At 51.0% G+C, this 71,366-nt stretch overlaps 5 protein-coding genes; 3 read left to right on the forward strand and 2 right to left on the reverse strand.

Annotated features, from left to right (window-relative positions):
* The first annotated feature begins 23,873 nt into the window (after nt 1-23,873).
* CHC_T00003561001 (hypothetical protein) lies at nt 23,874-24,440 on the forward strand. The gene has a single exon (XM_005714836.1). It carries the CDS (start codon nt 23,874-23,876, stop codon nt 24,438-24,440), a length of 567 nt encoding a protein of 188 aa, XP_005714893.1.
* A 210-nt stretch (nt 24,441-24,650) lies between these two features.
* Nucleotides 24,651-24,746, reverse strand: CHC_T00003562001 (hypothetical protein). Its single transcript, XM_005714837.1, has one exon. It carries the CDS (start codon nt 24,744-24,746, stop codon nt 24,651-24,653), a length of 96 nt encoding a protein of 31 aa, XP_005714894.1.
* Nucleotides 24,747-26,247: 1,501 nt separating this feature from the next.
* CHC_T00003563001 (hypothetical protein) lies at nt 26,248-26,492 on the forward strand. XM_005714838.1 is given in 2 exon segments: nt 26,248-26,379; nt 26,380-26,492. The coding sequence occupies 1 exon segment, from the start codon at nt 26,248-26,250 to the stop codon at nt 26,377-26,379; it is 132 nt and encodes a 43-aa protein (XP_005714895.1). The 3' UTR covers nt 26,380-26,492.
* Nucleotides 26,493-28,027: 1,535 nt separating this feature from the next.
* Nucleotides 28,028-29,476, reverse strand: CHC_T00003564001 (hypothetical protein). Its single transcript, XM_005714839.1, has one exon. The coding sequence runs from the start codon at nt 29,474-29,476 to the stop codon at nt 28,028-28,030; it is 1,449 nt and encodes a 482-aa protein (XP_005714896.1).
* A 1,220-nt stretch (nt 29,477-30,696) lies between these two features.
* Nucleotides 30,697-32,169, forward strand: CHC_T00003565001 (hypothetical protein). Its single transcript, XM_005714840.1, has one exon. It carries the CDS (start codon nt 30,697-30,699, stop codon nt 32,167-32,169), a length of 1,473 nt encoding a protein of 490 aa, XP_005714897.1.
* Nucleotides 32,170-71,366: the final 39,197 nt, after the last annotated feature.

Raw genomic sequence — 71,366 nt, forward strand, 5'->3', positions numbered from 1 at the left:
CCTTATGCCCACCCGAAACCGCACGCGCGAGATAGATCCACCGACTGTCACATAAACACGCGCACCCGGAAGAGGGGTGTTAGTGGAGTTTGATGGAAGACCCCGGATCGGCGGTACCAAGGGTCTTGACCAACTAAAGCAACCAAGTAGCATAACTACGCGTGTCCTATCTACACAAAAATACTGCCCGCGTGGAAACGCCAACCACGTGGCAAACGTTATGACAACGACTGTCATTTTTCGGATCCGTCTAATCTTGCGTGTAAGAAGAACAAGCCTTGCAGTACTTCGAGTACGATACTGTAGCGCAACAGCGCAAATAGGCGTTACAAAATCTCCTTTGTATTGGCGCCGTTACGCTTGACGGTGTAAGAAGTACAGTATTACGAAGTTAATAAAGGAGGCCGCTAGGGGAATGAAGAGAAGACCATCGACAGCACGCGGAGGGCTAGTCTGGTCAAGCCCGACCCCTATTCGTCTACGTTTTCCTTTCTTTTCGTAGGTCTTTTGGCCTTTTTCCCTTTCGTTTTCTGTCTTACGTTCAAGCACCCACTCGAGGGTGAGGCGCTACGACAGCGTGGCCTCGTGCCAGGATTCGGACTCCACGTCGTCGCCCTGACCGGAAGGGGGCCGAGTCACGCGTCGACCCGTCCATCTGCCATCCGTTGGTCGTTCCGGTTTCGAACCCACTCAAGACTCTACCACTCTACCAGGGATACGTTCCCAATCGCTTCTTAGCACGCACGCCCGGTGACACCGCACTTCTTGCTACAGTATGCTCCCTGAGCCCGCTCCCGCCTTCGTGAACGGTTGAGCGCCGGGGTGTTATACTACAAACCAGACACGGGCCGGGAGCGGGTGATAGAGCGGGATCGGAGGTGGACGCGCGCACGGGCGAGCGGACCGACGCCTCGACGCCCCGGAGCAGTACCGGTTCACGGTCCGGTATTGACGGACGGAGGCGGATCCGTGCTCGCAGGCGTGTCGCGCGCGTCCACTACCCGCGTGGTTGCTTCTAACGCTCGAGATCCGGCGGAGTGGCCGTTAAAATATGTTGGAGGGGTAGACTGTCGGTACAGGGCTGCCAACCTTTGTCTCCTCGGCAGGCAGGCTCTCCATATATTTATTGTACAAGTTAATCTAGTGGACTACAGTATAGTACGGGCGGTACTGTAGTTAAATACTGTAGACAGTGCGGGCCGGCCCGCACTGTAACTCTGTCAGCCGTCGGGGCCCACAACACACGTGTAGCGTGTGGTAGACGTGTGGGTGCGCGCGCGCACGCCGTAAGTTCCGTACCATGCAGCGGTAAATCTAATTCTAAATCTAAAATATAACCGTCGGCGGTTATACTACACCGACACGGGCGAACAAGGAGTTTTTTCCAATGATCTTTTTCACTCGGTTTGAAGCAACTATGGGCAGCGCACGCCGAATCGATTTTATCGATAGTGTCCATGACTCGGCAACTCACGGAATACGGATGGAGATTGTACAGTCTCCCAAGTCGAGCATAGGCAAAATGGCGACTATCAGCACATGCCTCTGACGAATCATAGCGGAAGTCAGTGGTATAGTGGGTTTTGGACACTTGGCACTCTAGGAGTAACTCCTGGGCGAGCTGTGATTGGCAGTTTTTAGAACGATTCCTGTTGGCTAATTTTGCTGACAGGGCAACTGGTCTCTGTAATAGTAATTAATATTAGATGATTTAGTGTAATTAATGTAAGGGGGCTTGTACAGTAGTACAAGTGTGGGTTGGCTAGGTGTTTTATACCTATAAGAGCTATCTCCTACGCCGAGCCTCCACCTCGCAAAAGCAAGCACCTTCGGCCCCAAGTTTAGGCTTCCAACTCACCGACTCCGCGGCAGCCCCTATCATCCCTGCCCGGATAACCGTCCAGCTAGTGCGCCTACACATTACTAGTGTTTCCGTTTTCGGTTCGATTCAACACCCCTTTTTGGGTTCTTATCCCGCTCTATCACTGCTACCAGGACCCCGCTCTACGGTTACGTTCAGACGTGAACTTGCTGTACGACAAAGTCTAATAACGTTTTCTTAAAGCGGTAGACAGCTTTGGCTTCGTTTCTTTTCCCCGTTTGCGCTTCCTCTGTCGCAACCGTCTCAGGGGTGCCTGGGCTTTTGAGGCTCACCACGGGGAGTTACGTCGTCGCTTCTACGCATCCTCCCTTTCTTCCTGTGGGAGAGCCAGGTTTTCGTGCGTCTCATCCGCTACTGGGTCGACTTCTTCTTCTGTGCGATCCTTTTGTCTGTCTCCCACGGCTTTGAAGCCCGAGGGGCCGCCAAAGGAAGGTTTCGAAAGGCAGACGGCAGATGGAGGCTACACGAGGATTCCGGTTGGAGGCCTTGGCAGATGGAAAGCGTCTGTTACTTGGCATCGTGTGGCCCTAAAAGTTGAACCGGCATGCCCATATCTGGAACAACGGAGATTTCCTTTCGTCCCTGCCTGGCATCAAGACAAAACCGGGATGGCGGGGGTCCGGGAAACTCGGCGTTGGAGAATCAGACCTGAGAGTGTTGCCCTATCTTACCATACAGTTATGGGTTTGTGTCGCCTTGGTTGGCAGGCTTCATGGGAGCGTCCATACGAGAAGTATCTGGTGAGGAAGTGGGTAGCCGCTCCCGCCGAAGCGTGTGGTGGAGAGGTTGCGCAGAATGGGGGTGATGCATTGATTTCCGCGGTCGTGCCCGATAACCAAATAACCATTCATGAACGAGACAAGCACCGGCTGGGCTGGGAATTGTTCGGTGAGCAAGCGGCGGTGCAGGGCTTCGTGCTCGCCCCTGATGACCTCCGCGGGGATAAAGATCATTGTACCCAATGGGGCCGAGAAGTCACCGGCCCTTAAGCGCGTCGGATGTGAGAGGGACGCGTAAAGAAGCATGGCCAGTGCGATGGGGCGCCATAGGTTCAGGGCAAGCTTTTCGACTAATATGACAACGTTGGGTGCTGTTTCGTGGCTGTGGTCCGCTCGTTTGCTGCGGTCACTGACCTGAGAGTAAATCCGTCGTCCCCGTATGGCCAGTTCGTGACACTCCTGATGCTGGGAGCCGCCGCATTTATCTCCTCCACTGAGGACTGTTTGTCGCCCAAACGCAGCGACGCAACACAGCGATCTTTTCTGTTTTGTCCGTACGCACGGATCGTGCTGCTCCGTAAGCCCCACGTGTTCGCCAACGTCATTGGTACCCTTCGATGTCCCTTGTTCGGGCCTTGTCACCCCGCATCAAATTTGCAATCATAGTAACAGCCCTGAAGTGCTGTACGTACTCTCTTACCCGTCGAATCGTTTCGAAAATGCGTGTTGCGATCGATGTACATGCTTTTGACAACTTTCTGACGTCTTGCGACTCATTCATTGGGAAGGTTCTCGGGAAAAGAGTATATCCAGACGCAAACTACTTCTGCCGAAGATCAATGGAGCGGTGAAGGGCCTCCCGTTAAGAGTTAAATGCTTAGTCCACTTCAGTTGACTCTCCATCCAGGGCGTGTTCGTAGCTGGTGCGCGCACGGAGAGACCAGCTCTTCGGGGATTTGTGTCCTCATGTTCTATGTGTGCTCTCTGTAGTCTGTCAATCACAGGTGTAACGACTTAGTTTCGTCCTCCATATCGCAAGGTCTCTGACATATGGCAAGGTCTCTTTGAAAGGTTTGACATGCCTGTGGTCCAGTCTAGTGTGTTGGTACGTACACGCAGCTGTCCTCTGACACCCGTTCATTGACGACTTCACGAACGATCGGGATAGTGCGTTAGTTGGTAAGAAATCTGTATGGTTCGACTGCCGAAGACGCCAGCTGGTTAGAGGTATTCACATCATTGGTGGGACCTAGGTATTATTTTTGACCTGTCTCGATGCGGGATGGAATCTGTACGATGTGTTTGTCGAAATATTGTTTGTAGGCAGCCTACATGCGGCGCATGCAAACGTAGGCCATCTGTATTCTAGCATATAACTTATGCAAGATCGCAGCCAGCTCAGTTCGTCTGTCTGGCAAGGGCAGGTGTCCTTGAGCCCTTCGCAGGTATAACTCTAGAGACAGTCTAGCGAACACGAACTCATACAGAATTATTCATCTGTAGATGTACGTGATAGCTTTAGGTGTACCAAAACGGTTCCAAAGATGTATCCCAGTTGTTCCGGTGCTCATTGACTTAGTTTAGTAGCATCGACGCGGGAGTGCCGTTGTAACGTTTAACCTCACCATTTGGCTGCGGATGGTACGCAGATGTGTACAGGTAATATTGATATTGTAGGACCACATGCCAAACTAGTATATCACATGTAATCCGTTAATACGAGAAATTCTCAGAACTTTATATTGATAAAATATGTTTTTCAACATATACATGTGTAAAAGATATACACTATTGCACTCTACTGTAGGTCTTAAAGGCCAATTGAAAGTCTTCGATCACGTATGCTAGGCACGTACTAAAGGTTTACATCCATTCTAGCGTATGGTAATAGTGCTACAAGACAGTTGGACAAAATTCTTTGTACATATATTGTTGCATATGCCATGATATATGTCTTTCTAGATATTTAGATTCGCAAAGCCACATGTGCCCAGTTGGATTGGCAGCATACAGAAACTCGCGTGAGATTTCAATACGTAAGGCATGGTTTGCACAGTTGGAATTCCTGGCAAGTTACTGCCACGCTGTAGTTGTCGTTGTAACGGTGATTGTGTTTGGCTGTGCTTGGTTGTGCTTTCTATACTGCCTTCGTTTTTGTAATACATGACAGTGCTAATTCGTAAGGGGGTTTTCTGTGGTGCTTGCTGCGCCAGACTAGCTAACTAGGCGGGCACATGAGTTAGATCCAATACATTTGCATTAAGTCGGTTTTAGTTTTTGGGAGGAGATTGATATTGTTCGCGGAAGTGCATAAGTTGTGCCTGAAGAGGGTGATTCAAAGGAAATCTGCAGCCAATCCTTCAACTTGACCAAATCAACTGGTCTTCCAATCTTCTTTGCCCAGATAAATTACCATGGGGTTCGGGCATAAGTTGTGCCTGAAGAGGGTGATTCAAAGGAAATCTGCAGCCAATCCTTCAACTTGACCAAATCGTGGTGACGCAGAGCTGTAGAAAGCGGCTGCGTAAAGTTTGCGGTCCACGATTTGCACCATTTCAGGGTCGAGGAAGTGTGTTTGTTTCAGTACTTCATTCCTGTCATCTAAGAAGGCATAGTACCGCGATTCTGACTGACGCGATAGTACGGTCTGAAAACACTCATTACCGCGTGGCTCTGCAGCAAAAGCTTCGGGCGTTAGAAAGGCACGCGGATCGCCTGGATTTGGAGCAACGAGCGCGTCTGGCGTACCACTTCGCATCTGTTCTACAAGTTTCATATCCATCGTGCTGTAGACTAACTTCACCGTGGAGAGCAAGGAAAGGATTCGACCTTGGAGAAAATTGGAGAGTGTTATTGAAATTATTCAATTACAATGAAAGAGGGGGACATTGAATGTTGGGTTCGGCTGTGCCCTCGCGTCATCCGGTGGGAGGCACGAGACTAAGTTACATAAAGACATGCAAGATCAAAAACTGTTTCTGATCTTGCATGTCTTTATGGCTGTTACAGCCAGGAAAGGGTTATTGTTTAGAAAAAGCGTCTTGTACTGTACAATATCATGTTATGGGTCTGGCGTCGCTTTTTTAAAGACATTTATTAATGCCGGAGGATTTACGAGGCGCAGTGAAAAGGAAGAAGACGGTGTCGTGCACTACGGCCACGTGTTGAGACCGTAGGCAGAGCGACGGGCATTCGTACGCGTAAGGGAATTCGGGAGACCACCCGGGGGATGACCGGACCCGGGATCCGGGCGCAGCTGGCGCGGTAAGAGGGGTAGCGATAGAGTTAACAATAAAGGGATATAATTAAAGGGGAAACAGAACTAGCGGAGCGGACAGCATGGTAGCTAACGTAGATCTCGCTTGGGGGATCGGCGCGCGCGGGGGAAGGCAGTTGGGATTCTAGGAGGGTAGATGGCTCGGTCGGTATGGGCTAGCCAGTACCGAGTCGAGGCTACTCCCTAGAATCCAGAAACCAAGTTAAATGACCCAAGGATTCGTGCCTCTTTACTTCGATTCTCGGGTTGACTGTATAGTCCCCGTCGCCGTAAATGGCGAAGCTAAATTATACTGTAAATTAGTATAACTAGCATATAACGGGTGTAGTCCGGAGGGGACCAAGGAGGGCCCCTATAGGCCCGGAGTGGGGCGAAAGTAGTACATGTGTCCACCGGTGGGGTCTGGGAGATGGACAGGGAAGTCCACGTGTACCTATGGTACACGTGGTGGTGGTCCAGCGCGATTTCGGCGAGGTAGGGACAGCTGTCCCGCGCTAGTGTACAGTGCACTACAGACGGTTCAAGGGGGAAGGCGTTGGACGCCGGTCCGGCAGAAACGAAAGGAGCTGACATCATCATTCAACCTATCTTGCACCCAGTTCTGAGAAGCGCTGACCCAGTCAAAGTCACACAGTTCTTAAGGTATCGGGAGAGATATGAGCTGGAAATTGAAGAGAACGGAAGGAAGTGCCTTCTCTGACAAAAGTATCCTTCAAACAGTCAGCGCTGACATGACAGGACCCGCGCGGGTCCTGGCGTGCAGAACAGAACGCATTTTATGGGCCGATTTTAGATATTGTGCCGTTAAAATCCAGTTTTTCAGCTGTTATCTGGCACTAATGAAAAGTATATTAGATGCCTCGTTGAGAGAAAGGAGAGTACCCCGCTGTCAATGAGAAATCTATAGCACGTTTCCAGCGCCAATGTCAATCGCACACCTCAAGCTCTGATACTGGAGTTTGGAAACAATTTTTCTCGATATGCTAATGTATTGTGTACAACAATTTAAAGGCGAAAGTCCCAAACAGGAAGTTAAGTATTTACAAGAAAAACGTTTCCCAAGCGCTTCATGGTTGCAATGCAAAACGCACTGGAATACTTTTAACTTATTTTGAAAGACGCCTTTGTTTATATTGAGCCACTTGGTGAAGAATCTAACGCCTTTAAAGTTTGACTACAAACATAAAAGGCGTAACAGAGGTAATTGACCAAGTAGATGTGACCAGCAACCTTTAAGCTTTGCACTACGAACAAGGATCATTCGAGGAGAAACACGCGGACATTACAAGGGACATAACGAACAGTTTCTCTTGAATCCTGTTTGCGCGAGTAGGCAGGAGCGGCATTTTGTTCTTAACAAGTGCAATAGAACCGTAAGAACGGAGCTCATTAATTGGTTAACAAGTACAAAGAGAAAAACGAATGGAAAGGAAGATACATGCGTACACGGTTATGATAGAGGGGTAGGGGACTATAGTGCGGCGGAAACACTCACTATCGAGGGCCTTTGTAACTTCGTAAGAGAATGTAGTAAGTCCAGTCACCTCCGGGATGCTCGAGGCGTTTTGTTCGTAATAATGGTAGATGGAATCAGAGTCGCTGGTAGAGACAGGGTCCTAGCGGAAGGGTTAACTCCGAATTGCGTGAGCTAAAAGAATAAGCCTTGGCGGTCCGGCCGGGAACTGCAATAGAGCGTGTTAGAAACAAACAAAACATAGCGAAAAGAAAAAAGAGTAGGGTGGATGTGTATGATACAGTGCAGATAGTGAAAAGACTAGATAATGGTCGACGGTGAAGGAGGCAGGTACCGAACTTAACCAATTAGTTAGAAACCTTAATGAACACTGCAAAAAATCGGTCCAGTTACCCCCTCCCTTCTGCGGCCCGCTCTATATAGGCGGAGTGACAGATCGCACATATGTCACCGCATTACAGCGCATGTAGCGCAGTATAAACATGACCAAAATAGTACGGCGACATAAAAGTGAGAGACATGAGTCTCCCGTTTCGACAGGTTATGGCTACCACCCGCACCACGCACACGATCTAACAACCGCTACCCTCCGCCCACCCACCCTTTTCCAAAACGGATCGGCCGCTCCAACCCAGAAGGCTCACCCGCGAACCGTATCATCGAGCCCTCACGTACATACCAGCAGCCTCCCCTACCGCTTCCTACTCGTCCCCCGCCGCCGATCACCAAGCCGCTTCCCACTCGGACCGCGCTGCCGATCCCCAAGACGCTTCCCACTCGGCCCCGCCGCCGATCCCCAAGCGGCTCCCCAGTTGACCCCTGTCACACATCTTCAATCTTCTTCGACCAACTGCCCCACCCCAACAACCCCGTCACTATCTGGTATGGACAAGCAGGACATGCCGGAGCTGCATCTTGCCAACTACGGCCCCTGGATTCTAGCTCTACGCTCTGCCGCCTACATAACCGAATCATCCCAGGACATCACAGGAAACCGCCCTACTCCCTCTGACGCCAACGCCCTCATATCATATCAAAATAAGAAGCACTCTATCTTGGGAATGATACTTTCATCTGTTCCATCGGACATACTCAACCGTATTCTGACCCCCTCGGATGACCCCACCCCATATGAGCTCCTTACGAAGATCATAACCCATCTTGACACCGCCGACGCCTCTGACCATGAATACGTTAAACAAGAGGCAGAACAGTGCAACTACGCCCCAGGCATGTCACTTCAACAATATGATAAGGCACACAACAACAATAGCACAAAGATGATCGCTGCATGCTACCCCAACATATCCTATCCCACTAAGGGGGGTGCGCCAATTTTCGAACGATTTCGATATGATGCACCCTTCTGTACGTTATATACCTCTGATTCGAATGATTTTTACATCAATGAGGAGCTCGTTGTGTCTTCTATGTTGATTCAGACAACGGGTGCCAAACACGTACCCGTTTTTGCACCGCGCCTAAAAGCGATGCCAGCGCGACTGAAAAACGGCAAAGGCCAAATGTTGCTAAAGATCGAACAGAATGAGAAATTTGGCCCAAAAAACCTCATTTTCTGATTTTTAGGACTGCGCCACGTCACAACCCAGCCATCAAAAATTTCATCATCTCATGTCCCAGACACTTCATCTCTGACGAAGAAGGGGATGTCAACATCTCGATTTCTGGCGAGCAGCTTTAGCGGCTGCCCTTCGCTCCGCCATACTGCGCACGCCAGCTACAAACTGGGCCTCTGGTAGCCTTGCTACCCTCGCACAACGTCTCAATCTGTCCGATCGGACTTGTTTCGAGAACAAAGCTGCTAACGCCTGACTACGTGCTTCTGTCTCTTGCCGCGCCTCTGCGCGGCGCGCCGCAGATCCCAGCTTACGTAGTGTGGCCACCTGTTTCCTGCGCACCAAGTCCATGACATGCGGAGCCGTCATGACCCAGCCATTGGTCGTATCGACAAAGCCGCTTTGAGCTACTGTAGCCGTATCTCCAAGTATCCTGTTCCGCAAAGCCGAACGGCGTTCCTCAAGAAGTTGTACCAGTTCACGTACAGAGCACAGTTCTTCAGTCTGCGTATCATCGCTCGGATGCGGAACGCTCAGCAATTTCATAGCTTCCAACGGCCATATCCCACAACACTTAAACGGAGCAGTAATATTTTTAAAGGTGAGTGACTGCAAATACGCTTTGCGCAACAGAGCACACACATCAAAAACATCCCATGCTTTGTAAGTCGCAGTTTGGGCAGTATCACTGACCACGCGGCTGAGGGCAGCTTTCAAGGCCGCAAACTGAACAACATCCAAAGTCTGAGTCTTTCCCGATGTATGAGCGGGTAGCGCATAAACCACAACATTTCCCTTAAGTAATACTTCCAATACATCCAACGACAGGTGCGCACGATACCCATCATAAATTAGTAACACTTTTCCTGTTGTTGTTCTTTCCTTTATATAGTCCACAAAGCGGACAGACCAGTTCTTGAAGTTCAAGGAATCCACCCCTCTGGTTTCCTTTCAAACAGCAACGACAGAGCCATGTGGAAATAGAGATGCAGGCGTTTCTATAGCTTCCACTCCGTCCCGTATCAGCCTCCGGAACTGCAGCCGCGACCCTTAAAAACAAATAGAGGAGGCCCCGCCTCGCCATTTGCGCAAATAACGGGCATCATCATAATACGGTCTAGTCTTTTCTGGATAGGAAGCTTGCAGTTGCGGCTACCAAATCGTGGCATAAGCGTTTTGATGTAATGCCAGTAATATCTTTCTATGGACTGACACCCGTCTCATCCAAATTAAAAATGCGCGATGCATCTAGAGAATGATCTGCTATGAGCCGCTCAACAGTAGCAAAGTATGTGGTAAGTACAGTACTGTTCACGGCAGAGAATTGCTTGGCGTCTTGGCGGATAGCTTTAGAAAAACATAGACCTAGCGTGCCGACGACGAAATGAGCGAAGAAATGCGGGGCCCGGAGAGAAACGGGAGAAAGGGAGAAGCAGACGGCGGGCTAGTGGCATTCTGCCTATCATTATTTCGACCGCTTCACGCAAGTGCTGCTGACTGAGCGGTACACCTTTTTACGCAAAAATTGTACAAGGAAGGCGACCAGCAGCTCTTCTTCTCCTTCTGTGAGAGCCCGTTTCCGTCCAGGCTTCTGTAGTATTCGGCTTAGATTGCTAACACATGCATGGAGAGATGCAATTGGAATATGAAATGTAGATGCCGCACGGCGATACGACATGCCACACTTTATTGCCTGAACAGCAACTGCGATCCTTCCCACTGGATCCCCAGTTAGCTGCCGCTGTAAACTGATCGCCATGAGGTAGTTTGCTTCGATGATTGTGAGTTTGGGGAAGGGAGGTGCCGGCATGGACTTCAGATCCATGCTCGGGGGTATTATTGCATGAATTTGCACGTTTTCGAGTTTAAAAGCGCTTTCGATCAAGAGGGTCAAAAATGCAATCCATCCAGCCACTTCGGTGGAAATGGCCTCTGAAGACACGCGCCTCACTGGGTCTGACCAAAACTGGGTCAAAAGTATCTAAAATACATGTTCGGCAATTACCGAGCGTTCGACAATTGGCGCACCCCCCCTTTACTACTCGATTTCCTTATAAACCGCCTCCGTCTGAATTGGAGCACTTCTCCTATTGGTCTTCAACTCATTGTCCTCGCTCCCAAGGACGTGAAAGACTTCTCTCACAAATTCAGTAAGATCGCGACATACACTACATCACTCCGTTACCAACCGTCTCCCATTCAAGCTCTCACCCTCAACGGACCACCCCCACTGTACACTGGCTCTCTACCCCACTACACCAGCAAAAGCCGTATCCGACACGCCGAACCTTCAGGCCCTGCCAGCATCATTTACGAAAAGGACTTGAAAACCCCAACACACTGACGACCAATGCCGCGCCCCTGACCATCCAAAGAACAAAATGTATCTTGCACCAGCAATCCCCAGTCAGAGAAGACCCCCTCGCCACCCTCACGTAAGGTTCGCACATCTCGCCCAAGGAGACCCTGTCCCTGACCTGGACGCAGATTTTAGTCTTCAAGACAGCGGCTGTCCCTGCTGCAGGTCTGCCCTGCAACGACACCGCATCTAACAATGAACAATGCAGTCGACGTCGCCGATGATCCAGATATCCTGCCTGGTGCGTTCATCCTTGATTCAGGAGCACATCCCTCTCACATCCCTCGACCTATCCAGACCACCTCCCCCCTCCCCGCACCCCTCTACACTAGAACTGCCATTAACCAACGCACTCCCTGCTCCCACCACGGCACCGCACAGATTCCACCTGATCGTGGTCACCGTACCGGCCTCAAGGTTATCGTAAACCCCTATATCCAACAGCCCCTCATTTCAGTACACGATCTCGCCAAAACCACAGGTCCGGTAACCTTCTACCACTACCACACCACCATTTGCAACCGCCGTGGCATCTGTGTTCAACCCAAACTGGGTTTTGCCCACCGGGACAATCACCTCCGGGCCTACTCATGGAATTCACCCACTAAAATTGCCACCACCACCCTCGCACTCTCCGCCCGCACCACACCACACCCCACACTAAGACATCGTCTGCCACCCAAGTCCGCCACATCGTCCTCAACACCTCCCTCTCACCGACCAACTCGCCCCATTATCTCGACCACCGCACCCCGAACCAAACCGCATATCTCTCACTTCATTGCCACCCCCCAATCCAGAAGGATTATCCTCACACAACTCACCCAAATCTTCTACGATTGGCACTTGAGGCTAAACCACGCCCCCCGCGTGCCATTCAAAACATGGCTCGAGCAGGCCCGCTCCCGGCCCTCCCCGCCGAACTCCAGCGAACACCTCTCAAAACTACATGCAGCGCTTGCTCCTACGCAAAGCAGACACCAGCTCCACACCACTTCACAGGGCACCACTAGGACGTCGGGCAGTATTTCAGTTCGGGCACCTGCGAACAGATTCACCCCTCCTCGACACACGAAAATAATCACTTCTTAACGTTCGTAGACGCCGCATCCAGACACTTTTCCATCTTCTTCCTCCAACACCGGCAGCAAGTAACCACAGTCCTTCCTTCGTTCATATCTGCCCTCCACGCTCGAGGTCTATCCCCGCGCACTCCAAACTGACAATACAATGGAATTTTGTTCGACAATTGCCAAAACCATGTACAACCAAGCAGGCATACATCACAAGACAACCACCTCTCACCAACCTCAGGAAAATTTCATCGCAGAACGGCTAACCCAGACCCTCACCAATGCTGCTTGCGCCGCTCTGAACCACTCCTCTCTCCCCACCACCTACTGGGAAGACGCTGTCAGATACTCCGCCTTTAAGTAAAACTTCATGCTACACAAGGCCGTCGAAAAGAGTCTCCACGCCTTATTTTACAAACGGAAGCCCAAGGTTTCCCAAATCATTCCATTTGGCCAACTCGACACAACTCCCATCCACGCACCCAAACAAAAACTCCAAGCCCGTGCTCTACAAGTGGGACACTAAAACGGAATATCTGAGCATCTCATACATGTACAAGACATATACACCGGATCTTATCACACCGCTCGTGCAGCGGAGTTCGTGCCTTACCACCGCAACATGGATCCCACAGCCATCACGCCCCATGCCTTCCGCGTCACAAGCCACAGTATCCCTACGACCATTACCCCCTCCACCCCACCGCCTGCCAGCCTTGGCGCAGCCCGGCTATACCCCGACGCTACTCTCTGGGCAAAACCTCTCGATACCGAACTCTAAACTCTACAAAATCAAAAGGTCTTCGCATGGATCCCTTCCCATAAAATCCCAACTTCCACACCCCTTGTCCCTCGCAAAATCACTTACCGATACAAAAGAGTCCCAAACTCCAACACACAATACAAAGCTAGATGCACGATCAGAGGGGATCGTATGAAATCGAGCGTACATTATGACCCGAACGAGACAAATACGTTTATGGCTGACAGAACAACAGTCCGTTCACTCCTCGCAATCGCCGCCGCCAGAAACTGGCCCATTCGCCACTTCAACATCACTGTAGCATACCTTCACAAAAAATACCCTACAAAGCATCAAGTCTTCATCCGCCAAATGCCCTGCTTCGACGGCTTTATCTCCCACCCCAACCACACAGCACTACGACAAGGCAACCTTTACGGTTTCCCCCGCCGCCCACATCTACTTCACCGCCCTTCCGAACACCTTACAGCTCACTGTTACCAGCAGTCCTCGATAGACCCCTGCCTCTTCACGAAACTCACAGGTGAGGCAAAGCTCAGTGTTTCTATCTCCATGGACGATTTTTTCGTCACTGCCACAACCACAGAAGCTATTCAAGAGCTCTTTCGTGTCCTCGCCCACAAATACGTTATCAAAGACCTTGGTTTCCCCGCCACATACCTCCAGTGGTACGTGACCCGGACCGAAGACGGTGCTATCTATATATCCCAAGGGCATGCGGCTCGACAAATATTGCACAAAACCAATATGCAAAATTGCAATCCCAAACCCTCTCCGTCACAGCACGCCAGGGCACCGTGGCCCTTTCTACATGCAAAACTGAGTACCTGGCCGCAACATGCGGGACACAACAGACCAATTAGCTACGTCGCCTCCTCCACTACCTACACGCCCCCACAACAACCAACTGCACTCCACATCGACAACCAGGCCGCCATCTGCGTCGCTCTGAAATCAGCACAAACGAAACGCTGTAAGCTTATCGACATATGAAACCACTCCCTCCACGACCATATAGCCAAAAGATCATCACCCTTCACCACATATCCTCCTCTGTCAACCCTTCAGACCTGTTTACCAAACACCTCGGTCGGCCACGCTTCCAGGAACTGATATCCCTCCTTAACCTCACAGAAACACTGGTTCTCATCCCCGCCTGGCAGTGTCCTCCGGGCCTGACAGATCGCACATCCCTATACACTACTGGACGGGTCATCGTTCACAGATCACACATACGTCACTGCATTACAGCGCATGTCGTGCAGCATGAATATGACCAGAATAGTACGGCTACGTAAAAGTGAGAGACATTACTCTCCCGTTCAAACACCGAGCGCAGCTTTCGATGGCAGCATCTAAATGGGTAGTTACGAATTACAATTAACAAACACTATTCGCCGATAAATTACTACATGGCGCCAGAGGCTGCTTCTCGTGTCCACCACATATGCGTACGTGACGTACACGTGTTACAGCGAGGTGTTTCAATTCAAGTGGAACTCTGCGAGTTAGACATGCTCTAAAGTACAGCGATGTTCTCCTTGATAAATCGTAATCCTCATGGGATCGTCTTTACTCGTCGTCGCCTTCTCGTGGGTCTAAGTACGGCGGATGACGGACTGCAATGCGGACAGTCTGTCCTCGTGGTCTGTGACGCGTGCACCCGTCAGCATGTGATGAAGAGAGTTGCGGTCCGTCAGTCCCGGGGGACGCTGAGGGGTGCGCGTGAAAGTGGAGCTGGGGTGCGCTCGCAGATCTGGGCTTCGGGGGTCGTCGGGTTGGATGATTTGGCATATCCCTTTGAATCGGATCGGTCCGAGTGCCTTGGTAAAGAGGTCTACCGGGTTGTGCGCTGACGGGATGTGCTCTGCGACGATGTTTTCTCGTTGGATGTGGTGCTGTAAGTGGTGATGTCTCACAGATATGAGCTTGCGTCTGCGCGTCGGAGCTGAGTTTGCCGCGACTTGGATTGACGATTTGTTGTCAATAAAGAGGGTCGTTGGATCCTTGCGCGTGTGGTGCATATCGTCAAGCAGTCTTCGGAGCCATAGGGTCTGTTGTGCAACGAGTGAGGCTGCGATGTATTCGGCCTCGCACGTCGAGAGCCCTACGACGTCTTGGGGTGATGGCGTCCAGGCTATCTGTGCATGACCGACGGTGTGTATGATACCCGTGAGCGATTTGCGGCTTTTGTCGTTAGCATAGTCCGCATCGCTGTACGTTTTGAGGCAGGCGGCCGATCGTGCGTGGTACGATATTGTTTTACCCTTTGTGCCTTTGAGGTATCTGAGGAGCCACTTGAGCGCGTGCCAATTTGCCTGGTTGGGCGGTTTTCTGTGGCTTGTGAGGCGGTTTGTTGTGTTATACGCGTCGTATCTGGTACTGTCGACGACGTATCAGAGTTCTCCGAGGATGGAGCGGTAATGGTTCGCTAGTGTAGGGGAAAGGGGTTCGGTCTGTTCTTCTATTTTTTTGTTGGGTTTCTGCGGTGCCGGTCTGTTCTTCGGATTGCAGTCTGCCACGTTATGATTTCTGAGGAGGGTTTCGATTGCTTGTTGTTGGGAAATGTGGATGCTGCCCTGCTCGTCTCTGGTGATCTGACATCCTAGGTAGGTTGTAGGGAAGCCTGGGTTTTTAATTTTGTATTTCTTTTTGAGTATGGCAAAGAGATCGTCGATGAGAGGTTGGTCTGAGGCGGTGACCAGGAAGTCGTCCATACTTACAGTGACCAGTAGCGTACCTTTGGTTTTGCTGAGTGTAAAGAGGCAAGGGTCGCTGCTGCATTGCTGGTACCCCTGTGTGGTGAGGTGCTTCTGTAGTCCTTTGTTGTATCGATGCCCGGCGGAGCGGCCGCCATATAGGTTGCCAATCAGTTGACCTGCTTTGTGCTTGTGCTTCATGGAGCCGTCGAAGCGTGGGCGCTGGCGTACATACACGGGGAAGCGACGGTCGTATTTCTCGTGTAAGTATGCTGCTGTGATGTCCATGTATTGGACTGGCCAACTGTGCGATGCCGCTAATGCGAGAAATGTCCGTACTGAGGTTTTCTCTGCCATGAATGTGGATGTGCACTTGGGATCAAAGTGTTGTCCCGGTTGCATCCCGTCGTCCCTGATTGAGCAACGCGCCTTGCGTTTGGCGATTTTACCGTCCCCGGCATGCTTGTATCGGTATGTCATGGTAAGCGGGATGAATTTTTCGTCGGGAGGTACTTGTTTGGATGGTATCCATTTGATGGTGCCCTGTTTGTCGAGCGTTTCTAGTTCTTCGTTGTGGACGGCTGCCCATTGCTCCGCACCCGGGTACTGTCGGGCAGATTTAAGGTGGCAGGGTGCAGGCGTGGTGCAGTCTACGGTGCGTGGCGGTGGCTGCTGGAAAGGTTGTCTGTGGGGTTTGTTCGCTGTCTTCTTCCGCCGCGGCGGTGCCGTTTTGAATGCGTTTTTGGTGGTGTATGCCGGGTCTTGGTGCCGCCTGTAGGGTTTGAAGTCTATTGCCAGTATGGCACGATGTCTGGCGGTGTTGATAGTGATCGCCATGATGTGTGTTTCCGAGATGGGGTACATGTACCTGACTGGTTCACTTCGGGGTTGCAGTTTTTTTGTGTGCATGTATAGGTGCTGTTCCGATTTGCCCGAATGCAAATATGCGAGCCATCCGCGGTTGGCGTCCGTGCCACAGGCTCCATGGGCCGGCTTTTGTTGCGCTGTGTCTCATTATGTTGTATTTAAATGCGTCGCGCACTGCGTCCTCCCAAAATTGCGGTAGGAGTGACGCGTGGTGGGGCGCCGCTCTGGCACTCGTAAACAACGTTTTGTTGATCCTTTCAGCGATTGAGTTCTCTTTTGGCTGATGGGGGTGTTGGTTATGTGTTCGACGCTGTGCGCATTGTATGTGGCCTTGGCGTGTGCTGACGTGAACTCTTTTGCGTTGTCGGTTCGGTATGCTCGTGGGAGTTTTCTTGGCTGCGCGAGTGTGTTGAACAATTGCGGTATGATCGCGTTGACTTTCTGTCTTTTTCGTATATAGTACGTGGCGAGGTATCTACTTGCTGTGTCGATGCAAGTGAAGATGTGTTCATTACCGTGTGTGGAGAGTGGGGTTATAGGTACACACGTGTCAGAGCTGAGGTGCTCGGGGTGTGGACGCGGCGTTTGTCGTGCATGCGCGCATGATGCGCAGCTGATGGGGTTTGGGGCGCCTTGTAGGCTGGCGGGCAGGTTGCGTAATGTGCCCTCTTTGGCCATGCGTTGGAGGGCCTTTGGCGGGGCGTGGTTTAAGGCTATGTGCCATTCGTATGCCTTAGCTGTGTTGTGCATGGCCTGTTTGGGGGTGTGTGGGTTGGGATCGTGGAAATGGCTGATGTTTGGAGCCCTGGTGGCGGCGGGTGTGCGATCGGGTAGCAGTTGTGGCTTCATAGCGGAGGTTTGCGGTTGTTTTGTGCGGCTGGATTGCCGAGTTTGTGTGTGCTTGCTGCTCCTGGTTGCTTGTGTTGGTTTTATTCGAGCGCTTTTGGCTGTGTTCCTGGTTGTTCTTGTTTGCGGAGTCCACGCGTAGGCATGTAGCTTGGGGTGCCATTTGGCTGTACCGATTACAGTTCGGTTTATGTCCCGTATTATTGCCTGTTGGCTGTCGAATGTGACGGAGCAGTTTAGTGGCACTAATGCATGGACAGACACTAGTGTGTATGGTATTTGTGGGCTATGGACAGCTCTGATTGTGACGGGGTGGCCTCTATTCATATACGTCTGTATCGTGCCGGAATGTGTGCATAGGGTGGTTTGGTTAGTGGCGGTTGTTGATTTTGTGGGTTGGGTTAGTCGGTGCATTTGAGGGAGGGGTCGGGAGGTGTGGGTGGAGTGTGCTGCTGAGTCCAAGATGAACATACCCTCTTCTACATATGGTTCTTCGTCTTCGGATGCTGTGTCCGGTTGATCTTGGTCATTGTACTGTGGCAGGATGGGTTCCATGATGGCCTTAGCCTTGGCGTACGTTCTCTTGCGTGTTGATTTTTGGTATTGGGGGTGGGTGGGGTCGCGGCAGTCGATGTCCGCGTGTTGTGGGTGCCTGGCGCCTTTTGCCATGTGATATCAGCAGGGGTTCGGGTGGCGGGGGGCTGGTCGGCGGACAGTGCGTGGGCGTCCTCATGGGATGGGGTGGTATGCGTTTGATGCAGCTGCCGTCTGTGGCCAAGGGTTGCTTGGGGTGAGTGCTTGACGGTATGTGTCGATGCGGCTGTACTTGTGGATGAATTCTTTGACGTCTTTGGGTTGCCACGCCAATAGCTGTAGGCCGATGTCCGCGGTGGCTGGGTTTTTCTTGAGGCCTTCGATCATATAGTCCACAGTGGTGCTCGGGTTGGCTATCTCCGGGAAGCGCGCGGCGATCATCTAAGCACGAATGATGTCGTGTTGTTGAACGTAATCGGTTGGCGTCTGGCCTGGTGTGAAATGGCATTGCTCGGCGCGTTGCTTGAGGTAGAGATGGTCGCTGACGTTGGTGGTGTCCAGGTGTGCCTTGAGCGCTTGCAGAATATCATACGGGGTCGGTCGTTAGTCGGGCATGAGGAGCAGGTTGGTGGTATCTGTGGGGATTGTGGCGATCATCTTACCTATGACGAGGTGTTTGACTCTTGCGTATGCTTTGATTTCTTGTTCGCAGTCGGGGGCTGTCGGGTTGCCTTCTAGGTTTTCGATTGCGTCTTGTGTATAGGCTGCCGATCGGATGGCCAGGAGCCATGGTCCGTAGTTGGATCGGTCGAGCTTGGGGATGTATTTGAGGCCCATGTTTGTGTGGGTGACTGAAAGGACGGTGGGTTGTTTGGGTGGAGGGGAATGTAAAGGAGTTCGGAGGGGTAGAGCGGGATGTTGATTGATGAGGATTCGGAGAGGTTTCGACGTAGGCGTGTGTGTGGTCGTTCCTTTCCGGCTGTGTGCAGTGCAGATGCTCGACGTCTGCGAGTGCGTGTAGCGCGATCCATTTTGGTTCAGTCGGTTGTAGTGCGTAGTGGTGCAAAGCGGGCCATAACATGATGAGAATATTAATCCTCATAGGGTCATCTTTACTCGCTGTCGCCGTTTCGTGTGTCTAAGTACCGCAAATTACAGACTGCAATGCGGACAGTCTGTCCTTGCGGTCCGTCCCTCCTCAAGCACACTTGCACATTATCTATTTTAAGTACACACGAATCACTTCTACTTTAGAGACATACACACCAGTACGAATAGCTCATTCTGCGTTTTAAGCGTGGCAAAAGTAGGCAGAACCCTCGTTTTGAAAAGATAACCGCCAGAAAGTTTGGTCCGATTCCTATAATGAGAATGGCAATCCGAAAAAGAAGCAGATGGTTGGAAACGGCCTAGTAGTGGTTTGCAGTACATAATTGCCAACATGCATGTACTGCAGGATTACCCATGCCGATAGGCCCCTACGTCGAGAGTTTTTAGTCCATTTTCTTCTTACAGGAAGAGACGTTTATCTTTCTAATCGATATTTAGGTTGGCTCTAGATAGCCGGGCTTTTCGAATGACCAAGCGCTTCACTCCACTAGGTATGGCCATACGGTAATGATAGCTTCTTCTCCGATACGTATATATTTAGATTCTGGCAACATCATTCCGTTGCAATCAGTGTTCGGTCTCATAGGTCGGTTTAATGCATATATGTAATAGCTAAAAAGCTTGCCTCAGACAAGGCAAATGGCTTGTCAAGTCACACTAGCTACTGTAGGTACAATGGAAGGGTCGTTCCAAGGGCGTTTCACAGAGTTTTGATTTTTCGTGCCAAAAATTTCAACGCGCACGCCCATGACCGGTTACTTTTGGCCATTTCTTTCCTGCGCTTGATCTCTCTTCTTGAGATCCATTCATTGGGCCGCGTTGTACGTGCACGGCCAGGCGCACCCTCGACACTTCCAGATACTCGGAAGTGTTAGCAGTTCGGAAGCCGCTAACCCGCCGCCCGCTTCCACACGTCCCGGGGCAGGGGCGACAATTGCTCAGACCAACGACGAAGACACCGCATGTTGTTCCGGCTATCCAAGACTAAGGAATCCGCGGTGATGGCACTTTCAATGCGCCCACCATGCGAAACGTCCCACGCCTAGAAACACGTTTACCACCTCTTCGCATGACGCATTTTCCCTCGTGACATGCTTACCTTGGATGATTCCCCAATGCACTTGGGTCAAATGCGATTTGTGCTTTCGAGTGAAGGCACTTGCCAAAAAAGGGATACCATGGTACAAAATCTCTCGGTATTCGCTCATCGCCTCTTTCGTTCTCGTCAAATTTCCGCCGATACGAATGGCAAGTCTTCTTATGTAGGAACAAGAAAATTAAAGCACGAGTTGTTGTCTGTCGATATTGCGCACATAGATATGATACAGCTCAATAATTAGTGTCGAACAGATTGAAGAGTCAAGAAGCTAGGAAATCGTTAAGATCGAGGGAATGCGGAATAAAAGTTCTGCAAACATGCCCCGCAGGCGTTTATACATTTAGGAAAATGATGCTTGCAAACTTGCGCTCCTTTAACTTTCTACACTCCTGATCATCTTCTCCTCGAAACGGAGTTCTCGCGGTCACGCATTCCCAGCGGTGGTTGGTTGTGACGAGGACAGACAGAACATAGTGTCATCGCTCCCGACCCATGTCGTCGGTAGAGCGAAACAAACAAACAAGGTAGATGATCGCCTTGTCGCTGACAGACAAAGCTTCGGTGTTGCCTCTCCTTTCCACCACATTTGCGGCAGTTCCCTGATGAGTCGTAGATGTTGATCCCCTTTAGAGGCATTTTCAGAGGAGTTTGAGGGTAACTGGAGCAATGCTTTCCCGTCAAGCCTTACAATCAAATCCCAACTCCTTTCTGCCGATGTGCGATTTGAATAAAATCCGGAGAGTAAGAGGTTTCGTAAAGTTAACAATCCGAATACGGTCACCAATTGACGGAATCGTGGTCGCGGGATAATGCTGAGGCAGATAAGAATGGTTGTTTAACAAGCTGTTGTTTTCGTCAGCAACGCCTGGAAGAGGGAAAGTTGATCGAGCGAGGCGGAGAGAGGTGTCAAGTTAGCTTTCGAATCATCAAAAAGAGTTGATGAAACTTAGTCGCGTTTCTGTCAGATTGTAAAGACTAGCATTCTTGTTGGGAAACCGTGGATGTTAGGCCGGCTTAAGTATTGCGCGGTGCTGATTCTGTGTGAACGAAGCCAGTAGAAGCATAATCGTCACTGCACATCATCAGAAATGCCATCAAACACTGTCGCCGAATAAAGCCGCGCGCTCCAGTAATTCTCTGTCTCTAGTTCCGCCTTACAGAAACATCGTGAACTTGATCGAAATGTATGAAATGTAGATGGAACTTATTCATATTGACTTCCGAAGGCTACGGTACTCGCATTCGCGTGCTTGGTAGGAAGTGAAGGCAATAATTTTGCAATGCGCTCGGCTGAAGTCTAAAAGAAAGATAATGGAAGCATCAGTATTTAGTAAATACTATTTACTGACGTTTATTCTTATCAAAGGCTACCGGAGAGATTTCTTTTATTGATTCACGCTTCGTGTAAACGGCACATATATTTAAACTTTCCAGTACTTGTGCGGGCGATCGTGTTCTAGAGAACTACGCTGCAACAGTTGAAGAGACCAGGATGGCTGGTACCCCTCCTGTTCTTCTTATGGGAGACTTAAGAGACTGATACAGCGCAGAAGGGCATGTCATTCAGCGTCCCGAGATCTCATGTGATGTATGTGTATCCCCCAAACAGATCTAGAGGTATTTTGCGTAAAACCTGCGGTATGAAGGTGGGGTCTCATGAGAACAGCAAATGTGACACAGTTGGAAGAGGATCTCGTAAGAACGTATTGATAAAAGGAGGGTGGCCCCTTATTGCGTCTAGCCGAGGCAATTGAATTTGTTTTTGTTGCCTATAGGAATGGAAACCGCGTTGCTTTCCCACTCATGACGTGCTTGGCATGCAGAATCCTGTGCTCTCCTTCACTTGTCTTGCCCGTTTTCCCCTTATATTCGCCCTTGAGTGAGAAGGAATGTGTCAGAGTGTCCCAAGAAGCTGAGAGTTTCTAGAATTGGTCTACCCCACTCTATTAATGCTGATAGAAGCATAGGACACCACGTGAGAGTTCGGGGAGACAGAGGCGCTTATATTTCAGAATACACGTCCGCGAATCACTTTGACTGAACGTCAATATTGACAAGGACATAAACGCCAGCAAAACTCTGCAAATTGTTCGTGAAATGAGCATATATGAAAGGTGATTTCCACTTTACTACAGACCGAAGCATTCAGTGCCAAACATTTAGGACAACGAAAATGAGAACAGCCTATGACATTTGCTCACTAGTCCAGCATTTCCAAAAGAAGACGGGTTGAACCATTCATCACTACACACAAAACTAGAAATGACAGACTACCGGCGATTACAAAAACACTTTGAATCAGTTGTTGCAAGGAATTGTAACTCGAACGTGTCGATAACCTTTTGCGGCTTGACAGGCTTTCATTGGTTCAAGTGCATGCGGAGTAACTATTCATCCCCGGACGATGTGCGGCCATGCTTGCGGGATGGACCCCGCGGAGGTCCTATTCCGTTCGGTCCATGAGCTCAGCGCCACCAACAAAATTGCTGATAGCAAAATTGCTGATGGCCCCAAAGTGCACGGCTAAGCGTCGAAGTCGATTCCAATTGCAGACAGTATGAAACGAGAAGGAATCTGTGACTCTCCAATCAAGCAACTGGCAGAAATCTTGCGTTCCCTGCTTGACACCAAACAATAATCAAGACGCTGCACACCTTCCCAGCTGGACAGAAGAATTATAATGGCTCGCTGCGCGTCAGCGTAACTGCGCAGAATAAATCTTCTGGAAGATTATCCTGTAAGATTATCCTGTTAGTGGAGATTATCACCGTTGACGCAAACCAATACAAAGACGTCAGAGACTGGTTACTTTTTCTCGCATGTGAACACCACACATATCTTCATAATCAGTCAGTCAACAATCACTAGAGACATTTGTGCGTAAAGAGCGAGCGGTGTATCTAACCCTAATAATGTTCCCTGTTTGAAGAATAGTCTCCCTGTTAGAAGCAGACTATCAGTCGCGTGAGCCTGTCGTCTTCATATTCATGAGCGTCTGCAAAGCGAAGGCAGGGATGTTGATCAAAAGAAAAGAATTGAATGATGCTTCACTCGCATTACCAACACATTCTTCCAACAGCTATATAGTTCTATGGCGGAGGACATCGCTTGTGTCCGTTGGCAGCGTATCGTCGCCCTCCACAACGACGACACTACCTCTTCATTTGCATGTCTCATGAGGACTGATACTAGCAAATCAATTTGTTCAGCGGTCCTGAAGAAGTTCCGTAAGTTATCGGCATATATACACACTCTGTGCCAGTGTCATTCCAGGGAGACGTTCGCTCCGCTTAGCAATGGAGAGCGCGGTGCCACTCGCACCGCCATTTGGCCGTACCACGAGTTTGCGCGTACCTGCCTCCGCCCGAACATCAATGCAGAGTGCCCGAGCGGTTGTCATGACCTGGTACTCGGCACACAGCAACATCAGCATTGCAGGAACATATCTGTCGGTCAACAACATGATGCTTCGTACATCCAAAGCTTCTGGAATCTAGCGTGGCACTTGGACGCTCGAGTCTCAGGCGGCAACGGTTTTCTTATCTGCTGATCACGACCGCAGCTATGAGGCCTCGGCTCCCAAACATAAGTCCAATGGTACCAGAAGCTACGCGGCAAGCCCGTCAGCATTTCCGGCATGTCCCGTTTGTCCCGGTGCTGGGGGTTGCTCTTCGGGATGTACTGGGTGTTCATTCTCCGGGACGCCTTGACAATTGGGTAGGTGGTTCGCCTCCCCATTCTGACCTGGGGCGTTCGGAATGTGGGCGTCAAGCTGGTGCTCGTGGGGCACGTCGTCTTCTTCTTCGCACTCGTCGTTGGGGTCGTCGATGGGCGGGATGCCACAGTGGGGACAGACGGAGCAGCAGACGAGAAAGCCGTCGTCTAGGTTCTTGCGGTACATGCAGATTCCGTCACACGGGGTGCGATGCTCGTAGTCCTTGCGCGGATACCCGCACGCGATGGGGCGATGCTCGGCTTGCGGGCGCGCGCACTCGCGACATAGGCCGGCGTCCGAAAAAATGTGCGGACCCTGCAGACGAGGCATGGTGCGGGACTGGGGGTGGAGACCGGGAGCGCGATGGAAGGGAGAGATCAGATGTGTTGGAGGGAGGGAGGGAGAGTGGAGAGGGGGATGGGTCGGCGGGTGAGGAGGACCATTGAGATTGCATCATTGGGAGAATATTTTCAACGGGAAATTATTGAGATCGGCGACAGCACGGCATGGAGGTGTGCCGTTGGTGAGTGCAAGAGACGGCCTGCCGAATGGGTGATGGTCTTCTCTCGAGCAAATCTTCCACCGATGTTGTTTCACACTACGTAACTTTTAACTCCGTTGCCACCTTTGTTTGTTTTTGGTAGGCCTTGCTTCAGTTACTTTGCTTCACCTCCGATATTTGTCCGCTTCAAACCAATTGACTTGGAACCGCCTCCCCGCCCGAATAAAACAATCTTGCTAGCTGGAAACATATCTGCGATTCGGAAACACCAAACATGTGCCAAATGAATTAAAACACCAAATCCCGCTGGTACTCTGTACTGCCGAAAAGGGCCGGTTCTATGTGAAGAGTATTTTTCTCAACAAGGATTATTTTCTGGATGCTGTTCATAACCTCCAACAGCATCCATGTCCTGTTTGTCGATTTGTGATGAATACATGCAGTGTTACCCGGGTGGGCAATCGGATTCTACGACGTGGGCGGCGATTCTGGCGAAACGGGTCGCAAATGGTGGTACTGTATTGCGATGATGGCAGTGACTGTGGCTTTTCAAATAGACGATATAACAACCCGGATACTGATCTTCCACGAGACTCGGGACTATAAACATATTGCCTTTCGTCTGCCTTTGTTGACACAAATCGCCGAAACTCTTCGTCCTCGTAAATTACATTCCTTCACCTCTAAGGGTGTGTCTTAACTTGCCCGGGTTTGCTTTGCTTGTCCGAGTTTGCCGGTCATTTATTAATTTTTTTAATGTAAGTACACGCCTTTCCCTTACGTTAGTAGTGGACAGGTGTCCTTTCCATTACGTTAGTAATTGTTGAACAGGCTTGCCCGACACGCCATCCTCAAGAACGTGACCGGCCCTCAGTTCTCGTTGCTCCCACTGTACGAAAGCATGCCGCTGAGGTAAACTCAGTGCGGACAATGGGTACAGTCATTCATCCCTGGACTCCAGGGAAACGCTCTGGGGCTTGGAGCATTCACCACGTCTACAGTTCCCTGCAATGTTGCCTCCTCGTCTTCGAAAAGCTGAAGGAAAATGTCAACGACGAAAAGTCCGCTTCACTTGCAATAAAAGGGGCAGAGATACTCCTAAAAATCATGATAGCGTTAACAAGATTGTTATGAATGCAAGTGCTCCCAGGCCACAAGTACCAAGAGAAAAGAGTCACACGGGCAGAAAAGAAATGATTCAGCTCGGGACGCCGGCAATTTATCTGACATTTGGCGATTTATTGCGCGCAGGAAGAAGAAAAAATTGAGGAGGATCGGCTACAGCGAACAGCGAACAAAACAAAGAGAACTGCAGAAAGAACAGTAAACAGAAGCGAAAAAGCTGAGGGCACAAAAAAGTCTGGGAAGCATGAAAAGTGGCAAGGCCTCAAAGCCTGTCAACTCAACCAAGAAGCGGGCACAATCAACTGCGGTTCCAAAGGCGCACAAAGGCCCCTCCCCAACGTGCGTCAATTCCTCATCATTCCCCATCAACGTTGCCGCGTACGCGTTACTTGGTCTTTCTGGTGCCGGTCAAATTACCAAATACAGGGGGGGGGGGGGGGGGTCGCGATATAGTGCCATATTTGTTAGTGCCAGCTCCGATATAGTTCTACCCTTCTGCGGGTGGCACGAATTTTGAGCCAAAAACGAAGGGTCTCCAGGGAGGCAGTTAGATGGACATGTGTACTGCCCGAGAGCCGCTGCCGCCGCGGAAAGATATTATGCAGTTGCCAACTCGAATAGAGACTATGGCGGAAAAAGGCAGGGTCGATGATGCAATTGGACATCTGCAAAAGTGTAGGCTGGCATTTATGGCTGCGAAAAAGGAGGAAGTCAATGCAACGGCTCGGCAGCTACTACTAACAGAAATGCTTGATTAGACTTGAGTCTGTAGTGAAGATACAAAGCATGAGTGATGGCGTCCTGCGAGCGGTCTTTCTGAGCAGTGATGCAAGGAAGTGGTTGCAAAAAAGCCGTAAATCTCATTATCTAACAGTGCCTGGTTCGATATAGTGCCGTTTTCGGCCCACTGACACAGTGTAGCACTACATCGCGACCCCCCCTGTAGACCTTTTTCTAAACATCTGTGTGTTGCCGCACCAATAAAAGAAAATTCGAGGAATCTCTGATCCAGTACGGCTAGAGATTCTGTATCTCCTCCCGGTTGATTAGCAAACGCAGAGCATCCATCACTACCTGTCTGACCTCATTTGGGCAAGGGGAAGTAGTTTTTCAAGTTAATTTAAAAAGATGTTACCAAATTATACTTTCGTGGAAGGGTAATCCTCATGGGGTGGCTTTACTCGTCGTCGCCGTCGCTCCTATTAAATACTGTTGTAGACAGACTGTGATATGGACAGTCTGTCCTTGCGGTCCGTCATTTTCCACACTCGCTTTTATTCCGAAGATCTCCTGCAGTGAGCGTACCATTGAAAACCCCTTCACAAGTATCATTGTTCTAACGATCCATTTGACCGCCGCCCCTGCTCAGTGCCGGTCATCTGGCTCCCTTCAATGACGGATCTCGCTATGCCATTAGTATTACTGTACTAACGCCACTCTGTTTTGACCCCGCCGATTCCAGTCTCTGTGCTTTGATAACCTGGCACGTCAGGGTTGCTTCCCGGCATGACCTCTGCAATTAGGCATGCCGGCGGCTAGGCGCACCCTTCTCACACCCTACGCTGTCTGATCATTCTGCAAAATGCAGCGCATGTTACTGTCTCATGTCCAGTGCGTTCCTTAATTTCTTCAATCCTTATCAAAACCGTAACAGTTTGTTCTCTGCGTTGGTAGAATATTTACCGAAGTAAATATATGTCTGACTTCAACGTCGAGTCAGATCTTGAAAAGCCGACCCTTCCGAGAGCGCGTGCCGTGTACGACGGGAACTGTCGGGAGGAGTTGGTCTCTCCGGTTTGTCCACAAACGGGGGGCGTACAGCAGGAAGGTAGACTATCCAAGGGCAGCGGATGCAACAAGTCACCGTTGCCCGGGGACAGGGCTGCCGAGTTGGATAGGCTGACTCCGTGCGCGAAGTTCTAAGATTCAAACGCGAACTATAACGCCGAGTGGTTCAACAGTCTCCTCGCTGCTCGGTTGTCAATGCTTGACGCCCTCTCGAGCCTTCGACTATGCCGGACTAGTTGCACTAGGCTTTTGGTTGAATTAAAGCACTGTGTTGTTCTGTTCTTTTTGTTCGTTATTGGTTTCTTTTGATATCTATCCGCAAACGTATCTACTTATATCGCTAATGCAGAGCTACATTCGTAATGCTCCAGCTAGGTGCCTCTCGATAAAGCAAAAACGATGGCCGCTGGCAGGATATTGTATTTGGCGCATATGCCATGTATGCGATATCAACCCTGAATTTCAGATTCCCATTTCGAGAATCGCAAGCCTGATTTATCATATCCATTTCCTTCGTTGGTTCCATGCGTGCAGATTAACAATCCTGCATGGACACGACTTTGATCGTATGCCGTGAGGCGTAGATCGGGCAGTCAGGTTGCTCCGTCGTGGACTTTACTATCGATCAGACGCAACACAGGTGTACCCCCCCACTAGCATGTCGTCGTGGAATTCTCCTAATCTTCGGCTACCCGTACCAACGTGGAATACCGGCTCGCCTGGCGCGTCGGCCACTACCTCCCCGACGAGGCTTGCGGAGAACTCCTCGCCCCACTTTTCGTCAAGGTATTTCTTCCTTGTGTAAAGATTAACTCCCCGCTCATTGGATCCACCTACTGCACCTTGACCCATGTAACAGCCCGTCCCGCTTCTCCATAACTGAAGTTGACAGGGCCCGACCTCCTCAACGCACGCATTGATTTCTTCAGCGGATACGCCCCAGAACATAGCTCCCCATCTTTTCATAGACCTGGAATCTACGAGGATCACTTTGTAAGTCAAGTGAGCTCTGGTCGTCTTAGGGAACATGATGGCCATCACAGAGATACCTAAAAAGAAAGTGAACCCAACAACTTCGACCGTGTCCATAACATTATTCCAAGTAAATTGAAGCACTCGTTCGCCGAATGAGCCCACGAACTTGCCTGAAATTCCGAAAGCTATAAGATTGACAGCATATATTAATGCTGAGATGTACACATTGGTAACCGGAGAGGCTGCGTAGGCATCTCCGTCATAAATCCAGCTCTTGGATAGGGTACGCGTGATGAATTCCCTAGCGTCCAAAGCCCCGAACCTCCGCCTCTCGGGTGCTTGCCATGCCACTATAGTACGACATCTGCTATTCTCTTCATCTTCACTCGCAGAGTAGCATGTTTCTGTGAAGATCTTAACCAGCCTGGCTATCCCGCCATCAAATTTGCTCTTTCTTCGTAAGTCAGCGTGACCCGCAGCAACTCTGTAAAACGACCACCCCAGCCCAAAGACGGTAGTTATTCTCAAGGACCTGATGTACGCTCTGTTAACTCGCCCTTCTAGCACATCGATGACTAAGCAGCACCAGGCCAGGCTGACGATGGGAATGCCCCATCTGAAGTAGTCGAACATGATCGCCTCTATGGGGTTTAAGACAAAATATAATACAAACCCCGGTACTGCCGACCCGAAATATATGTAATCTGCTAGGCCATACGTGCAGGTTATAGTCAGCCAACCCAAATAAACCCGCGCTACAGCCCAGTCCAATATAGCGTCTTCTATCGTTCGTTTCCAGTTGCTCCTCTGGAATCTCCTCACTACGAGTAATGTTGCCTGCAGAAGCGCCCATTCACCGACGGCCTGGAAGGGTAATGTCCATGATCTAATGAAAATCGTCCAGCCCAACCTGAAACTAACAGCCACGTACAATACCGTCAGAGTCGCGTAAGTCACCTCCATTAATCTTCTTCTTTCTGTTCTCGTGATAAGCATCTTGGCCCGGTTAAGACCCTTATTGCTCGCCATTGCCGGCTCTGGGCCGCAGGCATCGCTCCCCTTCTCAGATAGAAGTCTGTCCTGGCTTTCCATATTAGCCAAGACCGCTGAATAATTGTCTCTCATGTTCATCTTGAACTGGAGCTTTCATCTCATGTTTGCTCGCTTATTCACAGCTTTGAACCCGTGCCCTAAGGTTATCTTCCAAGGTGTACGGGGAAAAGGGGGTCGTGTGGTCGGGTTTTCATGCATCTCTCAATTTTAAGTGCAGAATTGCAATCCGATTTTAATTGCAAATTAGGAATGAGTGCTGGAACTTCCCACACGCCCTGGGGCGGCGATGAAAAGAGGAGGCTCCACGGGTTGAGGAGGGAGAGAAGCAAGGGGAAGGGAGCAAGAGGCAAAAAGTAAATCAACAGCAACACCCCCGAACATGAGCTAACACAGACCACAACATGGGGCTCCCCCGCTAGCCGCTACCACTTGGAGGGAAGCCAATCACCACCCAACATCATCGCGCAACCTGCGTATGGGCTTTCGCCAACGTCTGGTCGCGAGAGCGGTCTCTTGCTCGGAACGCCATTGTAGAGTAGTACCGTAGCACATTGTTGTCGGTGAAATGGGGGAGGCGGTTCTGGGGAGCGTGCCGTTCGTGGTGAGGGTTTTTTTCGAGTGTCGTCCCCCCTTCCCCGCAGCGCCCGTCACCCTCTCTCTTTTATTTCTACGAAATTCCTTCCAGAAGCGTCCACGCATCCGGCCCGGATTCCGCCGGGCCGTCCGCGTGCGCCTCTCTAAAATTCAAATAAAATCTCGGACTACAGAATAAAATCTCCCTCTACAGTAAAATGCAAATATTTCCCTAAAAATATCTCACATGACCCCCTCCTCAGGGCAGCCCACGGGGCTGCCGCTGCACGTAAATATACTGGCCCCGCTTCCTCGCGTGACCGCTCTGGCCCCCCCGGCCACCGTCTTTCCACCTTGCCACTGAACTGCACTCTCCCTGCCTCCTCGCGCCTCTCTCGCCGTCGAACTTCTAACAGTCAATTTCAAGCCGCGCTTCATCTGCGTCTCCCGAATTCCGGTTGCCCAACGTCAGCTTCGCGTCAGCCTCGGGCCGCGTGGTCTCTGCGTCGCCCGGGACTGTGGTCGCTGACGTCAATCGTCGTCTGGGACTCAGGCCGCGTGCTCTGCGCGTCGCCTGAAGCTCCGTTTCCAGTCGTTCCCGTTTCGGGACTTCTCGGAAACGCACAGCGTCTCGAGCCGCGCACGGGAGCTCTGTAGTCCTTCGGGCGGTACTCCCTGTGCGCACTATGGCTCGAACCAAGCAGACGGCGAGGGCTTCCACCGGCGGGAAGGTACCACGCCGCGCTATCGCCACTAGGGCCGCCCGCCGTTCAGCGGGCGTGTGGCGAGAGAACGGCCGGGACGTCACCGAAAGAGCGTCTCATGGCGTGAATTGCCCCTTCATCGACTTCGAAGACCCAAGTAATTCCGAACATCTCCCTGACCTTTGGGAGCACGCGGGACGTTCCGACGTCTCTGCGCTTCGGTACCAAGTAGGAGGTGGTTCTTTCCGAATCAAATATAAGGAAGTGGGCAACCCGGCGTCTGTCGTAGCGGCCGTATCTGCCGCCGGGGCCCGGCTTCTCTTCGGGGCCCATGTGTTGGCCTTCGTATCGGCCCGCCTCGCTCGCAAGGCATGGTTCACCTGCGACCGCTGCTACCGGCTGGGGCTCACCGAGAGCCACAGCGACGGGACGGAGTACACCTGCTGCGACGACCCAGAGTGGGTCGTCGAATTTGTCTGGTGCTCTGATGGCGGTAACGGCGAGTTCAAGGGTTGCCACTACGCCGTCGGAGAGGGGAGTCCAGAGAAGTACATGATACTTCTCTACACGATGACCTTCGATCGCGTGCCCTCTGCGAACGGCACCCCCCGCCGGGGCCTCAACTCTTCCTTCGGTAAGGAGTGCTCAACGCGTATGGACGCTATTCTGGCTATCGACAATTGGTGTAGCCAGAATAGAGGGAAGAGGAAGCGAGTGAACTTTGCTATGTCACGCGACGTCTCCCCACTCGCTTCCCGGTACCTTTGCACGTCCCGGACCGTAGCGTTCCAAGACAATACCGTCTTGTGCATCCGGTCTGCGGTCTGCAACGCTATGTTCCTTGTCGTTGGTCGCGGTGCTGCTGACCGCCTATGGGTGGCGGAAGCGGCCCGAGTCGCCGCGTTCGAGCGTCAGATGAACTATTCCCCGAGCGTGCACCACTTTACGCACATTCAGAGGGTAATCCGAGCAGATCACCACGGAACAGTTTCTCTTGATCATGTGGCCCCACCGCCGGGGGCTTTCATCCAAGGGAGATCCAGCTCCAGACTCCCTCTGTGGCGCAGCTCTGCTGTTAGCTGGTTATTTCGTCTGCCGCGGGAGCAAGCGGGTGTCTACGTTCTTCGCATCACCGACGTTAACCATCTCCAACACGCCGTCTGCATAGACGCACGGACGGAACCGGCGCTGATCTACGATTGCGCAGAACGTTTCGCCATGCAGCTCAAGGACACTTCTCTTCGCTTGTGCTGTCCCACCGCCGATCCGACAAAGTTCCAGTACTTCGATGATGTGCGTCTCTTGCGCCGAACAACCCGGCAGCATAGAGACGCCAATCAGAGTCCCGGCCGGGAGAGGAAATCCAAAAAGGTTCGCCGAGGAAATCGTGGCCCCAAATCCTCCCATGGCAAGGTAATTGCCGTGCGTAGGGGTTCTTCAAGCAGCAAACACTGATAGTTCATGCATAAGAAACGAAATCAATCTCAATCGCCTTCAATCTAGTACATGCGAAATATTAAAATGCATCACACCTACATAAGATGTGCGGGTTTCTGAATAAAAGGGATTAAACGTCTTGCATGTATATCCCGTCGACTGTAGCGCAATCCCGGCGACACGAGTGTGTACCGCGGGTGCTTGGCTCGTACTACCCGGCATGGGCCGTAGTACTTCGACTCCCCTAGGGGCCACTTCTGTAACCCTCCTAGGGCTGTTCCTCGGGCGACCAGAACTTGATCGTGTACGTCGAACTGGCGTGGCGACACAACCGTCATTCTCTTGCTCCTCTTTTCCAACTGTTTAGCCGCCCTCGTCGATCGGAGCGCGAGCGTCGCTAACAGTTCCAAGTTGCGCGCCTCAACGCCGCCCCACCAGATTTGGTTCAGTTCGGTCTGGGGTTGCGCGGGCGGCTTTACTCCATACATCAGCTCAAACGGGGAGAACCCGTCCGACAGCCGGCGTCGGCGGTATCCGTACAGGATCAGCTTCAGCGCTGATTCCCACTTGTGGCTAGCGGCGCCCTGTCCCAACAGAGTCTTCCGAATTGAACGCTTGATGGGCCCGACCATACGCTCCGCTTTTCCGTTGGACATAGGAGCATAGGCGAGGACCGGTTTCCATGAAATTCCCTGTTGTACCATGAAGTTCTTCAACGCTGTCGCGCTGAAACATGTTGCGTTATCTGAGACTATGGTCCGAGGGGGACCAAACGAATGGATGATCTCCTCCTCCACGAACTTGACAACTTCCGCAGACGTAGCGGTCTCGGTTGCCCAAGCCAGGGGCCAACCAGTCAGATGTTCGACCGCTATCAGGATGTAACGTTTTCCGTTCTTCGTCTTGGGAAGGGGTCCCGCAAAGTCTATAGAGAATGTCTCAAAGAGCTGAGAGACTGGTATCACCGCCGTGCTTTTGTACGTCGGGATGGGGGCAGCCTTTTGGCAGCCTTCGCATCCACGAACGTAGGCGTAGATATCACCATGAACTCCCGGCCACCAGTACCTGTCAAGGACGAACTGCTTCGTAGCTGTAGCGTCCCAGTGGCCAATGTCGTAATGCAACGACCGCAATATCTGCAGTCGAGTCCCCCGAGAAGGGATTGTTCTGATCCCATTCTTCATCCTGCGAAACAGCCTTCCGTTCCAGGCGAGGAACCGCCTGGAGTTCTTCTTGATTCTGCGCCTCTGCGCAGCATCTTGCTCGACCATCTCTTCTCCTTCGAGATAACGGTACGTGTCCCGCACATGAGGTTCCATGTCTTCCAGTATATCTCCTTTCGCAAAAGCGGCAGCACATACCAAGTCCCCCTCATCCTCCTCGCGCCTGCCATCGTCTTTTCGTAGACGCGAGAGAAAGTCAGCGGCACAATTCTTTGAGCCGGGGCGGTACAATATCTCGAATTCGTACTCCGCCAGGAAATCCATCCAACGGGCAAGTCTACCGTGGATGTCCTTCTTCTTGAACGCATACTGAAGCGCTTGGTGATCCGTAATCAACTTGAACTTTTGCGTTGAGAGCAAATACACCCGAAATTTCTTTAGCGCGAAGATCACCGCTAATGCTTCTCTCTCACAGGTGGAGTACTTCTTCTCGGTCTCCGTCATCGTCCTGCTGGCGTATTGTATCGGGTGAACCTTCTTGTCTTCCTTCTTCTGAGCCAGAACTGCTCCCACTGCCACGTTGGATGCATCTGTCTCGACCACGAAGGGTTCGTCAAACTTCGGGAGCGCAAACAGCGGAGGAGACGTCACCCTCTTCTTCAACTCCTGGAAGGCGGTCCGCATCTCTTCCGTAAATTCAAATTGGACTTTGGTAGAAGTAGCAGCATGCAACGATGCAGAGACTTCTGCGAACTTAGGGATGAATCGGCGGTAATACCCCGCTAGCCCAAGGAAGCTTCGTAACTCCGTCTTGGTGCGCGGCTCGGGGGTGTCCTAAATGATCGATGTCTTCTCTGGATCCACCTCAATCCCCTTCTTTCCGATGACGTGCCCCAATAGCCTCGTCTGTGATTGCGCGAAGGAACACTTCGCAAGCTTCAACTTCAATCCACTGCGAGCAATCAGCTCGAACACTTCAATTAAATGGTCAACATGGACGTCCAAGGACTTTGAAAAGATAACCACGTCATCAAGGTATACTCGGACGAATGGCAGGTCTCTGAATACGCCATCCATCATCCTTTGAAAGGTTGAAGGAGCGTTCATGAGCCCGAATGGCATCACTTCAAATTGAAAGGTCCCGTACCGACAGACAAACGTCGTCTGTTCTTTGCACCATGAAGCCATCCGCACTTGCCAATAACCCGAGAACAAGTCCAGGGTAGTGAACACTTTGCTTCCTTCAAGGTCGTCAAATATCTCTTCTATTTTGGGCAACGGCCACTTGTCGGCCTTCACCACCCGGTTAAGCGCGCGGTAGTCAACACAGAAGCGAGGTTTCCCGTCCTTCTTCGTTGCGATGACGACCGGAAACGACCAAGGAGCTACAGAGGGGGTAATGATCCCTGCCTTCTGCATCTTCTCGATCTCCTCGCGCACTACCGCGTTGTGTCTCAGAGGGAGCCTCCGAACGGCGTGCGAAATGGGTCTGTCGTCATTTAACTCAAAAGAATGTGACACAGGGACATCTGCCGACCTGAGGTCGTCCAAAGACCATGCAGCTATTCCCATACTCTTGATAGAACATATTATGCGGTCGGCGTTCTCTCTGCTGATATGGCTCAGCTTAGACATTAGAAGTTCCTCCTTCTCATCTCTCTTCTCTTTCTCATCCGCCGGCTCGTACTCTGAGCCTTCCCCAGCTAGGTCCGGAAGTCCAGCATGAGGATCTTCGTCCTCAGTGACTGCTCCCGCCCAGGCAAGGTCTGGTTCAAACGGCACCCTGTCACGCATCGAAAGGACGAAGTCTTCATCCGTGTCAGTCGAGTCAGCCGGCACGGCCCCCGAGTCTGACGTGAAGTCCTCACTGTCGGTAGCGGATCCCGGCTTCTTATGGTCTTCATCCATCTCAAGACTTAGTCGAATCGTCTCAGCACCCACAGTCACTTGGACATGCTGTTGCCCCAAATCAATGCACGTTTGGAGCTCCTCTAACGTCGCCATCCCCATGATGACGTCGTATGGTGTTCCCGTAACGACAAGGAAGTCCATCATGCTCACCAGTCCCCCAAACGAGACGGGGACCTGGCGCAGTGATCCAACACAAGGGGAGCTCTTCCCATCTGCCACAGTAATGTGTTTCTTCGTACTCTCTGGCGTCAGAGAAAGTCTCTTCATGAGGTGCGGCGACATGATGTTCGGCACGGCACCCGAATCCAGTAGTGCTTGAGCATCAGTTCCATAAACTTGAACAGTAACTACCCGAAGACGCCTCGGGAAGACATCCGTGTGGCCCGCAAACCCGCGAGAACGCCCTAATCTCCTGGATAGAAGGCGCTTCATCTCCTTCCTTGCTCCTTCAGCGTCTCCACGGACAAGTTGTCCAAATGTTAGACCAGACGGCGCATTCGCCAGCTCTGACACGACGTTGTACTTGCCGACGTGCTCCTGGAGTGCCGCCTTCTTTGAAACATTCTTCTTCTTCTGGCGTGCAGGCTTCACTCTCGGCACTCTCAGCGGCTCATTCCAGGGGATAGTTCCCCTAGGAGCTACTGGAGTGGGATTCAGCAGCCTCGGGATCGAAACTTCTTCACGGTTCTTCGACTGCTTCGGCAAGGCCTCTCCTTCGGCGTTGCGTTTCGTAGCTGCCACCAATTCTCCCTTGGTGGTCTCAGTTATGACCGTGACTTGCTTCGAGTCTCTGGTGGCCTTGTCACCGGCGTCGTTAGCAGAACCGCCTGCTTTCGGGCCATAAGCGCTTCCTGCGCCAGCGTTACCTTGAGGACGTGCATGAGCCACATTCTTTCTAGCAAAGCGGGACCACCAAGTCTCCGTCGTGTGTCCAATCTTCCCACACGTTGGGCAACGAGTATCACGGTGTGGGTTGGAACGACAACGAGTCGCTGAATGCCCTAGTTTCTTGCAATGGGAACATGTCCAACTCGTATCACTGTCCCCTGGCGTCTGTCGTTTCTTCATCATCAGTGACAGTTCCGCCAGCTGGTTGGTGATGGCGTCAAACTTGTTCTCCAGCCTTTCCTGTCGAGGATCCACATCAGAACGCACCAGTACGCGCTTGGGCGTCACAGGTTCAACGGACTGCGCAGGAGTTTTCGCCGCCTTGAAGGCGTCACGGCCTGCAGCAAAGTCCTTCACGGTCTTCATCAGTTCTTCGTACGTCGTCGGAGAACGATAGATCGCGAACTGAGCAACATCCAAATGTGCCATTACGGCATTGCGAAGCAAGCCGTACTTTGCCTCGTCGTTGAAACCAGCCCTTCTGTAGAGCTTGTCCATTTCATCCATCGAAGTAAGCAAGTTCTTACCACCCAGTCGGCAACTCATAGCCTTCTGGATGTTTTCTTCTGGCCTCGGTGCCTCCGTAAAACGGTCGTACAGGGTGCTCTTCACACCGTCCCAGATACTGGCGGCCTCGGTCAGACTCCCATTATGACTATACGTTTCATAGTAATAGTCGAACGCGGCACCCTCGAGATGGCATAGGATAGCTCCTGCCTTCTCCTCGTCAGGCTTGCCGCGCATAATGATGTTCTCGTATACGAACAGAAACTTGGAAACATCTGACCCGTTCGACCCATCGTAGGTAACAGGGTTAGGGCCCGCACTTGTGTCTGCGTCGGCCCTCCACAAGAGTACCATGTTGTCGGTGAAATGGGGGAGGCGGTTCTGGGGAGCGTGCCGTTCGTGGTGAGGGTTTTTTTCGAGTGTCGTCCCCCCTTCCCCGCAGCGCCCGTCACCCTCTCTCTTTTATTTCTACGAAATTCCTTCCAGAAGCGTCCACGCATCCGGCCCGGATTCCGCCGGGCCGTCCGCGTGCGCCTCTCTAAAATTCAAATAAAATCTCGGACTACAGAATAAAATCTCCCTCTACAGTAAAATGCAAATATTTCCCTAAAAATATCTCACACACATTACGAAAAAGGTAGAGTGAGTGTGTGTTCATTGATGCTTGCGTGTGATGGGGTCTAGCATAAAACCAAATTTATCCGTGTGATGACTCGAGATAATATCTGTGATGACTCGAGATACTATCTGTGATGACTCGAGATCCCCTTTACTTCCGCGCTCCAGGTCCTACACTTTAATGGACCCACGCCGTCGCATCCGCTGGCGTTGTCAGTCGTGTCCACCTGTCCAGCTGGACAGGTTGCGTCATGACAATCCCCACGTGTGCAACAGAAATCTTTTTGCTTTCTTTTTCAGTTTTTTTGGGCTGCAGTTGCACAATGTTGTGGCACAGTTGTGCAATGTGCACGAACCTCTGGGCGTAATTAAAGAACTAATGTTAGCCTGTTAACAGGCTCTAGCTCTACCAAGAGGGTGTCCAGACGACAAGCGATTTGCCTTATGTGAGATCAAGCATGGCGTCATATAAGGCCAGCTTCTTTTTGCAAAAAAAATTAAATCGACGACACTTTATAAAGTCAGTTGGGACGCCATTTCTTTAGCGTACGTACCCTCGGCAATAAGATCTTGCAAAACATCGGGATAGAAGTTGTGAATACACAGAAAGACTAAGAATGTAATGTAGTTTTTATAGGCGGATGACATTTTAAACAGGCATTTTGGTTTCGAAGATGTCAACACATAACGTTTTGAGGTTGGTCAAAAAGGCTTTTTTCAGGCATTCTAAAATGCCTGGAAAAGATCTCACCAAACTCCACACTTTCACAACCCAGAAGTCAACTGCGGTGGCGTGAGTATTTTTCCTTGCTGCTGAGAAAGCACAAGTCGGGAAAAATAAGTTGAAAAGTGACCTCATACGAGGTCATTTGTCGTCTACACCCAGTTACTGTCATTAGTGTCACCTACAGTATTTTTCAGGGAACATTTTTGAGGTAACTTACATGATTTACTGTCGGTGACAGTATTCCCCTGGTGACACTGTTTTACGTCTGTTTCTAATTATTGTTGATGACTCTAATTTCAAATTTCAAATTAGCGTCACTGGCAGCAACTGCCGGAACTGCTACACTCTACTACATCATTGATTGTGATCATGTACATCAATTTCAACAGTTTCAGGTACAACTGGTTCTCCGTTGAAATGGTTCCGGTGCTTGTTGATAATGTTCTGTAACTTCGGAAACAGCTGACGTTCCTCCCATAAACCATTCGTGTTTAAAGCCATCCCTGTCCTCACCATCGCCTTGCGAGCAAACGTCATACCCTCACTATCCTTTTGCTCATTGACCTCACGCACAGCAGCACTCGCGAGTCTCAGAAAAAAGATTTCCCAGGATTGGCCAGCTTTCCAGAACCATCCGTCCACCTTCCCTCCATGATCATCTGCATTTTAAATGCCTCCCATCTCGTACACCATGCTCGCTTGTTTTTTTGTATTACAAAAGAATCGCAAGGTTTAATTAAATGTGTGGCATTCTTAGGAAAGTATCTTATTTCAGTATTAATCCCAATAGCAGCTTGGGAAAGTGAGACTGTATTGTTATGGCCGCTACAGTTATCGACGTACAGTATGCGCTTTCGGCCACCTGGCAATGCTCAAAAAACACGTCGTTCTTGCATCCATTGATGCATTACCTGCGAATCCATCCAGCCTTTAGGTCCGCTACGGTAGGAGACACCTGGTACATTGTCAGGTACACCACGGATAGGATAACCCCGGCATTGATTTTTGAAAACCATAAACGGATTCTCGATTTTTGCCTCAACACCTCCACTGAGCCTTACCAACATAGTCATTCCCTCTCCTCCAGATGCCACATCTGCATACTTCATTTCTTCATTTCCCATAAATCCCAGCGTGCGCCCGTTATCATAGTTGATCACAAAGTGTGTCTCATCAGCGTTGCTCACATCGCTTTCGTTTAGTGTGCCAGCGCGAAACTCACGACAAAGCTGCCTAAGATGAAAAGAGACTTCTTTTTCTATGAAAGCCTCCTTGGCTGGGCTCGTCAACAGCTTTCCTGTATGGGCTCGACTCACAATACAAAAACGATCAGCAAATGTCTGAATCCATCGGGCATTTATCTTCATGATTATGGGAACATCTGTGCACGGATCCATAAAATTTAGAGAGTACGACGGGGATGTACTGTGTTTGATGAGGTGCACTGCCAGTGCACGAAGGTTCCGCAAATTAAACTTGACCCCCAATCTCCTCAAACGGTCAAACTCTTCAACCAAATCCTTGTGTAGAGCCAAAACCCAGGCTTCTCTTTTACGTCCCCTACCAGAGCGTGCTTTAGTAAATACTCGCGTGAAACCGTTACGCGAAACACGCGTGATGGAGCCTGTTTTGCCTTGTAACACCACCTTGCCTTCTTTATCGGTAAAATCTGACCTCGACTTCCAAAGGCGGCTTGCCCGTACAAGGTTTGCGTTTCGGGTTCCGCGAAAAAGATCCGGGAATTCGGCAACGGCTTTAGATGCGATACATGTTTCCCCGTCTGTCCGTACAGCCTGAAGCATCCATTTAACGATAGTCAATCGTTGCGACAGCGTCAAAACGCGCTGCAAGCTACGCTTTTTTGTCGTGTCTGTAGTTGGAACTTCGTTCCTGTTGATTACAGATGCATTTGATGCATCTGTTTTTGTCCCCGGGTTCGTGGTTGTCGAATGGCCTTGGTGCAATTTGCCATTACGAAGCTTTGCGCTCTCGAGAGCGGCAATAATAGGGGAAGCAGATGCCGGCATTGGGAGGAGGGAGAATGAAGTGAAGGTGGGAGGAGGGAGAGGGAAGTGAAAGTGGTGGGAGGAGGGAGATAGACGTGAACGGAGGGGAGGAACGTGAAGTTGTTGGGAGGAGGGAGAGGGACGTGGTCGGAGGGGGAGAGACTTGAAAGTAGTGGGAGCAGAGAAAGGGACTTGAAGGTGGCGGGAGGAGAGAGAAGGACGTGAACATTGTGGGAGAGAGGAGAGGGTCTTGAACGTGGTGGAAGGAGGGTGAGGGATGATGAAAGTGGTGGGAAGAGGGGAGCGACGTGAACGTGGTGGGAGGATGGTGATGGACGTGAACGTGGTGGGAGGAGGGGGAGCGACGTGAACGTGGTGGGAGGATGGTGATGGACGTGAACGTGGTGGGAGGAGGGGGAGCGACGTGAACGTGGTGGGAGGATGGTGATGGATGATGAAAGTGGTGGGAGGAGGGGGAGCGACGTGAACGTGGTGGGTGGATGGCGATGGACGTGAGGGTGGTGAGAGGAGGGGGAGCGACGTGAACGTGGTGGGAGGAGGGGGAGCGACGTGAACGTGGTGGGAGGAGGGGGAAGGATGTGATCGTGGTGGGAGGAGGGAGAGGGACGCGAAAGCGGTGTCGCGAATTGAGATCTGGTATCTTTTTCGATCTAATGCCTTTTTTGCTGGTTGGTGATGTTTCGTCCAAATTGTAAAACCATGCAGTATTTCGGTCGCAGACGCAACATGTACTGTAAACTTTTGCGTATTGTGAGCTCAACAGATCTGTCGCCACGTTCCGGATTTTTCGTGGCAATACCGTGACACCCGTTTGGAGGAATTGTGACACTAATTTCAATTGGCCGTTTTTCAAATCACCGTTTTAGTATCAGTGTCACTATTTCGCGTTGTTACTCTAAATTATTGGTTACACTAATGACAGTAACTGGGTGTAGTGTCTCTATCCGACCGGGGCTTGTTCTCTTTGAAACAGTATATAAATTAAATTGAACATTTAAAAGGCTGTCTTGGACACTATTTTCTTGACCCATTTGTTTTGGGCACTAAAATCTTGCAGAACACCGGGAGAGCAACTCTAAATACGCAGAAAGATTTAGAAAGTAATGCAGATTGAAGACATTGTTCCTTTTTAAACTGACGTTTTGGGTTTCAAAGTTATTGTACATGCGGTTTTAAGGTGCTTTAGCAAAGCTTCTTTTCCAGACATAACCAAAAACGACGAGGAAGAACAGGCAATTCTCACAGAGTTCTTTCTGTCCCCATGTCAGAAGTTGAGAAAAGTGGCGGAGTTATCTCTTTTTTTCTTGTCGAGGAAGCGCAAGTCAAGAATAAAATAGGTCGAATAATGCTATCATATGTATGAGGACAAGGATCCAATCGACACTAGACACTAGCACTTAGTGAGATTGTGTTGAGAACTGGGGGAGTTTGTTGGGTTGAGAGCAAAGAAAAGGGGTTGATCATGTACTCTGCCGTTTACTCGTACGATAGCGACTTGCGTCCTATTTATACTGTACTTTCTTTTCAGATTCCAAGGAGCGACTTGGCCTTCAGAAGCGCAAAGACTTGCGCAAGGACGGCACGTCATCGTGCGAAAGTTGAGAGAGGAGGCACACCTAACATGAGACTACACAGAAGCGCAGGGAACGTGGCGAGAGGAATGGTGCAGTTGAAATCTACGTAATTCTCAAGCCTTATCCTGCAACAAAGCAGAGCTGATACACGTAACAAATTCAATTACACCAACATCTCGGATGTTGGTGTAACAGCCCTCTTTTCAAATGGTGCCTATAGACTGTGTGCAGCCATGACGAGTTCGGCATTGGGATGATCGTCGAGGTATGCATCAAGCATATCGGGGATGTCTTCTGCAATATTTTGGAACGGCTCCCATGTTGGCACTTTGTAGTCAAAGCCTCTCCATTTGCACTGAACTTCGTAAATCTCAGAGTCTGGGTTGAATCGCAATCCAAAATCTTTGTCACAGTCTGAAGATGAGGGTCGCTATGGTCAATGGTGTCCAGCAGCGTTTCGGTCAAGTTCAGGGTGGAGTCAGCGTAGAGTTTAAGCCTATTGTAGTGCACCAAACAGTTTTTTCCATTAATGAGATCCTCAATTTCAAATGAAGTATCCGAAATGGCCCGCACAATGCGACGAGGGCCTATCCACTTCACTCGACGTTTACTGTCTCCAGCATTAACGCGCTTGGCGACAAGGACGAAGTCCCGAACTTCAAAGTTATAGGCGAGAACGTGGGTCTTTTCGTTGTGCTTCTTGATAGCTTTCTCTCGATTTCTGGTTCTTTTCTCGTGGATTTCTCGATGCATTCCATCTAGGGCTTTCTGGAGAGATTCAATGTGCACAAGTCTCTGGGCTGTTATAAACTCAACTGTGCGGGGTTCTGGAGCGCCAGGCCGAAGCACAGTCCTAAGGCGATTATCGGCCGGAAGCTGAGTCATGGCGGTGACAGGAGCAGCTCCACCTAGGCTCTGTTTTGGAGAGTGATTGATGGTGCTCTGAACTAGAGGTAGCACAGAGGTCTATTCCTGGACCCCCATGCGAAACTCAGAGAGCAGTGCTCGACAGGCGCGCAAAACCTCCTTGCAAACCACTTCTACTGTCCATTTCCCTGCGTTGAGTACGGTGTTGTACAATGGTGGTGAGCATGCAAAGCCTGATTAAGCTTGGTCATTAGATTGTTCTTAAAATGTAGACCGCGATCAGAATTCCACGTCAACACAACACCAAAGGTCGCAAACCACATTAGAATAATTGAAGCAGCGGTTTCTGCGGTTGCATCCATACAAGGCTCTAGCCAAACAAAGGACGACGCATCATCCTTTAGAATCAATACGTACTTGGGCAGGTCAACACTGTCAACCATGAACAAAAAATCGAAATGGAGAAGTTCATTTGGTTTTTCGGCATGAAGTGCGTGCCCCATGGGCCTTGGAACACGATGGCCCCCAATAGTCGCCAAGCAGTGTAGACAGCTACGACAGAACGCCTTGATATCGGTTTCCATTCCGTGCCAAAAGAAGTGTGGCTGAATGCTCTTTACTGTCGTTTCCGAGCCGCGGTGTCCCCCACGGCCACAGTGCCCTATGACACAAAGCCGAATCTGCAGAGCAACAGCAGCACTTGGAACCCATACAGCGTTTTTATCCGAAATAAAAAGTCCATCGCGCTTGGTTCCAGGGGCGTTTTCCTCTCCTTTCTCAATGGCCGCGATCTGTACGGCAGCAATGTCCTTTGCTGAAGGCCAAGTGAAGTCAGGGTCAAGCTCGGGCGCCACGGGGGCTACAAAAAGTAATGAAAGTCTCAGTATAGTAGAAACGGGCTTCGTACCCCAGCGGGAGAGGAGGTCTGCCCATACGTTCTCATACCCACTAATGTGGGAGATAGTGTAACGGAAAGCAGCCAATTGCATCGCCCAACGTTGAATTTTGTTAATCACATGCCTTGCGATACTTGGAGAAGAGCCCGAAGGGTTGAAAATAAATGTGAGATTCTTATGGTCCGCGAAGAGGCGAAAGCCTTCCGGACGCAAGAGCATATAATCTAGTCTTGTTACTGAGGCGATAATTGCAAAAGCCTCTTTCTCTGGCGTAGACCAGCGCCCACTGGAGCCCTTGAAACTTCCAGAGAGGAAGGAGAGCGGTTCATGATGCTGCTCAGAGAACGGAAGATGGACATCTGTTTTTGACACTTGTGTCAAAATACCGGACCAGTGGTCCTCCGAAGCATTCGTAAAAAGTGATAATTGCTTAGTTGGGTCCGGATGTGACAACGTTATTGCATTTAAAAGCGCATGCTTCAACTCCTCGAAGGCATTTGTTTGGAAGTCGGTCCAGATTGAGGAATCAAGGTACTGGCGGGCGACGGATTTCCGGGTACGCTTACCAGCTGCTTGATACACTTGTTCAAGAGCTTGCGCCAATGGCGCAACAATAGTTGTGAATTGAGGAATTGAACTGCGCATCTAATTTGCTGCGCACACGAATTGTTGAAGGTCTGCACCAGTTCTTGGTGGCTGCATGTTGAGTAGTGCATCCATGCGGCTGGGGTCCATCTTAATTCCCTCAGGACTTATGATACGACCACACCACTGGACCTTCCGAACAAATAGGTCGCACTTCTTTGCATGCAGCTTGATATTGTATGTGCGGCAAATCTGGAAAAGTATCCGCAGCGACTGTAAGAGATCTGTGGCTTTCTCACCGCGGACCAGTAAATCATCTAGCCACTGGAGACACACATCACGCAGAGCGATTAGCAGCTGCTGAAAAACACTCTGGAAGAACGCAACAGCATTTGTCTGGCCATGAAGTACCCGTGTCGGGCTAAATACTCCATCAGGTGTGATAAAACTTTGGCACTCTTGTGAGTCCTCATCCAATGCGAGTTGAAAATATCCGTTACAGAGGTCAATGACAGCAAAGCAAGTAGCACCGGCCAGTCTTGATGTCACGGTCTCTAGGTTGGGCATTGGCCAACTGTGAGGGATCGTTTGGCGATTGACCGGTCTCAGGTCCACTGTGAAACGAAATAATTCAGGACCTGCTTTTGGGACTATCAGGGGCGCGCAAGCCCACTGACTGCTGTTGTTGGGGTAGACAAGGCCAAGTCGAAATAGTTCGTCAACCTTTGATCGCAGAAAGTCCGACTGCTGGGGGCTGTAGCGCCTCACCTTGACACGTATAGGTTCGCTGTCTGGTTGCAGTCTAATCTTCATAGCAGGTACCTTCACTGGTGGGTCTGAGCCCAACCTTGTCCGAAAGATGTCTGAATATTCTATCACTAGAGTGCTGAACTCATAATGATTTTCCATCGGAAGACCGTTCTCTTTAGCCTTCTCGATGATACGCTGTAAACAAAATTGCGTGTGCTGCTGATCCTTGTCACCCGAGTAGTCTTCTAACAGATCTGAGGTCTCTTCTTCTTCCAAAAAATCAGACGCTGCCTCCATTCGCTGCCTGAATGCCTCTTCAGACTCTGAGGATGGATCGAGAAGAGAAGGTGGATTATCAACGGAATCACTAGCCTCTGGGAGTGGCTCAGACGCTTCGGTTTGTGGATGGGGAGCCATGAGAAGGAGAGCTAGAGCCGGAGTGGGAGTGATGGAAAGGTCACGAGTGGCTGGATGTCCAGGGTCAAAACCAATATTCGAGAAATCGGCATCGTGGAAGCGGCTGCGCACATTTGCCAAATGTGAATCCAGATTGAAGCCCATCGATTGCAATACCGGGCGAGAGATCAGTACTTCTGAGACGGTCTCGTCAAACACCAAGAATTCCAAATTACGTAGACGTAGCGGTCCTTCCGGAGTGTTTATCGTAGTGGAGATACGGGCTTTCTTCCTGCATTCAATGATTGTAGGTTTTCCTGCGTCAGTCGTGTCTAACGCCAACTTCATTAAAATGGGTTCCGTCAATGGTAGCTGTGGAACGAATACCCCGACGTCAGCCAGCATACTAAGATGTTGGACGCTCAAATCAGAATGATCTGCACCATAGTCACCGCGGACGACAACGTCGACAATGTCGGCCAGTTTGGCGAAGTACCTCCCGGACCTTTGAAGCGCATCAATCGCCTAAGGGGGTTGTGTCAGAGCACTGATACGTCCAGTCTTGGACCTATTGGCCCAGTAGTCCTGTAAAAGCGTCTTTATCGCTTCTGTAGTCGATTTTGGACAGTCCTTTATTCGATGACGGCGGCCCGGGCCCTTAGACTTATTGAGACACAGAGGAACTTCAGGTGCGGAAATGTACGTTCTAGATATGTCTGCAACTATACCCGTAGCCCTGTACGGTACGTCATTTTGTGAGTGAGACCGGTCGTGTTTTGCAGGAGGCGTCTGCTGGCGCCCTGATGTAGAAAGCAACTTATCGAAATTTCCTGTCCTTCGTCCCTGGCTTGCATTTCCGGAGGTACCCTTTGGGCCTTGCCGAGATTGATCTGTAGGCCTCTCCGATGTACGGATGGAAACAAAATCATCACAGCTAATTGCCTTTTCGACGACATACTTGTAAAAAGGTAAAAACTGTTTACGGAGGGCATACTGGCCGAGAAGGAGATCACTCTGCACTTTGAAACGAAGAGCGGCGGGTTTAAGGAGACCAAAAATATGATCGACTGCCACCTTCGGATTTTTTCGATTAGAGCCTCCCATTTTCTGGAACGAAGGAAGGCCTTGTAGTCCATGAATAGTGTTTTAATACGCATTTCTGCGTCTTGTTCAAAAACGTTGATGCGTACAGAAGTGCAAACAGCGTTGTCTAGCTCTGTGGGGGAAAGAGAGTCGAGCTCAACGATATCCTTTTCCTGTAACCAGGAGAGTAAGATAGTTTCTGTAAGATCCTCAACCTTGGTGATTCCTTCAAACTCCTCAAATTCGACGAGAGAGAGGAGAAGGTCGGGGTCGATGGAAGACTTAACGCTGATGGGATTCAGATTCCCACCACAGAAATTTGCATCTTGAAGTCGAAGCAAATAACGGTCACGTTCCCTCAGAAAATAGTGGATATTTTTCCTTCCGAGCTTCCGGAGCTCGGGATGAGAGATCGGTGTGAAGAGGTGTTGTCCTGCAGAAGAGCCAGTCGGAGGCGCCATGCTGGGACAATGACCCAGGATACTCAGTGATCACTGTTGAGAACTGGGGGAGTTTGTTGGGTTGAGAGCAAAGAAAAGGGGTTGATCATGTACTCTGCCGTTTACTCGTACGATAGCGACTTGCGTCCTATTTATACTGTACTTTCTTTTCAGATTCCAAGGAGCGACTTGGCCTTCAGAAGCGCAAAGACTTGCGCAAGGACGGCACGTCATCGTGCGAAAGTTGAGAGAGGAGGCACACCTAACATGAGACTACACAGAAGCGCAGGGAACGTGGCGAGAGGAATGGTGCAGTTGAAATCTACGTAATTCTCAAGCTTTATCCTGCAACAAAGCAGAGCTGATACAAGTAACCAATTCAATTACGCCCACATCTCGCATGTTGGTGTAACAGATTGTGTGCTAGAGAGCCCATCATTTGTGGCGTTCAGATATATGGAATTTCACTGTGTTTCCACAGAAGAATTCGCAGGCGATGCAATAGAACAAGCTTCGGCAAGAAAGCGTGCACGGATGACTTGCATATTGGACATGCAGAATGAAGTCTGTAGAATAATCGAGAGAGAAGCTACTTTGAGGATATCAAGCACTCAGGTCCACTTGGCCTCCTGCTGTGGGACTGCAAGAAACGGGTAGGTTGCAAGGGTCCCGTGTCAATATGGCACATGCTGGCTGGAATGTCACGACATTTGATAGATTTCGTCAAATCGCCTTTCTTGACCGTCGGCCTATTTGGGTACCTATGATGAATAGCATCTGTAGAATAGCTACTGATGTAAACGTGGCCGAGGCTGTTGTTGGAGTCAGCGTACAGTACCCAGGGTACGCCGACCGCGACCGGGCCTGGGAGAAAGCTCGGGGGGGAAATTGGGCCTTTTGTCACAGGGCCCTCTCTATTTTTCTTTGCAGAGTACGTGCGGGGATCAGAGTGCGATTTACTGCTTTCGGTTCTTTTATTGGTTTTCAATGAGGAGTAGCTCCGTCGACGCCTAGTTCTACTGGCCTCGGAGAAAGCAACTGATTTTTTCCTCCTCCCTCACCGTTGCCCCACTCAAGCGCTACTCACCGGTGAGGGAGGGGGCCTTCTGTACTACAGAATTTGAGTACAGTACAAGGGTACTGTACTCAATCGACAAGGCTTGAAGTCTGGTTGGCATGGGGCGAGTGAGGAAGGCGAACAGAATCCATTCGCAGGCATATTGTATGATACACTGCTGAGTTGACGCCTGAGAGTGATGAATCGTAATCCTCATGGAGTGGTCTTTACTCGTCGTCGCCGTCGCTCCTATTAAATATTGTTGTGGACAGACCGTGATATGGACAGTCTGTCCTTGCGGTACGTTACACGAGCACATTTCAGCGTCTGATGAAAAGAGTTGCGGTCCGTCAGTCCCGGGGGACGCTGATGGGTGCTCGTGGATGTGGAGCTGGGGTGTTCCCTTGGGTTTCGGCTGCGGAGAGAGCTCGGTTGTATTATTTGGCAAAGCTCTTGGAAGCGGATGGGTCCTAGTGCTTTGGTGAAGAGGTCTGCTGGGTTGTGCGCTGACGGGATGTGTTGGGGTATGATGTTGGTGCGTGTGATGTGGTGTTGCAAATGATGGTGTGGTACATCGATGAGCTTACCTCGGCGCGTCGGGGCAGAATTTTCTGCTACTTGGATGGTGGATTTGTTGTCGATAAAGATCGTTGTCCGATGTTTTTGTTTTTGGTGCATGTCGCGGAGCAGTCTGCGTAGCCAGAGCGTTTGTTGCGTCGGTATACATTACATATTCCCAAAAACGAGCGCAGCTCGGTTTGGGTCCGTGAGGGAGTCGCTTCTCAGAGCGCTTTGACATTCTTCGGGTGGACTTCGAGTTCGCCCGGTCGAATGATGTGGCCCAGGTACTAGACAGAGTCCTGGAAAAACTTGAACTTGTTGAGTTTCAGTGACAATCCCTCCTGCTACAAAGCACGGAGTATTACATCCACATCTTGGGGGTGTGCCTCGTAGTTCTTGGAGAAGATTATGATTTCATCCAAGTAGATGAGACAACTCTCCCAGCGGTAGCCGGAGAGGAGGATATCCAACATACGACGAAAGGTCGCCGGGGCGTTCATCAACCCGAAGGGCATACGGTTGAATTGCTTCGTCCCGGCGTGACACGTAAACGTGGTTTTCGATCGATCCTCCTTGGCGACTGGAATTTGCCAGTACCCGGAGTTGCAATCAAGGGTAGAAAAGACCTTGGCTTCCCCGAGCGTGTCAAGACACTCGTCCATGCGAGGGATGGGGTACGTGTCTCGCACGGTTAACGCGTTCAGCCGTCGATAATCGACGCAGAAACGGAGGCTCCCATCTGACTTGGGGATGAGCACGACGGGGGACGCCCATTCGGACTTGGACCGGGTGATCACCCCGCTGGCTAACATCTCGTCAAACGAGGCTTGTTTTGCCTCACGGACGCGGGGACCAGCTCGATATGGCCGACATCGAAACGGCTTGGCTCCGGAAGTGAGTTCAATGCGATGTTCTGTCCCTCGAACTTCGCCCAAGTTTCCACCCCACATTCCGGCGTACGGCGCGGGCATGGTGCGAACCTGCTCTCGCACGTGCGCCGGCAGGTGGTCGAGGGGAACCGCCTCCTGCGGAGGGAACGGCTCTGCTTGGGAGAGGGCTCCGCGAGGAGGCCTCTCGCCCCGTAGAGGGGGGCTCCCCTCGGAGAATTCCGCGGCTAGGACCGCGTTCAACGGCATCGCCGTGCGCACCATCGCCCGCGGATGGGGAGTGACGATACCAACGACTTGCTTGTTCGACATCCTCTTGTTGGCGGACGAGAAGTTCGCCACGAGGACCTTGAACTCTTGCGATGGGGTGATGTGCACCACCCGGTTAGAGAGGGAGATCCGATGCTTCGTATATAACTGCGGGTTCGCCTCGAGGACCGAGAGTCCTGCCCGTCCACTTGTGACGTATACCCAGGTCTGGGTGCCCGCCGGAATTTTCGCGGCGCGGGATACCTTGAGCTTCGGGGAAATTCTCCCGGTGTCGTGGGCATACTCTTGCTCCGACGGAAGGGGCGTCGCGTTCCCGGCCCGTGCGGCCGGTTTCCAGACGATGGTATCTTAGTGCCATCGTCCAATTCCACCACCTTCCGCCGTGGGTATATTGCTTCGACGAACTTGTCGTTAAATTCTCACCCCAACATCACGGGGGGCGTCTAACCGTTCACAAACGATGAATGTACACCTCATGGTGCGGTCGCCTAACCGCACCAAGAGGGGGATTTGTTCGCTCGTACGCAATGGTCTCCCATTGGCGCGAGCGATCTTCGGGATTTCGCCCGAAATATCCAGCGCCTCCCGTCCGGAGGGCAGCGTATCGACACGTACGAAATTGGAGCCAGCTCCTGTATCCAATATTGTGAGCTGGCGCACCAATATCGATGGTGATATTCCAAGATGCGCATAGACCTTGTAGTTCCTCCGGGACAGCGCAAGCACTGTCTCGGGATGGTTAACACCCCTTGCAAGCGGGGGGGTCTTTCTCCGCCACGGTCGGCGTAAGGTACCGATCTGTTCGGGGTCGGGGTCTCCCTGAGATAACCCAGTCTGTTTGCGGTCGAGTTTTCGGTACCGCTTCTCCGGCTTGGGAGATGAGCACAATTCCGCCTTCTTGGGCGAGAACTCCGGGGGCGTGCCGAGGTCCACCTCAGCTGCTGGCGGCTGAGGTTCTCCTAGTTTTTCGGAGGAGGACGATCGCCGACAGGGGGCGGAAAGGTCCTCATCTCGGTACTCGCCCGCGGCGGCGAGTCGGGGGAAGCCTCGGGGTTCATGACCCGGTTCGCCTCGTAAGGAGGGCGACGGCTCGGAGATACGCATCCGTAGGCACTCGTTTCTTTTGGGCCGTGGTCAACTTCTCGTAGTGGTGAGGTACGATGGATACATCCTTCACCTTCATATCGCAGTCGGGAGAAATGTGGTCCTCGACTCGACAACAGGTGAAGCAGATAATTTGCGGGGACGGAGGTCTTCGCAGATCCTTCTGGTAATTGCGGGACGTTCGCCCGGGTGGAAGTCCGCGAGAGCCCTCCGTAGGCTCTCGAGCGGGGGGGTACGGCTTACGCCGATCGCCGTAAAACAGCGAATCTACGTCGTTGAAGGAGTATTCCTCCGTCGGGAGGGAAATAATCCCCCCGACGTTGTCCCCTTCCGTACCGAAGTAATTCTCGGCCCCCCGGGCCGTTTGAAAACTTGGAGGGGGGCCGGTGGACGTCGACGGAGCGCCATCGAGGGCAGCGAGGACCTGTTTAACAGGGCGAGTCTTCCCGAATTCCACGCGGCGCCCAGAAGCGTGCTGGGCCCGGAAGGCGTTTCCATGCGAACGATCATGGGCGACGGTATCCTCGAACAAGGATCGCAGTCGATCCTCGTGAGCTTGTACCACCAGCGGCTTGATCGCGGGGGTGAGCCTCTCGATGAAGAGGGCCGTCCTCTCGTAGGCCGAGTGCTCGTCTCCGCACCTTCCCAGCGCGTTCGACATTCGAGTAGCGTACTCGGTTTCCAATTCGTCCGGCTTCTGACGTAGCTCCCTCAATGCTACGAGAGCCCGCTCGATCTCGAGGTTCGTCGCATACGTGCGTAACAGCCAATTGACAGCGGCGGCCCAGTTCGCGATCCCCTGAGATTTGCGGTGCAGTCCCCGCTGGGACTCATACGCTTCCTTGGCGGGCGGGGCCAGCAGATGGAGTAGGGCCATCAGGGCCATCGCCTCGGTCATATTGGCGTTGTCAAAATTTTCCTTGCAGCGAGCCAGGAAACTGATGACCCTGATTGGATCTACCCCGCTGAATTTGTACTCCCCCATGACCACGAGGAGGTATTGCACCCTCCTACGGGTGGTAGCGTAGACCCGGTCGTCCAAGATCTGATCGGTATCCATGAGGCGGTATGCTCGATAGTTTCACACACCTCTGAACCGGTGGTTCGTCGGCTTCCAGACCGAAACATTTTTCTGTTTGGGGCCGAACGTCGGCGTTGGAGCCGTAAGTGACTCTGACTCGGAAACAGACTCCGAGTCAGAGGAGGATGACGAGGCCGGGCTCGAGTACCCGTCCGGCGGGTAACCATCCTTTCGTCCTTTGCGACGGTGAGCCTTCCGCTCATTCCGACTGGGTTTGGACTTTTTTCGTCGTCCACTCCCTTCGTCGTCTGAACTCCCCCCTTGATCGGGGTTCCCTCCCAGCAAATGCTGGGAAGGTAAATCACCCTCGAGGTGGACCGGTCCGGCGGAGGCTCCCTCGCGGGAGGCTCCAGCCGCAGTTCGCGACGCCTGAGGGTTGGCGGAAAATTGGGGAGCGGTCTCCATAGACGGGACCGGTATCCCCGCGGCTTGCAGCGTGTAGCATAACCGCCGACTACTGTACCATATATTGGATTTAGAATTAGATCTAACGCTGTAAGGTACGGACCTTACAGCGCGCGCGCATACTTTACAGCGCGCGCGCACCAACACGTGTACCCCACGTGTAGCACACGTGTGCTGTCAGCCCCGACGGCTGACAGCGTTACAGTGCGGGCCGACCCGCATTGTCTACAGTAATCCGACTACAGTACAGTCAGTACTGTACTGTAAACGGTTAATTAACTTGTACAATAAGTATAGGGAGCGACCGCCTGCGGAGGGGACCAGGACAGGCAACCCTCCACCGACGGTCGACCACCCAGCTTACTCTACTCATACCGCCGTTCCGCGAGTAGTTACCACCGAGCGGGTAGTGGACGCGCGCGACACCGCGGCGAGCTGCGATCCGCCGCCGCCCGTCAGTACCGGATCGTCAACCGGTACTGCTCCGGGGCGTCGAGGAGTCGATTCGCTCGCCTACGCGCGCGTTCCCGCCGACTACGCTCTACCACCCGCTACCGGCCCGCTTCCGGTGGCGTTGGTTGGTTCAAGACCCTCGGTACGCCTATCCGGGGGTCTTCCGCCGAACATCGCGAACACCCCCTCCGCTGGGTGTGGGGTGTTTATGCGACACAGCGCCGACATTGTCACGTTGGAAAAGAGCAACCTCTTATTCAACGGGGGTACATCCTCAGCGGGAGAGAGAGTAGCTACTCCGACTGTAGTCAGAGGGTTCCCAGCGGCGGTGACTGGAGTTCGGGTCATCGATCCGCCCTGCGCGCCAGGCGACGGATCGTGGCGGTGCGTCTTCAAGATGGTAATTTCTCGAAGGAGGGCTTTCAGTTCCTCCGCCGTGGCGGTCTCCTCTTGCTTACGCAGGAGGGTAGCCTCCTTGACGCTGGTAATGGTAGGTTCGGAGGGGCAAGGGAAAGAAGGAGGGCAGGTTGATGTGTGTGAGTGAAGGAGTTGGTGCCAAGGTTTACTTGGAGCCGTCTTTCGGCGATACTTATACACTTTGAGTGTTACACTATCCCATTACTTTGACACCTAGTAAACCGTACTCATCATATGCGCGACCAAGCGCGGTCCTCTTCTGGCCCGTCCACACTGTTCTATTTCCACCTTACGAATTGACTATTGACTAAAAGTGCACAACAGTTTCTACACATTTCGAGTGACTGTAAACCATGGCCCTATGCATGCAATCGTTTCACACCTTACTAATCTGCATCCAGACATGACAGAATATATTCTTGCACAATGAACAACTTGGCATCTCTCTATTTCCAACAACGCAAAGTCCTGTCATATCTCAGTCCCCATACATGCCCTTGTTTCGTACCTTACGAATTTCGGTACACACTGCCAGACAACTATGACGGGTAGCAACAATGTGCATCCAGACTTTCTACACATCTCACGTGATATCCGATGTGAATCACACGAGTACTGTCATCAACTTGCATCCAACGGCGCACCATAACGAGAGCACAGTACAACGTCGCATGCTGACGAGAGTGTAGTACAACGGCGCATGCTGATGCAAGGGTCGCATACAGCGTGACGCATACACTGAATACTCACGTAAGTACATGTCTCTTGTGAGAAATACTTGTTGTACTTTTAATTCACATGTACTGTACTCGGACACGCGCCGGACAGTATGTAGGCGACGTGTACAAGTGTACGTACACGCAGCAACCTGGCGATGTGTACATGTGTACACCACACACAAGTGTCCAGCGCCAAGGCCGCCCGTAATTACCCATTACAACCATGGTGAACAACTTGAAACAATCGAAATGATGTAATTAAAACGTATACGGATCATTCAAGATATATCACCAGCATGACTGCATATAAGTGGAAAATAACAGACCAATAGAATTGCAGCATTCGAACCGACACCCAATAGATTTGCAGTATTGCCTGTGTAGCCCTATAACGGTTCGGGCCAAATGCAAATTTTCGGCATTTATGCAAATTTGCATAACCCTCCAAAAGTCCACTTTCGTCCCCAGAACCCCAAAATCTGAGACTTTACACGTGTCATGTGGTGATATGGGGTGAGGGTCCGGACCGTCGAGTCAGTACACGTGTCGCTCGATTTTGCACTTTCCAGATAACAGCATGTGGTCGCACATTTTCAATAGCTGGCAGCTATGTCCGCCTGTCATGCCTTGGTGAGCACGAGCTTCTCCGCTACACTATTGAGCGTGAATCTTTCAGCTTCTCGGAGGACCTCGCAGCAGCTCCGAGTGATTCACTACGCAACTGGCGGAGGGACGTCTCGAGGACACATATCACGGGACGATTTGTACCCGGATACCATAGCCTTGAGCTTGTCGAAACCTGTTGAAACAGAGGAAGAACACCTAGGGCCAAAAATCTTAAGGGATAAGGGAAACTCCGTAGACCTCTAGGTCCGGAGACTAAAATGTCGTGCACTGAGGGGGAGGATTGGGAATCCCTCTCAGTCAGGGCACCGCGCGTTCGGGGGCCGTGGGGATGATTCGGGAGACCACCCGTGTGGTAACCGGCACGGGGTCTGGGCGTCTAACGCAGTAGGGAAATAAAGGGAAAAAGCGGGAAAGTGGAGCCCAGGAGGGGCGGAGCAGTAGGGACAGCTGTCGCGCGGAGGGCAGTGTCTAGCGGGACGACCCGCGCGGTAGAGACAGGTGGAAATCGGGACGCAGATGGCTCGCAGGGTACCATCTTAGGACGGGGACCGACCCAAGGCTACGATTCCGTCCCAGAAACCCGAATTCTAGACCCAAAGCTTCGTGAGGTTTTACTTAGGGTCGGACGTGGGCTATATGCTAGCCGACGTCGGAGCTATAATTAATTGAACTAAAAATACTAAATTAAACGACGGGGGCGATGGCCGGAGAAACTCGTCGTGCGGAGGTATGGCAACCATTACAAGTGGGGAGTGACACCTGGACACAGGGGCAGAGAGGCCCGGGGACACGTAGTGGTTGGTACACGTATGCCCGTGGAGGTGGCGTTACTCTGGCCGGGATTGAGTTCACGTGGACAGGTGTCCTGCCTGGAGAGACAGATGTCCCGGAAAAAAAGAGCCGTGCCAGTGCACTACACAAAACGCAAAAAGCAGTCAACCGGCTACGAGAACCTTTTGTCGCACATACGCAGTGGACATCCAAAGTATTCTACACTGGTGGAATCTGAGCAGGCTTCGGAAAGATCTACTATTGTCCATTACTTCTCATCGTCAAAGGCACAAAGGTTTATGGGTTGGTTCGACTTTGTCATCAACAAGTTGCTTCCGTTGTCATTGCTGAAGAAGAAAACAATCCGAACTCATATCAAGCATGACCCAATCAGTCTGGCTACATTACTGAGATACCTTCCCCGACTGTTAGAGTGCGTACAAGAGAAGGTGTCTCGGCTGTTGCCAACACAATTTGCTCTTGTATTTGATGGATGGTCAGTTGGCTGTACGCATTACTTGGCTATATTCGCATCTTATTCAATGTCTAATGCAGCTGGGTACAGTGTTCGGTTGCTCGCCTTTTCGCCTTTGGGCGAGGAAGGCTCTCTGAATGCGGACGAACACGTTTCTTTCATGACCTATGTTTTGGGCGTATTAAAGTACTCTTGGGATGATGTCACTGCCCTTATAGGTGACAACTGTGCGACGAACAAGTTTATCGCCAATAAGGCATGTAAGTCATTTATCGAGTACGCAAGCCATCAATTTAATTTAGCGGTTCAACGGATAATGAAGAAGGAAGAAGAACTGCTAGAGCAAATCAACAGGTTGATGTCGCAGCTTAAGACGCTGCTCTTGAGAGCTAAGTTGTTGCAATTAACTCCCTTACGTCCTATCACACGCAACACCATAAGATGGAGCTCTACGTTTGATATGATTTCTAGGTACGTGAGGCTGAGAGAGTTTCTTGCAGATCTAGCCTCCTCTGATATTGATGATTTATGCTTGAATTAATCACAAAATAGGAGGGTAGATACTCTCCTAGTTCGTTTGAAGGATCTTGAGTCACTGTCGAAATCGTTACAGAAGGAATCGGCTACAATTGCGGAAGTTCGAGTTCCCTTCGATGCTGTAATGGATCAATATCCCGAGACAGCATCCAAGCTCTCACTTTCAGCTGCTATATTGCACAGTCCTTACTGAGAGAGTGCTATTGTAAAGGTACAGCTTGGGAATCCGAATAATTTATCTGAAGAGGAGAAGGCATGTTTAAAAGCGTTTTGTGTGGATGAAGGCGCGGATCAAGACAGTGCATCCGAGGCGCTCTCTTTTGCCGAGCATGCTTTAAGAAAGCAGAACAGAATATGTTGAACGTCATCTCAGTGGTACAAGGACCTCAGATTCCTTCTTCTAACTTCAAATTTATGTGAGAGGCTTTTCTCAAAGGCCGGATACATTGTTAACAACAGAAGACGGATTCTTCTGCCGGCCAATTTAGAGTCGCAGCTATTTTTGAATCTCAACAGTGATCTGTGGGATAAAGGTGACATCAATACCCTGATACAGGCTTAAGTTGAGACTTTGAACAGGCCCTGTATGATTTGATTATACTAGATAATCCGGACTATTTATCTCTCATGCTAGTGATTATCGAATAATCTATCTTGGAGACTGCCGGGTCCTGGATATATTATAATATGTTTTGACGATGCTTTGATGCCAGCCACTAGGCGCACCCTTCTGACACCCCACGTTCTCTGCTCATTCTGCAAAATGCAGCGCATGTTACCGTCTCATGTCCAGTGCATTTCTTAATTTCTTGAATCCTGCGCGGACACGACTTTGATCGTATGCCTTGAGGCGTAGATCGGGCAGTCCGGTTGCTCGATCGTGGACTTTACCATCGATCAGACGCAACGCAGGTTTACCCCCAACCTAGCATGTCGTCGTGGAATTCTCCTAGTCTCCGGCTACCCGTACCAATGTGGAATATCGGCTCGCCCGGCGCGTCGGCCAGTAACTTCCCGACGAGGCCTGCGGAGAACTCCTGGCCCCACTTTTTGTCAAGGTATTTCTTCTTTGTGTGAAGATTAACTCCCATCTCATTGGATCCACCTACTGCACCTTGACCAATGTAACAGCCCGTCCCACTTCTCAATAACTGAAGTTGACCGGGTCCGACCTCCTCAACGCACGCATTGATTTCTTCAGCGGATACGCCCCAGAACATAGCTCCCCATCTTTTCATAGACCTGGAATCTACGAGGATCACTTTGTAAGTCAAGTGAGCTCTGGTCGTCTTAGGGAACATGATGGCCATGACAGAGATAATTAAAAACAATGTAATTCCAACACCTTCGACCATCTGCATAACATTATTCCATGTAAATTGAAACACTAGTTCGCCGAATGGGCCCTCGACCTTGCCTGAAATCCCGAAAGCTATAAGATTGACAGCATTTATTAATGTTGAGATGTACACATTGGAAACTGGAGAGGCTGCGTAGGCATCTCCGTCATAAACGCAGCCTTTGGATAAGGTACGCGTGATGATTTCCCTAGCGTCGAAAACCCCGAACCCTCCCCTCTCGGGTGCTTTCCATGCCACTATGGTACGACATCTGCTATTCTCTTCATCTTCACTCGCAGAGTAGCATGTTTCTGTGAAGATCTTAACCAGCCTGGCTATCCCACCATCAAATTTGCTCTTTCTTCGTAAGTCAGCGTTACCCGCAGCAACTCTGTAAAACGACCACCCCAGCCCAAAGACGGTAGTTATTCTCAAGGACCTGATGTACGCTCTGTTAACTCGCCCTTCTAGCACATCGATGACTAAGCAGCACCAGGCCAGGCTGACGATGGGAATGCCCCATCTGAAGTAGTCGAACGAGATCCACTCTAAAGGGTATGCGATAAAATATAATACAAGCGCTGGTAGATCCGATCCGAAATACAAGTTACAGTATCTGCCAGGACACAAATGCAGGCTATAGTCAGATAACCCAAAAAACCTGCATTACAGCCCAGTCCAATATAGCGTCTTCCATCGTTCGTTTCCAGTTGCTCCTCTGGAATCTCCTCACTACGAGTAATGTTACCTGAAGAAGCGCCCATTCACCGAGGGCCAGGAAGGGAAATAGCCGTGATGTAATCCCATTCATCAAGCTCAATCCGAGCTTTCTAACCACGTACAATGCCGTCAGGACCGCGTAAGTCACCAGCTGCAATGTTCTTCTTCTTCCTGTTCCCGTGAAAGGCATCTTGGTCCGGTCAAGACCCTTATTGCTCGCGACGGCCGGATCTGGGTCGCAGGCAGCGCACCCCTTCTCAGATAGAACTTTGTCCTGGCTTTCCACATTATCCAAGATCGCTGAATCTCATTTTTGCTCGCTTATTCACAGTTCTGAATCGGTGTGCCCTAAGGTTATCTTCCAAGGTGTACGGGGAGAAGGGGGTCGTGTGGTCGGGTTTCATGCAACTCTTGAGTGCTGGAACTTTCTAGAGGCCCGGGGGCGGCGATAAAAAGAGAAGGCTCCACGGGTTGAGGAGGGGGGAAAGCAAGGGGAAGGGGGCAAGAGGCAAAAAGTAAACCAACAGCAACTGTCAATCTGGTCTCGAGGCAAGCAAAAGAGAGTTAGAGAAAGGTGAAGTTGACTCGGGCTACCAAACCGCGCCCACCTTTGTAGATCCCGGCTAACGCCGAGACCACGTAGTGATCATTAGTTTCGTTCGAAACCGCCCCTCCATCGTCACACCCATTAGGCCCTGTCGTTGCTGTGGCGGCAGGGGCTGTCAACGCCGGAACTTCGGCTGAACGCCAAGGGGCGAGCACAGTAGAGAACGACTCTTCAAGATGCTATGTTCTGACAACCCGGAGGGCGCGAGGTGACAGAGCGGCCGTCGCCGCCGACCTAAATAATGCTCCTGAAAGCCAACTGTGGTCCAGTATCCATAGTATCCTTCCCCTCTCATACCTCAAGCATTGCAGCATCGCCACATCCACAGCAAGACCCCCGAACTCGAGCTAACACAGAACACAGACCACGACATGGGGCTCCCCCGCTGGTCGCCTCCACTTGGAGGGAGGCCAATCACCACTCGACATCATCGCGCAACCTGCGTATGGGCCTTCGCCCACGTCTGGTCGCGAGAGCGATCTCTTGTTCGGAACGCCATTGTGTGCGAGCGTGTGTTACTTTCATACTTGTGCGCGTTGGGGTCTAGCATAAAACCAAATTTATCCGCACGTGTGCAACAACAATCGTTTTGCTTTCTATTTTAGTTTTTTTGGGCTGCAGTTGCACAATGTTGTGGCACAGTTGTACACTAGCTAGCTAGCCCTTTTTAATTAACAGGCTCTAGCTCTCTCTAGCTAGCGGATGTCTAGACGACAAGCGATTTGCCCCATGTGAGGTCAAGGATGGCGTCATATGGGGCCAGCTTCTCTTTGCAAAAAATAAATTAAATCGACACTTTATAAAGTCAGTTGGGACGCCATTTCTTTAGCGTACGTACCTTCGGCAATAAGATCTTGCAAAACATCGGGATGAAATTTGTGAATACACAGAAATACTAAGAATGTAGTTTAGTTTTAATACGCGGGTGACAATTTAAACAAGCGTTATGGTTTTGAAGATATCAGTGACAGATCGCACAGTCCGGAGTCGCATTCCAGTGCAAAGAACTGTATAAGTGGACGTAGGACGGAGCGATGACGAGTAAACGAAGGTACCAGATTCTTGTTCCAGCAATCAGCATATAACTTTTTCCGGTCAGGCAAAAAGGCTCCTTTTTTAAGGCATTCTAAAAATGGCTGGAAAAGACGTGCAGATCTCACCAAATTCCACACTTCCGCAACGCAGAACTTAACTGCGGTGGCAAGAGTATCTTTTCCTCGTTGTTGAGAAAGCACAAGTCGGGAAAAAATACGTTGAAAAGTGACCTCATACGAGGACATTTGTCGTCTAGTGTCCATCCGACCGGGGCTTGTTCTCATATGAGGACAGCTCTTTGCAAGAATATATAAATTAAATTGAACGTTAAAAGGCTACGTTGGGCACTATTTCCTTGACGCACTTGTTTTCGGCATTAAGATCTTGCAGAACACCAGGAGTGCCACTTTAAATACGCAGAAAGATTAAGAATGCAAGGCAGATTGAGCACATATTCGTTTTTTAACTGGGGTTTTGGGTGTCAAAGTTATTTTACATGCAGTTTTAAGGTCTTTAAATAAAGCTTCTTTTCCAGACATATCTAAAAAAGACCAGGAAAAATATGCAATTGTCACAAGGTTGTTTCCGTGACCATGTCAGAAGTTAAGTGCAGCGGCGCGGGTATATTTTTCTTTTTTGTCGAGGAAGCGCAAGTCAAGAATAAAATAGGTCGAATAATGCTCTCATATGTATGAGGACAAAGGTCCAATAGACACTAGACACTAGCAATTGGTGAGATTGCGTGCTAGAGAGCTCATCATTTGTGGCGTACTCTTTCAGATATATGGATTTTCACTGTGTTTCCACAGAGAATTTCGCAGGCAATACAATAGAACAAGCTTCGACAAGAAAGCGTACACAGATGACTTGCATATTGGACATGCATGTAGCATAAACACCCCCAGTGATAGGGGTGTATGCACAGTTCGACCGAGACCCTTGTCGATCGGGAAGACGGGGGTGAAGCCGAACACCAGCAAACGGCACCGGGCAGCGGGCCCGGGTAGCGTTGCAGAGCGGGAACGGGGAGGACATCGGTACGCGCGAGCGGCCTCGAGGGCCCGGCGCGGTACTGGGTAACGATCCAGTACCGACGGGCGGATGCGGAGCCGGCTCGTGGGCGTACGGCACGCGTCCTCAACCCGAGCTCGGTACCGCTCTAAGGTAATTAGCGAGCGTTACCTTAGAATAAGCGGGAAGTCGGACCTTGACGGTCAGTGGGTGACAAGTCCGTCCTTGTCCTCCTTCACCGCCGCCGGTCCGCTCCATATTTAATATACAAAACAATCTATAACACTACAGTACCGAAATACTGCAGTGGACTACTGTAGTACAGATCGGACCGTACTGTAATACTGTCAGCCATCGTGGCTGACAGTACACGTGTGTGTACACTTCCGTCCCGCGCGGTACACGTGTACACGCGCGGTAGTACTGTAGAGCATCGGGCTCTACAGTATTGGATCCCGTTGTTGATCTAATCTAACTAAAAAGCCCCCCGGGGGGGTTATACTACAATGCAGAATGAAGTCTGTAGAATAATCGAGAGAGAAGCTACTTGAGGATATCAAGCACTCGAGTCCACTTGGCCTCCTGCTGTGGGGCTGTAAGAAATGTGTAGGCTGCGAGGGTCACGTGTCAATATGGCTGGCCGGAATGTCACGACATTTTATAGATTTCGTAAATTCGCATTTATTGTCCGCCCTATTTGGTTCCACTAGGATGACTAGCATATGTAGAATCGCTACTAATGTACTAACTAAACGTAGCCGGGGTTGTTATTGGTCCGCGTACAGTACGCCGTCTGCGACCCGGCCTGGGAGGAAGGAAGTTCGGGCGGGGATTTGGGCCGTTTGTCGCAGGGCCCTCTCTGTTTTTCTTTGCAGAATAGGGGCGGGGGCCAGAGTGCGATACTGCTTTCATTTCTTTGATTTGTCTTAAATGAAAAGGAGCTCCGTCGACGCCTGGCTCTACTAGCCTCGGAGAAAGCAACTATTTTTTCTCCTCCCTCAGCGTTGCCCCACTCACGTGTTACTCACCGGTGAGGGAGGGGCCCTTTTGTAGTACTGCTGTGAATATTTAGACTGCTGTGCACGTGTAAGCAGTGTGATGTTTTAATGCAGACTTTGACTTTGGGTGAATACAATGTTTATGGCCTGTGTCTATTGGAGGTCTCCGGAAATAGCAAAATAGTGCGCGTAATATTATACTACCGCGGCGGCTTTTGATACGAAGATTTCCGACATGACTGCGGAAAAGCAAATTGATACAGTAGCAGACTACTTTGCGGGATACATTGCCTTGAACTTCATGAGTCGTAATGACTTTGTGGCGCGCGGGGAAAAAGGGGACTGCGGCGACAACGCCGAGATTTAGGCGACACACGGGGGGTGCAAAGGTGGAGGCAAAGCGAGGGAAAGTTGAGATGGAAGCGGAAAGATCGCTGCTCGATGTAGAGTGGTCTGCGGCTTAGTGCAGTAGAGTTTCTCGGATGCGAACTGGACAGCATGAAACCGCTCCGGGAATTCATTTCTGGAATCGGAGTGGCTGCGTTGATGTGCTGTGCATATTTGTGATTTGGTACAAGTTCTAGTGCCGCTTCCAAGGGGGTGGTGCCTTGGGAGCAATCGTGCGTTTGATACGACACAAAACTCCGTGTTGGCATGCTTTAATCGCAAAAAATACGAATCAATTTACGATTGGTGATTTCCGGAGTCTTCCATTGAGGCGGAAGGGTCGCGTGGATAGATTAAGATGTGCGAATGAGGGAACACACATATATACAGAGGAAGCAGACACCGGGAGAGGAGTGCGAGATTGAATCGTAAAGAGGAAGGATGATGGGCAAAGAAATAGCACATGCAGAAGCGAAGGTGACCCGACGTTCGTCGCGCTGCGGCTCTTCGCCGATCGCATCCGGTCGACGTGCCTCGCGCGCAAGGGCGCTCTGGTCTACTCGAGGCGACCGGATGCGTGAAGGCCCGAGGTGTAGTGCGGGGGAGGCCTCCGTCGTGTCAGGCACACCGATGGCCCGGCCAAGGGCCCAGTGCTGTGAGACGGAGAGCGGCCCCTGCCAGACTTTCGTTTCAAGAGCGAAGCGAAATGCCACTACCGCGCGCGACAGTTAGCCTTGCGATAATAAAGGCAGCGCCCTACAGATCCCCAGAGGCGGGGGATCATCGGTTCGGGGAGCATCGCCAACGGAGCCGCCCTTCAGAGAGACCCTCGTCCTCGCTTCCTCCCTGCGCGCGCGCTTCCCTCGCCCGCCGACGTCGTCCACGCCTGCTCGCGAGGAACTTCGAACTCGCCGGTTGCCACACTAATTACTGGCGCGATTAGGACCGCAGTGAGAAATTCCTTGCTTGAGCTCTCCAACTCGGAAGAGGCCGAGGGATATGGACCGCAATCAATCTGATTCTAGGCCGTCTGGTTGCGTGAAGCAGACAATCGTGGAGTCCGTTGAGGCACCCCGTCTCACAGACATATCTACATCGGACTTCGTTTTGTTTGCTCGGAGAAGAGAGGTCTACGAACGCCGGATTGAAGAGAAAAACGCTGACTGTACAGTGAAGATGCCCCTGACCTCCTACCGCAACTCTGTTTCGAAGGCCATCCTTTAGCTTTTCGTAGTCGCTGGATGGGCGCCAGCATCGGATACTGATGACATCACAGAACAGGACTTAAAGGACTGCGTCGAGAAGCACTCCAAAGTCCCCCCTCCGACTACGATCTTGCGTTTCTGGAACGCCAGCTACGACACGTTTCCATGAAGAGGCATAGCACAGCATGCACTCTGGAGCGACAAGTCTGGAGGCTGTGCTTAAAGTACGCCTCTACGCTCCAGAAGTGCGGTTATGACGAGTTTGTCAGCAAGCAACCGAGGCTTGCTGTGCAGCACATTATGACACATATCTCCCATCCTCAGCTCAGAGCTCGCATGAAGCTTACACTTCGCCTAAAGAAGGAAGAAGGATTCGGTAGAGGTTTCCGCGCATTTGTGCAGGAGCTGGGTAAGGAAGCGCAAGCACTTGATCGCCATGACGTGGTCACTATATACCAGTTCTGTAGTAAGGATGAGGACACTGACTCTGGCAATGAGGGCATTCGAACTGCGCGCAGCAAGCAACGCGTGTCCCCGAGTGTTCCGCGTTCTCGTTTTGGCCGCCCACATGAAAATGCACGGAAGCATATGCGGGAGGCAGATCCAATGCGATCAGACTTCTCGGCGAACGAAAGAAAACGCGAACTCCCGGATTGCCTCAATCCAACCTGCAGCGGCAAGCACTTCATGAATGATTGCTCTACCTACTCACAGGAGGACAAAAGGCGGTACAAGAAGCAGTACCACGACGCCAAGCGGGCACGAAACCACGACGCAGAGAAGGCCGGAAATTTCCAACCGCGCACTCGTGGCGGTGTGAGACAGATCGAACGACCCGGCATTCATCAGAACTCCTCCCTTTTATCCGCCTCTTTCTGCAACGGGGCTGTAAATGCGGCTGTTATGGCCGACTCAGGGTCTGATATTACAGTGCTTCCTTCCTCGCTTCTAGATCTCATCGGCGCCTCCGACCAGCAAATTCGGGTCCGGCGTCTAGTCGAGCTCATGCATTTAGCCAATGCGCATGCCTCCGTCGCTCCCGTAGAATGTTCAGGCGAGGTCGAGCTCTATGTCGAGTTACGTATCCGCCACGGCGAGCGCTTCATTCTCCGGAGACTGAAGTGGCTCGTCAGCGACGCACCCATGACGCACGCTTACCTGGGACACCATCTACTCGCCGCTCTTGGCATGGACAATCGCGTCCTCATGGCCGCCGCACGTGACAAAATTGGCTCCGTAGTTGACGTGCCAGCCCTTTTCAGCCGCCAAGGTCTGGAAAATAACCCTTGCGCAGGCAACTATTCCTCAATTCATGAAATAATGGCACAAAGAAGGCTCGAGTCCAGCTCCACATTCCACAGTCAGGGTGGAGATGAGGCAGATGGGTTGGATGATGCTGACGTGTACATCGACCTAGGGGACGACCCAGACGAAGATCGAGATGCCGCACTTGCCGGTATGATAGATAAAGCGCACAAGAACGGCATGACAGAGGAAGGCGCACGCCGCCTCTCTACCCTTGTGGAACGTCACAAGGCGATTTTCGAATTCGGCTGGGCAAGTCCCCACCAGCCGACGTCCCCCCAATGGAAATCCGGCTCGAACCAGGCCGGCGGGCAGTAAAGGTCAAGCCTCGACGATACTCTCCAGATCAACGCGCCTTCCTGGAGAAACATGTCGACAAGCTTCGCGATCTTGAATTTGTTGTCGACATGCTAATGGCAGATTGGCAGTCTGCTCCACTACTGGTCCCCAAGCTGTATTCTAAGGCAGGAATGCGTCTTGCCGTTGATCTCCATCTGGTCAACGCAACAACGACAAAAGAAGCGTGGCCCATGCCTCACCTCGAGGCTGCAGTCAACGACTTTGCAACAAGCAAGTGGTTCGCCTGCCTGTACTTTCTCTCAAGCTACTAGCAGTTGCCATTGCACCCCAACTCGTACAGTGGTTGTGGAATCGTCACACCACGTGGAGTCGTAGCTTCGAAACGCGTCCTACCGGGACTCGCGAACGCAACAGCTCACTTCCAACGCTCTATTGAGCCGCTGTTCGCTGATCTTCTCGCCAATATGAAAGCATGACTTGATGATTTTAACCTCTATGCTGCGAGGGAGACCGAACTGCTCGACTGTCTCGAGAAATGTTTTTCCATATGCCAACACAGGAGCTTATATTTGTCAGCTCGAAAGTGCGTTCTTTTCCCGCCGGAGATCAAACGGTGTGGCCGCCTCGTGTCCGGCGATGGGTACAAGACTGGCCCCTCCAATATATCCGGATTGAAAGACATGCACGTTCCTGTGACCGCTGACGAACTATCGCAGTTTCTGAATTGCTGCAAATGGATTGCATTGGGCATCCCACAATTTGTGCAGAGGGAATCTGCCGTCACTTCCCTTCTGGAAAAGGCCTACGTCGCTTCTGGAAGGCGGACCACGCGGTCAATTCGGCGCCTTCAACTAGGCCCTTTCGGTTGGCCTAACCCACACACACGCCTTCGAGGATTTGCAGAGTGCCCTGCGCGCGGCCGTTACGTTGGCCTACCCCGATCCCAGCAAGATTCTGTGCGTCATCACGGACGCGTCTGAGCGATTTTGGGATGGGGCGGTCACCCAGACCACGGAGGAGCAGCTAAAACTGCAGGTTGGAGAACAGCAGCACGACCCTATCGCTTTTCTAGGTTCGGCTTTTAAGAAAGCACAAAAGGACTGGACGACTTTCGAAAAGGAGGGGTATGCCATTTTCCAAACTTTCATGAAATTGGACTATATGCTGCAAGCCCAAAAGCAGACGCACATCTACACCGATCACCGAAACCTACTCTTCGTGATTGCTCCGCTCGCTTTGGAACCTGCCCTAGGTCGCCACATCGTATCTGAAGTGCAACGATTCGCATTCTACCTATCTCGCTTCCCTTACGTCATCGAGCACGTGTGTGGCACGGACAATGTCTTCGCAGACATTATGACAACATGGACAAGGGGCTACCGCCGAGATGGAACTCAACTGCGTCCTGTAGCGATCATGCTCCTCCAGGACGCACGACAGGTCATTCCTTCCCCCGAAGATTTCGACTGGCCAACGCCTTCATCAATTCGCAGTGCGCAGGACCGCGCGCCCTCCCGCCCCCTCACCTAGTGAGAGACACAATCGACAATTTAGGGAAGCACCACGGCCGCATATGGGTCCCAGAGAATGCCCTTGAGCTCCAAATCCAGCTCCTTGTTGCTGCTCACTCGAGTACGGTTGGACATCGGGGGTTTATGCCACGGCGAGTATTTTACGCGAGGCGTTTTGGTGGACATTTTTGGATCGGGACACTGCGGGGCTAGTGCGGAGTTGTCTACACTGCATTGTTACGCGCTGTGGGAAAACCGTACCACGCCCCCTGGGTACGGCTTTACATGGGTCACGCCCGAACGAGGTTCTGCATCTAGATTACTTGTACATGGGAAAGGGTACAGATCGAAAACGTTACATCTTAATTATCCGGGACGACCTATCGTCGTACACTTGGCCCTGGCCTACCGATAGCAGCAGTGCCGAAAATGCATCTGAGGCACTCGGTACGTTGATAGGCTGCTTTGGTTCTATGGATTACTTGGTCACAGACCAGGGTTCTCACTTTAAAATTGAGCCTCTCAAGTCACTAGTCGAGGAGGCGCGGTCCCACCACCATTTTGTTACTGCATATTGCCCCTGGGCAAACGGGTCCGTCGAACGGATGTGTCGCGAGGTGCTTCGCGCATGTAAAGCCCTCCTCAGTGAATGGAATCTCAGCCCTATGGATTGGCCAGGAATCACGGAATGCATGCAAAGCGTGCTAAATCACGCCTCGTTGACCAGGCAGTTGCGGGATGCGAATGTGAAGGGGGTGTACCGGACTCCGCTTGAAGTTTTCACAGGACACAGACCAGTCCGTCCCCTGCTTCTTGCAATGCTAATATCAGAATATCCGAAGGCAATTGCGCGTGATGATTTGAACATCAGAACACTAATTGGCATTGCACCCCTACAACACGCCGCGGATTCCATCCACCGCAAAGTGCTGGAGTTAACATCCGCCTCCCGCAAGCGCCGCGTCGTCGCGCACAACGAAAAGACGGGTATTGTACGCCCTTCTTTTGTGGTTGGCGACTATGTGCTAGTTCGTCAGACGCGTCCTGGCGGCCATAAGCTACAGTTCGAATGACCGATCCATCCTCGGAGAACTTCGATACGTCGTCGACAGTACCCGATGCGACGTTTATCACACCACAAACTTCCTCACTCGCCACAGCAAACAACCAAACCAAGCCCACTGGCACGCCCTCAAATGGCTACTCCGATACCTAAAGGGTACCGCCGGCAAGGCAATAACATATTACGCGAACACACTCCTCTGCTTGCGCACGTAAAGCCATGCCGATTACGCCAATGCAAAAAGCCTCAAGTCACAAACAGGAATCATACACACGGTCGGCCACTCCCCCATCGCATGGACATCTTCTCCACAAGCCATTGTCGCACTATCAACCTGCGAGGCGGAGGACGTAGCCACCTCGCTAGCAGCTCAACAGACGCTCTGGCTATGCAGACTGCTCCGCCACATGCGCCAAAAACAAAAACATCCGACAACGATCTTCATCGACAACAAATCAACAATCTAGGTAGCAGAAAGTTCCTCGCCGACGCGCCGACGCAAGCCCATCAATGTACGACACCACCATCTGCAACACCACATCCAACGCGCCAACATCATACCCCAACAAATCTCGTCAGCGCACAACCCAGCAGACCTCTTCGCGAAAGCACTAGGCCCCATCCGCTTCCAAGAGCTTTGCCAAATAATACAACCGAGCGCTCCCCGCAGCCATAACCCACAGGAACACCCCAGCTCCACATCCACGAGCACTCATCAGCGTCCCCCGGGACTGACGGACCGCATCTCTTTTCATCAGACGCTGAAGTGTGCTCGTGTGACGAACCGCAAGGACAGACTGTCCATATCACAGTCTGTCCACGACAGTATTTAATAGGAACGACGGCGACGACGAGTAAAGCCACCCCATGAGGATTACGATTCATCAGCCTGTACAGGGAAACGATACTAAAAGGGGACGAGGCCTAACTAATTTACAGGAGTGTCTATCCGGTCAAGCGTTATAATAACATAAAAATCTGCGATTTTTATTTATTTTCAACTTTGATGGCCACGGTTTCAATTTTTCTTTTGGAGATTGACAAGTTTTATTTTTTGCAGTTGGGATCGAATACTGAAGTAGAAAGCCCTCAACGAAATGTTTCTATGCTACAGTACAATACCGGCATAAAATTAGCTTTAAGAAAAATGTTTACTGTTAGAGCATCCCCACCGGTTGGAGAATAGATGCGCAAAGAGCAAAATATTTTCAACACTTGTCATTCAAATACTGGGGCGCATGTATAGGTGTAGTTGTTCACATTTCGCATTTTAGCTCCGACATCAACACACTCCACCGGTGTTGCCAGAGCTAAATGTAGAGACCCACTCAAATGGAGCACTCTTCATCGGAGGAATAGTTAAATCCTCCGGATTTCGGCTGGTCTGTGTGGCAAAAACCCCGCCTCAAAGCTGTTACATTGCAAAGCTGATTAGATAGCTTGATAGGTGCTCGTCGGGAGCACTCCTTTAAAATGAAACTCGGACTGGACACCTACTCACCGATGTACGAAGGTACCCCCCGGTGGGCTTAAGGGACAGCTTTCACGAGGTGAACACTAGATCGGCTAGTTCGTTCTGAGGAAATACTTCTCGTTGATATTTTGTTGATGTTCAGTTGATAATGGGTGAAGCTAATCCTCTAAGCTCACACGAACTCAGCCTTATATAGAGTTCTAAAATCTAAGCTGGTACAGGAAACCGTGGCTAAGTAGCTTGGGTGAAAACCTATACAGCTCAGCAAAATGCACAACTACCAATAAAACTACGTGTTAGGCAGTGGTTATAGCAAATGTAACCATTACAGCAAGGATAGTGTGCGCTGTATGTGTTGGCGAATTAAGGTTGCAACCGGTGTGCGGGCTGACAGCAAGGTACAGCACAGTACAGCGCCGTTTCTTACATGTCCTCGACAATTCCCGATAATTCTAGATTACACTGGAAACTCCATACAATTCATAGTTCTTACACTGCAACCCCTTAAAAACCAAACACGTAGTCCTTAAACTCATTCAATGCGACGGAAGATCCATTGCTGAACTGGGTTCTTGTCGAAACCAGTTTTCACAACTTCCTCCAAGACCTTACATCTACTGACCTTTGTTAGTCCAGCAGCAATATTATGCTCTGACAATACCAATCCCACGTTCGATGTCTCGTGCTTGTTGTAAGCTTCCCAAGATGCGGCTATATCGATCATCAAGCGCTTCTCTGTTGTGTGGGAGGCCTTTGTTATCACGTCAAACATCTGCTTGGAGTCTGTAAGCATTGTAATAAGAATCTTACGCTTGTAGAGTTTCTCCAATGTGTGGCGAATAGCAAACACATCATCAAACCCTTCAGCGAACGCGTAGATCTCCCCTGCCATGATAGACCTTACGACAAGTTTGCATTTACGACTCGCGAAGTCCAAGACGTGACACTTATCCGAGGCATCACATAGCAAGACGACATATCCAAGCTGCGACGAATGGTCGTCGTTGGTCGCGAAAGAGGCATCCGTGTATACTCGAAGGTGAAGAGTTGCAAGATCAAGTGGACCGTAGGTTAGAAAGAGGTCCAGCGATGATCTTACACGGTGTATAGCACAGTTCATCTCTACAACATGCCGCTTGGAGAACGTTTCTTCAGTGACTTGGGCTGATCGATTGATCGCGCAGCAGACATCGGGTCTGCCGTGAGCTAGACAAGCAAAAGATGCGCGAACTGATCTGAATCTTTCGAAGCTGACGTCTGTCGGAATCTTGCAAACCTTAGAGAGATGGTCTGGTTGCCCAACGGAGAACACTCGAGCTTTGCGTCCGTCAGCATGCATCCATGAAGTCCGAATTTGAGTTCCTAAAAACTCGACATTGTCCTATTCCCTGAGTCTAGAGTCAAACTTCAACAGCATGTCCTTAGTCAGCTCTTGAAAACGCTCATCTCCGCCAAGTAAGCAGTCATCTATATATGCACCGAGAAGTCCTTCAACGCAATTAGTTCCGTTCTTCATGTAGAGTGCCGGATCAGTCTCGAGCGGAACCATATGCAAATCGGACTTGACGTGAGTGTCTAAAGTGACACTCCAGTAGTCTCGTGCGTCAGTGATACCATATAGAGCTCTCAAAAGCCGAAGCAGTTCTTGGTCAGTGACCCCAAAGAACTTTTGATCCTGCTTCTTCGGCTTGAGGCAAATCTACCTTGTCAACTCCTCATCACTATGGAGATATGCCTGAGTAACGTCATGAGAGAAGATGCGAAAGTTTCGAAATGCACAGGTGGAAACTAGGATCTTGACCGAGCTCTGGCGCAATGTTGTGACATTATGGACAATAAAGGGCTTTTCGTTGTCCCTGTGTCCTTGAGCAACGTGGCGAGCTTTAGCCTTTTCCTTGTCAGTTCTTTTGCTTTTAAAAATGCAGACAAACCTCCCGCCGAGAATGTTTGCATCTTTCGGAACGTCCCATTGCTTTACCTTCATGAAAGTGCCTCTCGACGTCAGACCGTCCACTTCCTTTTGTTTCGCGGAAAGGAATGGCCCGCTATCTTCTCTTCGATCGCCTATCTTCAAGACTTCAGTCAGATAGTCGGCAGAGCTTCGTTGGACGGCTCAGAGGTATCACCATGATGCTTGAGATCCTTGAAGTTACCATGAATCCCCGAAAAGAACGTATTCGCGACAACCACGGCTGGATCATTAATAGAAGCACAACCGATGTTTGTACAATATTCGGGCACATTCGGAGCCTTGATCTGAGTTGAATCTGGGCACGACGGTTGCTCAGAATTAACGAAAGGTATCCTGTGCGGCTTGACCTTGTCAACAGAAAAAGTGCTGTGACTACTGTTAACATCGAGGACCACTTGTTTCCCGTGACAGCTCAACACCCGGAAAGGTCCACGCCAATCATCCGGACGTTCACGATATACAAGTACATCACGTCCTGCTTCAATTTCCGA

The sequence above is a fragment of the Chondrus crispus genome, genomic scaffold, assembly GCF_000350225.1.
Source record: "Chondrus crispus Stackhouse genomic scaffold, scaffold_195, whole genome shotgun sequence".
Taxonomy (NCBI): Eukaryota; Rhodophyta; class Florideophyceae; order Gigartinales; family Gigartinaceae; genus Chondrus; species Chondrus crispus.

Bases quoted from the DNA above. Each gene is read 5' to 3' on its own strand.
- CHC_T00003561001 (XM_005714836.1), top strand. From the start codon at position 23,874: ATGGTACCAGAAGCTACGCGGCAAGCCCGTCAGCATTTCCGGCATGTC.
- CHC_T00003562001 (XM_005714837.1), bottom strand. From the start codon at position 24,746: ATGTTTCCAGCTAGCAAGATTGTTTTATTCGGGCGGGGAGGCGGTTCC.
- CHC_T00003563001 (XM_005714838.1), top strand. From the start codon at position 26,248: ATGGCGGAAAAAGGCAGGGTCGATGATGCAATTGGACATCTGCAAAAG.
- CHC_T00003564001 (XM_005714839.1), bottom strand. From the start codon at position 29,476: ATGGAAAGCCAGGACAGACTTCTATCTGAGAAGGGGAGCGATGCCTGC.
- CHC_T00003565001 (XM_005714840.1), top strand. From the start codon at position 30,697: ATGGCTCGAACCAAGCAGACGGCGAGGGCTTCCACCGGCGGGAAGGTA.